We start from the raw sequence: 72,089 nt of genomic DNA, 5'->3' as shown, positions 1-72,089 counted from the left end.
CCACACCTGAGATGGCAGCGCTGGACAAGACATTTTCAAGATAAGTATTTCTTCTAAAAGGTAAGTGAAACCTGGGACAGTTCAGAGGCTATCATTGCTTAAATGCACTAGCCCTGACTGTCCCGAGGGGTATTTTTATCTAAAAAACTTTAGAGCTTTAAAGTAACGCAGTGCTGTATAGCAAAAAATGGCCCGGTCATGAAGGGGGGTAAATCTTCCAGAGGTCAAGTGGCTAAAACACTGACGATACCCATGACAAACACTGATTATACCATGACAAGTAATTTGCCTAATATATATTTAAAAAGTCAACACAGCATGACAAATGATCAGCCCCTGAATTTAGAGACAGTTGTAAAAAAAAAATCACTGATTTTTTCAAACTGTCTTTGAATTTACTGATAATGCAAAGGCTCCAGAAAATGACACCCAACCTTTGGACTGCAAGTAGAGGATATTGTAACAGAGGGATGGGTGAGAGAACTATTACTCTATATTAATTAACAGTTAGAAAGCATCAGGCTATATCAACTCACAATTGGCATTCATACTACAGTATCACATCAAATAAAGACTAACGGTAGCAATGAACAGTATCAGAGGATGGTCAGACAATAGCTGAGCAACTGAACTATCTGGCAGCAAACAGTAAATGTTTCAAAGGTACAAAAAAGTTTTGAAGACATGTTCATTTCGTTCTGAACAAATATTCGGACACATTTTTCGTTGTAATAGGGAAAGATGGTTAGAGATTCTACTTTGTCACTAGGAAAAAGTAATTGTATGCCAAGGCACTATCCCTCAGTGTAATAAATTGGAAAAGGGAAACCCACCCTTCTTTCTCCCTCAAGAGAAATAGGGGCAGGAAAAGACGGAATTAAGGGTACCAGGCATAGATTGACAAATAGACAATATTAAAAACAATTCATTTTATTGATATCAAAATATTAAAATAGAATAGCATCTTGAACAGTAATTTTCTCGAAGCTATGTATTTCACTAAGTTCAATCGATTGCAACAGATGTGGGATCTACGCGTTTCGCCCAAACGTGAGGGCTTCTTCAGGATCCGAAACAGATGAATTAACACCAATAAGGACACAAGAGTATCATTAAGAAAAGGTCATATTGATCAACATTTGAATCAAATTTTTAGTTAATCTGAGATTCAGATATATCCAAATCCCCGAATTACAGTACAAACAAATTTTACCAAATTCTCAGAATAATGAAACTAAATTTTTTAGAATTTTCCAAAATTAAAATTAAAATTCAACTTGAATTTCACATCGAGTTCCATTTAAATCTGAACTGTAAACATATTGTTGAAATCAAAGACTTTGAAATCGAAGACTGTGTGTGTTATTAGTGTACCGTTTCGAAACAATGCTGTTTTTGTTAAGCCAAAGATTATATAAAGAGTCATTGTAATCATTTTATTTTTTGGAAAAAAAAAAAAAAGTAATCATTTGATGAAGATTTTTCTTTTGTTCATTCACTTTGCAAGTGTAAAATTGATAAAAAGAAACCCAGTAAAATAGAAATATTTAAAAGCATTAGTACTTGACATTATTATTTTTTCTCAGCTGGCTAAAACATCTGCACAGTATTGTACATAGTAAAATGATGAAAGTATAAAGAATAATAATAAGAATTATAAGAATAAATGCATTATTAATACAAACAAGATCAATGTGCATAAATAACAATCAGATTTGCATAACTAAAGCCAACTGGAGAATTGATGCCCACGTCCCTAAATTGAAACAACAACACACAAGAAATTTCCTCTGACTGGGATATTTAGGGGCAGAAGTAGCTGAAGTATATGTAACAAGAAAATAAGTTACAAAATGAATATCAAAATAATTTCATTAAGACAATAGGTTAAATAGGTCTGAGTAGCCAGCATTCATAAAAGACTGTTGCAGCACCCTGCACCTGTGGAGCTCTGTGCTGTGATGCAAAAGGTTGGCTACTCCTATGGTGGCCCCTGGAGCACATCCTGCCTCGTTGGAGTTGTCCCTCCTCCCCCTCACTTTCCTATTCTATACTCTCAGGCACCCAAGTACAGTCAGTGAGTGACCTCATTGTCACCCCCTCTCTCTAGGCTCACGTTATTCCCTTTATCAACCTGGGAACCAACATCACAGCATTCAAATTGCTGTGCATCCTCCAGCAGCATGTCACTGACACTATGATCGAATAGTTCAGTTGACTCCTCCGTGCATGATGTTGGGGCGACAGAAGGAGTAGCTGTGGAGAAGGAGCCTGTGGAACGGGCCGCTTTGGCAGCTGCGGTGCAAGGCAAACTAGTATGAGCCTGGGTGACAGAGGACAAGGAGGATGAGGGCGGCTTAGTTATCCACTCTTTCAACTCTTCTCCATGTTGTGGCTGAATAACACAGCCATCACTGGAAAAAAGGACAGGCGTGCCCCACCTGCAAAAGATGCACAATGTCTGTGACCACCACTTTTCACTGTGGACACAGAGGCTGCTTACCCTCTTTCCTTGGTCTGTGAGTGTCTTTCTCTCCTTTTCGGCCTTTCGGACATGATGTGGATTTTTACAGTTACATAGTTACATAGTAGGTGAGGTTGAATAAAGACAACAGTCCATCCAGTTCAACCTGTGTAGGTGTGTGTGGCTGCAATGATCTCACATACCCCTGTATGTTCTGATCCTTGAGATGTACGTCTAATAGTCTTTTGAAAGCCACCATACTACCCGCAGAAACCACCTCTTGTGGTAGAAAATTCCACAATCTTGTAGCCCTAACCGTAAAGAACCCCCCATGTTGCCTAAGGTTAAAACGCTTCTCCTCTAATCGCATTGTATGCCCCCGAGTCCTCATGCAATCCCTTCGACTGAACAGCTTTTTTTCTAAGCTGAGATCCCCATTGAGATATTTAAAAATTGATATCATGTCCCCCCTCAGGCGTCTCTTCTCCAGGGAGAATAAATCAAGCGATTGCAGATGCTCTTCATAATTAAGGTCCTCCAATCCCCTAATTAGTTTAGTTGCCCTTCTCTGGACTCTCTCCAGCTCCAACACATCCCTCCTGAGGACTGGCGACCAGAACTGGACAGAATACTCCAGATGCGGTCGGACCAGAGTTTTATAAAGTGGAAGGATTATAGACTTATCTCTGGAATACATCCCTTTCTTTATGCATGCTAATATTCTGCTGGCCTTGGCAGCTGCCGCTTGACATTGCATGCTGTTGCCTAGTCTATCATCAACCAAGACTCCCAGATCTTTCTCCATTTTTGAATCCCCCAAGGGTTCCCCTCCTAATGTGTATTGTGCTTTTATGTTTCTAATCCCCAAGTGCAAAACCTTACACTTCTCCACGTTAAACCTCATTTGCCAAGTCGTTGCCCACTCCGTTATTTTGTCCAGGTCATCCTGTAGGATATCTGCTTCATGCTGTGCAGTTATTGCCCTCCCCAATTTTGTGTCATCTGCAAAAACTGAATAAGTTAAGCGCTTATGGGGAACTGTATCAAACGCCTTAGCGAAATCTAAGTACACCACATCCACTGGTCTGCCCCTATCTAGCTCACAGCTCACCTCCTCGTAGAATGTTAAGAGATTGGTTTGACAAGAATGCCCATTTGTAAACCCATGCTGGTTACTGCTGATGATGCTGTTGTCTTTAGCAAACTCTACGATATAGTCCCTTATCATCCCCTCCAGAAGTTTACATACTACTGATGTCAGACTGACAGGCCTATAATTTCCCGGTATATGCCTCTGACCCTTTTTGAATATCGGAATCACGTTTGCTTTCCTCCACTCCCCTGGTACATCTCCTGTCCTTATACTGTCAGCAAAGATCAGGAACAGTGGTCTAGATATAACCTTACTGAGTTCCTTGAGTACTCTCGGATGTACGCCATCTGGGCCTGGTGATTTGTTTGTGTTAAGTTTATCCAGCCTTTTCCTGATTTCACCCTCTGTTAGCCATAGTGGCAAGTCCTGTGTATTACTACTAACCATACAGTCATGGTCATTGTACCCCTCCGTTTCCTGTGTAAAGACTGACGAGAAAAAAGCATTCAGCACGGTTGCTTTTTCAGTGTCCTCTGTAACCATCCTCCCATCATCGTTAATTATGTGTGCAATATGCTCTGCCCTAGTTTTTTTGCTGTTGATATATTTAAAGAATTTCTTTGGGTTTTTTTTACTATCCTCCGCTATTTGTCTCTCAAAGTTTATTTTAGCCATCTTGATTTCGTGTTTACTCTTCATATTTGCCTCCTTGTATTGGTCGAAAGCCAATACTGTGCCCTCTGATTTATATTTCCTGAAGGCCAATTTTTTACCCCTAATAAGTTTTTTAACGCTACGGTTTAGCCAACCCGGTTTGGCTTTGTCTCTTCTAAATTTATTTCCCATAGGAATGCACTGCAAGATGCATTTGCTTAATATGTTCCTAAAGCATTCCCATTTTTCCTCTGTGGTCAGTGATCCCAAGGTTTGGTCCCAGTTAACCCTTTCCATCAATGAGTACAATTTTGGAAAGTTTGCCCTTCTGAAGTTAAGGGTTCTTATGTTCCCCACTTGCCTTGCTATATTGTTATTTACGCTAAATGTGATCATCCTGTGATCGCTAGAGCCCAGGTAGTCCTGGACTCCTACCTCTGAGATTAGGTCTGGGTCATTAGTAATCAATAGATCCAGGACTGCGTTTTCTCTAGTCGGAGAATCCACCAACTGTGACATGTAATTATCCTGTAAGGTTTCCGTGAATAGACGGGCCTTATGTGAGTGTGTAGTCCCCTCTCCCCAGTCAATGTTGGGATAATTGAAGTCCCCCAATATGATGACTGATCCTAGCTTTGCCACTTTACCCAATAGTGCTAAAAATTCCAGCTCTACCTCCTCCTCCTCTTTGGGGGGGGGGGGGGGGGTTTATTACTGGTTGATAAATATATAATATATATATACTGCACTGCGGATATATACTGCACTGCTGATATGTAATGAACTGACCGATAGATACTGAATGGCCTGATATATACTCAAGTGGCCTATATACAGTATATCTAGATATCAATATATGGTCTATACTGAACTGACCGACAGATACTGAATGGCCTCATATATACTCAAGTAGCCTATATATCTATATAGATATCAATATATGGTCTATACCATGGGTTTCCAACCTTTTGGCTTCTCTGGGCCACATTGAGTGTAGAGAAAATTTTCTTGGGCCACATATAAAATATATACTATAGTTAAGGTATATAAGTAATAAAATGCCGCCGCGCCCTTCCCGCACCACCGCACCCCCGCACTAATTTAACACAACTAGAGGATGATCAAATGAAATGGAATCAGCATACAGAGGTTTACTTCTTCTGAGAGATATTAAAGAAACACTCTAACCACCATGACCACTTCAGTGATTTGAAGTGGTCATGGTGATAGGAGTCAGAAACACTGCACATGCTCGCCCCCCCTCTCCTCTCCCCTCCCCTCCGAGGCAGCCTCTGTCTACCGTTAGTTGGAAGGCGCTGTGGCCATGCCCCCGACTCGACTTCCTTCCTCCCCAGCAAAAAACATTTGTCAGGGGGGCAGTGGGCCGCATTGCCTGGGGTTCCGGGCCGCATGTGGCCCCTGGGCCGCAGGTTGGACATGCCTGGTCTATACTGAAACGACCAATATATACGAAATGGCCTAATATCTACTCAAGTGCCCGATATACCGTATTTTCCGGCGTATAAGACGACTGGGCGTATAAGACGACCCCCCTACTTTTCAAGTTAAAACATAGGTTTTGGGTAATACTCGCTGTGTAAGACTACCCCCCTTCCGAAGCAAGTATAAAAATCCCAAAGGTATCGTAATTAAGTAAGTGTAATCTATGAAAGGGCTGGCTATCTGTGCGCTATTCATCTGCAAGGTACCGTAAGTACCGTAAATGTTTTCTCTTATAAATCTCCAAGGTATTGTAAGTATAAATATTACCGGTAGATGTATAATCTCATAAGGCACTGGCTGTGCGGGAATCCTGTATTGATATACAGTATGTATAGTAGCTTCGGCTACATACAGTATACCGCGCTGAGCCAATTACGGTGAGCGATGTATTCTATTATTGAATGCAAAGCCTGCTCAGATTGGCGGAGTCAGAGAGGGTAACATCATCCCTCCTCTCTGACTCCGCCAATCCGAGCAGGCTTTGCATGTAATAATAGAATACATCACTCACCGTGATTGGCTCAGCGCGGTGGACTATGTAGCCGAAGCTACGGTACATACAGTATACTAGTACAGGATTCCCGCACAGCCAGCGCCTTGAAAGATTATACATCTACTGGTAATACTTATACTTACAGTACCTTGGAGATTTATAAGAGAATACATTTACGGTACTTACAGTACCTTGCAGATGAATAGGGCACAGACAGCCAGCGCTTTCATAGATTACACTTACTTAATTACCTTTGAGATTTTTTCCACTTGGCGTATAAGATGACCACCCCCCCCCCCATTTTTGGGGGATTTTTTTGAGGTTAAAAACTCGTCTTATATGCCAGAAAATACGGTATATATATATATATATATACATATATGTAGATATCAATGTATGGTCTATACTGAACTGACCGAAAGATACTGAATGGCCTAATATCTATGCAAGTGCCCGATATATATATATATATATATATATATATATATATATATATATATATATATATATATAAAATATATATATATATATATATATAGAGATCAATGTATGGTCTATACTGAACTGACAGATAGATACTGAATGGCCTAATATCTATGCAATTGCCCTATTTATATATCTATATATACTGTATCAATGTATGGTCTATACTGAACTGACTGATAGTTACTGAATGGTCTAATATCTACGCAAGTGCCCGATATATATATAGAGAGATCAATGTATGGTCTATACTGAACTGACCGATAGATACTGAATTGCCTGATATAAACAAACTGGAGTGCCTATATATATATATATATATATATATATATATATATATATATAAAAGTGAAAATATATCAGCGCATACACCTCCACTAAAGACAAAAGCAGCTGACACTCAAAGTTAATCTAAATAACCACAAAAAAACAATGATAGGAAATTAGTGCAGCGCTAAAACTAAAATGAATCAATTGAATAGGAAATATAGTCCATGCAAAGGAGGAAGGGCCCCGTGTGGATAAAGATGCACTCAGAGCCAATGCTGTGGTCTTGAAACTACAAATCCACGACCAGATAAAATGGCCTCTCACCTCAAAGCACTGACCACAAAGGGTCAAAACACCAGGACATATTCCACTTGCAACTGAACACTGACGATAACACCTTTGGCAGAATGGATGGATGGGATGATCCCAGTTGCTCCAAATACCTCCAGGGGATACCGATTAGACAATCCAAAAGCTTGCTCTCTTAGTGGTGTGACTCAAAGAAAGGCAAGGGATCGCACATAGTGAAGTATGTCTAACACATTTATTAATTAAAACATAAGAAAGCCTCTTACTTAATAACAGCATACAGCAGGCACATCACATCCTCTCTTGCTGAACAGTCATACACTTCCTCGAGCGGCTCTGTGAGACAGCGGGTGATTTCACGGCTCCTCCCTTCCGCACGTGTGACGTCCCATAAGGGAAGGGACTTCCTCAGCGGCTTGTCAAGGAAGGAGGAAGTGTATGACTGTTCAGCAAGAGAGGATGTGATGTGCCTGCTGTATGCTGTTATTAAGTAAGAGGCTTTCTTATGTTTTTAATTAATAAATGTGTTAGACATACTTCACTATGTGCGATCCCTTGCCTTTCTTTGAGTCACACCACTAAGAGAGCAAGCTTTTGGATTGTCTAATCGGTATCCCCTGGAGGTATTTGGAGCAACTGGGATCATCCCATCCATACATTCTGCCAAAGGTGTTATCGTCAGTGTTTAGTTGCAAGTGTAATCTGTCCTGGTGTTTTGACCCTTTGTGGTCAGTGCTTTGAGGTGAGAGGCCATTCTATCTGGTGGTGGATTTGTAGTTTCAAGACCATAGCATTGGTTCTGAGTGCATCTTTATCCACTCGGGGCCCTTCCTCCTTTGCATGGACTATATTTCCTATTCAACTGATTCATTTTAGTTTTAGCGCTGCACTAATTTCCTATCAATATATATATATATATATATATATGTGTATATATATATATATATATATATATATATATATATATATATTACTTAGTGGTATATACTGCACTGCTGAATACACTTCACTATCTGATCTCTTAAATTGTAAAAAGCACAAATCTCTCTCCCTGCCTAACTAACTGCTAGCAATGTCTTAACTAGACTACTCTGCTGACTACACTGCACTGTCTGATATACCAAATGTCTGATAAACTGCAAATCATATTCCTCTCCCTGCCTCAATCACGTTCCTCTCCCTGCCTCAACCACTTCCTATCTCGCCTGCACAGTCACACACTACACACTATAGTGTAGGGCATGTACTTTGCCCCTGAGCCATGATTGGCTAAAGGCAGCCTGCCTTTGTCCAATCCTGGCAGGGATGATTTGATTGGCCAAAGCATGGAGGTCAGGTACATGCTTTGACCAATCACATAATGTACTGCAAGCGCGCAGTGCATTATGGATGCAGCTGCTCGAATTTCTCGCAAAGAAGCACATTTGTTTGTCATTCGACGAATGGGCGAACAACCAATGTTCGAGTCGAACTGGAAGCTCATCCCTACTGAACAGCAGTATTCTCAAAAGCAGAAGGACTCCAGGGACACTGTGATTACCTCTACACCCCCAGGGACTAAAAGGGAGAAAGCTGCCAGATGTAAAATCCAGCTAGCTTTTCTGGGACAGTGCCAACAAGCTAAATCCAATCCCCTGTTCTTGGACACTTTACCAAGCAGCCAGGTGGGCTGGTACTTTCAAAGAAAGGGGACATAATGCTCTTACATACAGTTTGGAACTTTATGCTATTCCTCCCAAGGGGACACAGTGCTCCTGCATACAGTTGATACTTTGCTGGTCCCACCAACAGGACATAGAGCTCTTGTTAGTGTTGATACTTTCCTAAACTTCCTCTAAGGCAGGGGCGGGGAACCTTTTTTCTGCCAAGGGCCATTTGGGTATTTATAAAATCATTCGGGGGCCGTACAAAATTATCAACTTAAAAATGTGCCTGTTATATTTGGTCAAACATTTAATTAACTCACCCCTAATGTGATGGCTGCAACTGCTTCTCTTTGGTGAGGTGTGTGATGTTAGCTGGTATTGATGATGTTGCTACTCACAACTGGTTTTCCAGGTTTGCGTCGGTCAGTCTGGAGCGCAGTCGACTTTGTGGTGGTAAGTTTTGAAAAGAACTGCTGGCAGGTAATGTTGGTGGGCATAGCTGGCTGTTACTGCTGGTGGGTACAGCTGGCTGGTACTGCTGTGGGTACTGCTGGCTCAGGCTGGTACTGCTGGCTTGTACTGTGCTGTGGGTACTGCTGTGGGTATTGCTGATTCAGGCTGGTACTGTGCTGTAGGTACTGCTGGCTGGTACTGCCTTGGGTACTGCTGGCTCAGGGTGGTACTGCTGGCTGGTACTGTGCTGTGGGCACTGCTGGCTGGTACTGCTGGCTCAGGCTGGTACTACTGGCTGGTACTGCTGTGGGTACTGCTGGCTGGTATTGCTGTGGGTACTACTGGCTGGTACTGTGCTGTAGGTACTGCTGGCTGGTACTGTTGTGGGTACTGCTGGCTCTGGCTGGTACTGCTTTGGGTACTGCTGGTTCTGCTGTGGGTACTGTTGACTCTGGCTGGTACTGCTGTGGGTACTGCTGGTTCTGGCTGGTACTGCTGGCTCTGGCTTATACTGCTGTGAGTACTGCTGGCTCTGGCTGGTACTGCTGGCTCTGGCTGGTACTGCTGTGAGTACTGCTGGCTCTGGCTGGTACTGCTGTGAGTGCTGCTGGCTCTGGCTGGTACTGCTGGCTCTGGCTGGTACTGCTGGCTCTGGCTGGTTCTGCTGTGTGTGCTGTTGGCGGGAAATGCTGGCTAGCAGCGGTGCCGCGCTGGAGGAAGAGGCGATGTTTCCTGTATTGGTCACAGGCGGAGTGCATATGATATCACTCCGCCTGTGACTCACACAGACTCAGCTGCACGGGGGGCCGGACCAAATTACTTTGAGGGCCGCATACGGCCCCCGGGACATAGGTTCCCCACCCCTGCTCTAAGGGGACACAGAGCTCCTATAAGAAGAATGTAAAACCAGGAAGATTAACCTAATGGGTGTAGTAATTGTTACATATTGTTTAAACTGTTTTAACATTGATTGAAATAGGATTGCACACAGGAAGGGGAAAGAAGCCTAACTTATAACCTTGCACAAAGGTCCACTAAGATAATGCCCCTGCCTGATGGCACTAGATGAAAGAACACCACTGTCAGGCAGAGTGATCTTGGTCTGACCGGTGAAGAGTAGTCCAGGCCTGCTACTCTGATATGACGTTATTCTGAGCCTGGGAGAGAAAGTGGTGCCACGTGGTGTCACTGGCACCAATGCTGGGGGTTATCATTGCAGTAACTGAGACCAATGGTGGGGGCTATTTATTGTGGTCAGTGACATCATTGCTGGCTCGTGGGGTGCTTGGCAGGGGCGCAGTTTTGTATGTTCGCCCCAGGCATTGGATGATCTGTCCCAGCACTGGTTAGGATATAAAATAATACATACCTTTAGAGTTACTAGTAAGAAATTCTCTACCCTCATTATCCAGTCTGTAACTGAGATATTTTTATCTTCCCGTCACCAAGGAGCCACTGTTTATAAGTGCTTATTTTGTTAACCATAAAGTTAATTTTATAGCACTGTTAATGTTTCAGTTTATTACTATTATTATCATCATTTCCCAAAATAGTAGGAACACATGTACAATGTCAACATTTCTAAAAACCTAGAAACATGCCAAAGAATCTTTATTGCTGAGGGCCTCTAATGCCCCCATCCCACACATCAAATGTTTTGCAACTGAATTGAAGAACACTTATTGTTACAGATGTAAATAACCTATCATTGGTAAATGAGATAGTAATGGTGCAGACATGCTTTGCAATGTATGATGCCAATGGTCACATGGGATCCCCTAGGGTCACAGTGGGGTAAATTGCTTGCAGTATTCCAATTTTAATATTTCACTGGTTCTTTTTACCTTCATTTTTGTAAAGCCTTCACAGGACAGGGCAGGAACTTTTCCCCTTGTATGTTCAACTTTTTTTTACAGATCAAACAGAAGAAAGAAAACTCCTAAGAAATTAACACTTACCCACTTATTGAATGCTTTTTACTTTACGATGTACAAAATGGTGTAGCCATAAAGATTTGTGTCGTTACAACAAAAGTCACAACAAAGTGTTTTGTGTTGCATTTGTTATCCCTTGCAGACTAGTTTTACTTTGTTACTAGGGGCCTAGCTTAAAAGGTTAGTTCATCTTTACAGAAAAACTCTCCACCCCTTCAGTCTCCTCTGTACTTACTGCTGGCGATTCTCAGCTGTCAGGGCTGTTAGGGCTCCACCAGGTGGATCCGCTGCGGTTGCCCTGACAGATGAAGATCGACGGCAGTAAGTACAGTGGAGCAGTGTTAATTTTGGCAGCAAATTTCAATTTAGTTTTAGTCTTAGTCTTAGGACTAAAATGGCATTTTAGTTTTAGTCCCATTTTAGTCTTCTGCAAGTGTTTTAGTTTTAGTCGTATTTAGTCGACTAAAACTCCCGTACATTTTAGTCGACTAAAACTCATTTTAGTCATTTATAATCGAATGGGTGTAGTTCAACTGTAATTTGTAATGCATTATTTAAGTATTTCTCTACAATTTCCAAACTCATTATATACTACTGCTGATCCTGGAGTGAAAAATCTAATATGTTATAGTGTTAATATTGGCAGCAAATTTCGATTTAGTTTTAGTTATAGTCTTTTGACTAAAATGCCATTTTAGTTTGTCGTATTTTAGTCATCTGAATTGTTTTAGTTTTAGTCGTATTTTAGTCGACTAAAATTGTGTTAATTTAGTTGACGAAAACGTTTTAGTCGGTTTTAGTCGACGAAATTAACACTGCAGTGGAGACTGAAAGAGTAGGAGGGGGTCCGGTGTTAGACCTAGCAGCTTAACAGCCGGTTCACTTTGAAAATGGCCTGGTGGCGGGGAAAGTGTGGGGGAGGCAAACCAGGTACCTGCTCCCCCCGAATGGTGCCAAATGTGGCACTGGAAGGGAGGAGGAGGCAGATAACCGGAGCTTCTCCTTTTTTGATGGAGCTCCGCTATAAGAAAAGAAAGCATTAACACCCCCTCCTTAACCATTTGAGTCTCTTCCAAACATGAAGATAGGTGATCTAGTGTTGCAGTCTTTGCCTTCGCCGACCAGTCACATCTTGGTGAACTCACCAGTTTACTGCAGCTTCTGAAGTAGTTGAGGGGGTTGAGGGATAAATGATGGCTGTGATGAGGTTTAGTTTAGCCTGGAGAAGAGCTTTAAGGATCAGTGTTGGGGTAGTTACTCAAAAAATGTAACTAGTTACTAGTTACTTCTGTAAATTGTAATGAGATTACTTTACTAGTTACTGCATTTAAAAAGTAACTTCACTATTTATTACTTTACTTCCCTCTTTCTTATTTGACCGTGTAGAAGAAGATACATGACACTCTTTCTGCATAGAGTTTATTGTATAAACACAGGCTTTGGGAAACATGAGAACAAAACCTGAAAAAAACAGAATAAAACATAAAGTGCAACAAAAAGTCATAAACTTCATCCCTCTCTATTCTTCTAAATAACGATTGTATCGCACGGCCTCGGTTAACTCAAGAAAGCGCGTTCCTATAGCCTAGTAAAGTAGTGTAGTTACCTCCTATAGCCTAGTAAAGTAGTGTAGTTACCTCCTATAGCCTAGTAAAGTAGTGTAGTTACCTCCTATAGCCTAGTAAAGTAGTGTAGTTACCAATATTAGTATTGTAACTAGTTACTTTACTTAGTTACCAAAAAAAGTAATGTAGTTACTGTAATCAGTTACTTTGTAACTAGTTACCCCCAACACTGTTAAGGATTAGGCACCACCACTGACTGTGTTAAATGGAAGACCAGTATTTTAGAATTACAAATCTTCCGGCAAGTAAAACAGTTCACAAAAATCTGTTTTAACTCTGTTTAGCTACTGTGCTGGCAGTAAATGTACACACATTTGGAGAACATGAGATATTGCCCAAACCAGAGAGGATTGGAAAAGGTGAATATTTTGAAGTGTACCTCCAGTCAGATGTTTCTTCTTGTAGTTTTGGGCATTGTGGTTGCATTTATGAGCTAATCTCTCAAGAGCCTTTTTATTGATATCTTCAGGAAGGAAAATTTCCCCACATAAAGTAATACAAAAATGATGTTCCATTCCTTTCACACGATTCAAAACTTTAAAAAAAATTGGCATAAATTACACCGAAAGCTGACAAAACCTTTCCGATCCATATCTTTTATTAGCATGTTAAATAGTACACTGTAAAGTGTTTTTTTTTTGTTTTTTTTTGGGTCAGCAATACTACAATAAAGTGGCTCTAAAGGCTTAAGGTATTTTACCCTAATACATTCTCTGTATTAAGGTAAAAAAAACCTTCTCTGATCTGGATATCCCCCAGCCCCTCCTAAATAGTTACCTGAGCCAAATCTCAATCCAATGCTGTGCCTGACAGCAGTGGCTCTCCTCTTTCTCCTCACAGGACAGAGAGGCAGCAGCCGGAGCCATTGGCTCCTTCTGCTGTCATTCAAATATTGTGATGAGGGATTGGGGGAGGGGCCAGAGCTGCGCCGTTTGTGTCATTAGGCACAGGCAGCGCCACTCAGGATGGGGGCACTCGCCGAAGAGGAAGAGCCAGGAGTTCTGGTGGGGGGATCTAGAAGGGGGGGGGGGGGTTCGGGGCTGCTCTATGCAAAACCATTGCAAAGAACAGGTAAGGAGGACATGGATGATCCATCCTTGGTGGACAGTCGGGGATGATCAGTGCAGTGGTGGGGGCACGATCTCCCTGTATAGCTTTCATTGAAGCAGTTGACAACCACAGGAAGGAGAAGAGAACGAGCGAAGAGGGAGGAGCTTCTCCTCCTCTCCCTTCTGCGGCTGTCAGATGCTCCATTGAAAGCTATACGGGGAGATTGGTGTCTGTGACTGCCCCCACCACCGCACCAATCGCCCCCAACTGTCTTTCTGAGTCCTCCTCTGGACCCCCTGTGTCCTCCTCTGGCCCCCCTGTGTCCTCTGTGGGCTCCGCTGTGTCCTCCTTCGGCCCCCCTGTGTCTCCCCCCAGTCCCCCAGGGTCCTCCTGCAGCCCCCCATCCCCTCGCAGTGCTGCTGGCTTCCCTCCTCTCCTCTTCCGCTGGCTGCTGTGGGAACTAAAAGTGATAACTGACTCTGTCCATTCATTCATCGTAAACTGTCTTTGCAATGCTTCAGTTTATGAATGAACAGAAGCCTCTGTCTCTGTTCATCCATCTTCATTGCAGCTGAGGCTGCAGAGAAAGGGACTGGGGAATCTGTGTCCTCAGTCCCTTTCTCTGTCTCAAAGGGTAGATGTATTTAACAACAATACATTCTGCACTATGTAAGTTATCTCAGACTCTATTGAACCACACACCTTTTAAGCCACGCCCAATAGTTAGCACAATTGAGACCAATTGGGACCACCTTTTTTCGTGGCTATGCGCATCACATTTCTTTCTTTTCTAATGCCTAGGGCACACTTTTGATTTTGCACAGTGGCCCACTGATTTCAGGACACACCCCTGAATGAATGACAGGCTGGCAGCTGCAGAACTGTACCTGCATTCCACAGCTGAGGATTTGCACATTCATCTTAAAGCAAAGACTATAACAATGATAAAATATATTTTTTAGGATTAATATAAAATTGTTGGTTTGTAGAGAAGTCTCTTTAATAACATAACAAGTGTTCATTGCAGAGGAACTGCTGTTCTCTCCATTAAGTGCATTGTCACCTTACCAAAACGGTTACCTATAATTTTCCGTGGTTTTACAGTATGATGACTTTTTATTGCTTTAAGGTTATTCTAAGTTGAGAACCATGCACTACTCGAGAAAGAATGTTGTTTGCTCCAATGCCAACAGGTTTAATTTCTCTTTTGTCAGACGACAGATATTTTAATACTGTGTTCCTCCTGTACAATAAAAAAAATATATAGTAAAAACATTAAATAAACTTCTAAATTATAGCAATAAATCTCACATATAACTCCACCCGTCTCTGCTTTAAAATATGATCCATCCTCAAACTACTACCCAATTTTAAAGAAATAGTCTTGAAGTCAGTTATTAAAAATTATAAATAAGTACATAGAGATTCTAGGTTGGTAACATTATAATATTCAAACTTTTATGGAATTTTGCCACGCAACACCCACTTGGGTATAAAACGTAGCAAAGTCACTGCAGTGCTACTGTGTGCTTTGGCAATCATCTCTTCTCTCTTAATCGACACTTCTCTCTTGAAGAAAATGTCTTACAGAAGTTCAACCCACCAGGAATCCCATGGGAGTTCATCATCAAGCAGGTCTTTCAGACATAGTGAAGGCTGTGAAGATACAGGTGATCAGCATACATCTTCTGGTGTCCACAATGAGGAGCACATTACTGGTCCTAGAGGTAGCACTCAAAGGCAACCAAGTACTAGAAACATTGCTGGAGGACAGTATGGTGAGGAACATGCTTATGGTGATTCAGGTCAGCACCATAATGAAACATCTAATTACAGAAGTGACCACAGAAGAAGCGTAGTCACTGGGTCTGATCATGGTTCAGGAAATGACCTATTTGATAATCAGAGAGGTGGTTCTAGTGGTGTCTCTGGTGGTGTCTCTGGTGGTGGTTATTCTGGTATTCAGTCGAGAGGTGGTTCTAGTGTTTCTAGGATAGGGCAAAGTGCAGGTCAAGGTGGTAGCTCTGGTGGATATACAAGTGCCTCCAGTGGAAGGCATAGTGGAGACTATGACAGTGGTTCTAGGAGACATGATGCAGTGTCCAGGGGTGGACAAAGTGGAAGCAAGGGTGGCAGCACTGATGGATATGCAGGTGTCTCTAGTGGAGGTCATAGTGAAGAATATGATAGTGGTTCTAGGAGACACGATGCTGTGTCCAGGGGTGGACAAAGTGGAAGCCGTAGTGGAAGCTCTGATGGATATACAGGTGTCTCAAGTGGAGATCATAATGGAGGCCATGACAGTGGTTCCAGGGGATATGCTGGTGCTTCTAGAGGTGTGCAAGGCGGAAGCCATGGTGGCAGCTCTGGTGGAAATACAAGTGGTTCTTCCAGTGGAGGGAAAAGTGGAAGCTATGGAGACAGCTCCAGAGGACATAATGGCAGCTCTAGGGGATCTACTGGTGTAGGGGGTAGTCATTCTGGTGGACAGAATGGAGGCCATAATGGTGGTTTTAGCAGTAGGTCAACAGGTGGCTTTTCTAGCAGAAGTTCAGCTAACCATCAAGGCTTTGGTGGAGTATGCGGAGGAAATTCTGGGCAAAGAGTAAGCTTTAGCAATTGTTCCCTTGGAGAAGTTAGTCTTCATCAAGCAGGAGGAAAGGAAACCATGCAGAATCTTAACTCTCGCTTGGCTACCTATATGGACAGAGTGCGTGCTCTAGAAGACTCTAATGCGGAACTTGAGATTAAGATAAGAAACTGGTATGACACCCATAAACTTCAAAAAGTCGATTACACCAAATATTACAAGACCATTGAAGAACTTAAAAATAAGGTAAGCCTTTCAGCATATCCTATAAGTTTATACAGTACTTAACAAATTTGCATAGAAGAAACCCTTTAATCATCAAACAGGAATACAACTCTTTAGAGCTCCAAAATGTGTAATGCCAAAGAAAGCAGTATACTAGTGGTGGAGATATGAATCACAATGAAAAAAGCGTGGGACCTAAATATACATTGTGAAATTTCAAATATATAGTTATAAATATATACTTATGCAGATCCACAATTACTTTGCAGGACAGTTATGGGCACATCCTAGACCTAAAAACACAATAATGTTGTAAGAGTAATGATATACCAACAGCCAATACGCTATAATGCTAAGGCATACCCTTGATAAAGGAGTGTGTACTTGCAGCATTTGATGTCTGCTGGGGTGCCAGTACAGATAATGAAAACTAGACAACTTCTCCATACCTATTGCAGTGGGTATCAATGGGAAACAAAGGGATGAGTCAGTGGGCACAGCTGCAATCTTGGCTAGGACCCTGATCTGCCTTTATCCATATTTGTTCTCAGTGTCAAAGTCCTTATAAAGGCTGGGCCCCAAGATCACTGTGTCTGCCCCCCTTTGTCAGATCAGCATATGTTAGATATGAATAAATTACATTTTTTTATTTAATCGTATTTAGTTAAAATGCAATGTAGCACCCTCCTAGATAGGGGCTTTTATAGCTGTATATAATTTAAAATTTTTTGCTTAACAGGGAGACAGCCAGGTAAATCTAGGAGCTGTCTGCTTAAAAGAGAGCTGTGATTGTTGGATAGAACATGCCCAGTGTGCTCTGATGCTGCTCATCCTGGCTTGATGTTTCACAATGATCCAATAGTGACACAGTGTATTGGACAGTAGAAGGAACCTATTCAAATGAGAGCAGGGGATTCGTGTACAGCCCTGGCCAATAGGCATGGGAGGTACCCCGGTGCAGATTGGGTGACTGTACTTATAACTGGGGGCATAGGGGGCTCCTGGTCTTCAGCTGGAGAGCGGGGTCCAGGTGGGGAGGGGGCTGCTGCCTCTCCCCAGCAAAGGCTGCCATGAGGCCTCAGGTGGTTGACCTGAGGGCCAGAAACAGAGATGCTGAAACCCAGGGATTCTTTTGAGATCTGACCAAGGATGTGTATGGATCTCATCTGGTATCACAGAGGAAGGTGACCTGCAACTAGGGCCTTGTGAGTACAGACCACCCTCAAGGGATCCTAGCGACTGTTGCTGCTAAAATCCCCCTCTTGGTGATATACAGTCAATGTGCTGGGTGTAAGCTAAAGGAGATACTTGATAGTGCCCTGAAGTTAAAGAGTTCACTGGGTCTGCTGCTAACACAAGCAAAGGACTTATTCTGCCCATGCAAGTGCTGTATGGTTCAGCAGAAGATCTGCTATTCAGTTTCACTAAGTGAGGTCAAGTGAGCGTTGTCCTCACCTGTACAAAGTTGAATTTGCAATATCCCCCTAATCCATTCTCCTGTCCAAGTTCTCCAAATAAACTACCAAAAACAAATCCCCTAGACTGGTCATTGGAGACAACGAGCGAAAGAGTGTGTGTGCACATGGCAGTGTGTGAAAATGGCCGGTATCTGGCAACAGGATAATCAGAAGGAGACCCAAGATAGATCTATACTGACCCCTATGGGGGAAGCACTACAACAACAAAGTACCAGTAATCATAAAATCATGTGAGATCCTTTTGAGTTTCTGCAATGTCCAAAGTACAGTACTATTCAGCCAAATCTTTTTTTTTGGTTAGAAGTTTAGCCAGGTTTTTGTTTTGTTTGTTTTTTTTACTGTTTGTCATGTTTTTCTAGTCCCAGTGACAGTGTCGTAGTCCCCAAGTTAGAATGTGAGGGAATGCCTCTCAATTCTTGTTCTCTCTGGAACAGGAAGTGTGGCAAGAGGCAAGATCTCCCCAGGGGGACACAGACAGCAATAAAAAGTTAGCAAAAGTCCTAACAATTTCCTATGTTTTTTAAAAGTGAAGAGTGGAAGGTAAATAATATTGCATACAGCCAGTTACAGGTCTGATTGAGCATTTAAAATCCAGATGCCTAGATATGTCAACCTCATTTTATTTTGTTTCCCCCTTTTTTTTTACAGATGTTTTCTTCTACTTTGGATAATAATCATCTCACTGTGCAAAATGACAATGCTCGACTGGCTGCGGATGATTTCAAAGTGAAGTAAGTCAAAAAAGTTCTTAAATTCCTGTGAAAGTGAATATGATGTAAAACAAATCTCTGAGTTTGCTCTCAGTTTATAAATAAAAATGTTGTTTCAGTGTATGTAAACCCTAAATCTAACAAAAAACGATTTGTCTAACAAAATGGTATACAATGAGGCATAATGGCAATGGACTGAAAAATGACTCCCACAATTAACCCCTTCAGAAAAATCTTCAAGGTGCATCATTTGTCATGAAAACGTTAATAAAACAAACAAATAAGGTAAAGCTAGCTAAAACTCATTTTTGAGGTACACAGAGGCACCTGCTGGACACAAATGGCAACTGCATCTTTCAGAATATGGTAAATTTGTAAAGATTTGGAAATTTAAAAAATATTAACAAAACTGGTCTCTGCATCAAAGTGGATATAGCTGAATACTTTATAATTTTAAGTGAAAGTACGTTTTGACCCATCACTTTGGTTCATTCACTATATATTATTAAGGAGAATCACTTGGAGGCTAGTTAAGAGGTTTGAGGGAGAACACCCCACAAGGATCGCAAACAGCACAAAAAGTTTTGTGGGGATCAAACCTTGCCACACTCTACTAAGAAGAGAAACTGATTGTGTATTTTCTTGAATGTTTTGTTGGGTAATAAGTTTTAGCCAAGGATAATAATGAGAGAAGTTATACTTATATACTATACTATTACAAGTGATTGCATATTTTAAGGCAGGGCTAATTTAGCATTAGAGATTGTTGTCATGGTCAGCAGTCCCAGCTACTAAGGGAATATTGCAGGCAAAATATTTTCTCATCAGCCATAAGAATGATGGTTTGTGTTTCTAGGTACGAAACTGAACGCTGCCTGTTTCAAAATGTGGATGCCGATGCTGCCGGTTTACGTAAAGCCCTGGATGACTTGACCTTGGATAAGTCCAGTCTTGAATCCCAGTTTGAGAGCCTAACAGAAGAACTTTCATACCGCAAGAAAACCCATGAAGAGGTAAGAAATGCAATAGTCGTATACATATATATATATATATATATATATATGATAAGCAGTTTTTGGTACTATATGCGAACCCTGTAGCACAATCAGACATTACACTGCCATAGGTACATGAACTCAAGGCCGGGACAAGGGGTGGGAGGGACGGTTGCCCTGGGCGCAATGGTTTACTGGGTGTAGGATCCTCTAAACTTGCACATCATAAACAGGGGAGGGGTGTGCAGTTTGTATCTTTGCCCTGGGCACTAGATGACCTTGCCCCGGCACTGCATGAACTACTTTTGTTTTTTCTAGTGCTGACCCACCAAAGCTTTATGTTAGGATAGTATAATGTTTTTTATTATTAAAGCTTAGAGAGTACACAATGGAGATAGCAAAAGGCACATTTAAAACCTTGAAAATGTGTTTGTTGCTGACATTGGTTATTAATCGCCTAACTTTTCATTGATTTCTAGGAGATGAAATCCATGCAAGGTGTCTCTAGTGACGTGACAGTCCAGATGGACGCTGCTCCAGGTGTCAACATGCTTAAAATCTTGAATGATACCAGGTCTCAATATGAAGAGTTGGCAGAAGCAAATCGCAAAAAGGCAGAGGAAGAATACCAGCAAAAGGTGACTTGACTGATATTATGTTTTCCTTAAAGACTGACAGGAAGGAGCAAATTTTCTTTGTAAAAAAAAAAAATATCATATTGAGGTAATTGTCTTCCTATTTGTTTCACATAAGAAATTTTCCATTCCTGGTGAAATGCTTGTGCATCCCCCATTTTCCCGATGTGTATTTTAACTGCAAACTTCTGTACATTTTGTTTTAGATCAACGAGCTGAAAAGCGAGATATCTGATAGCAATGAACAGATTGAATCATACAAGAATCAAGTTATGGATTTGAGACGCACTATGCAGAATTTGGAGATAGAACTGCAAACACAGTGTGCCACGGTACAGTATTAGCCTCTATGATGTATACAATTAGCACTGCCTGACAGATTTTGATACTTCTAATATAAACGAAACAGTCTATTTGGATTTGGGATTATGTCCTGGGTCAGAGGCGTAAATAGAACCTTCAGGGCCCCGGTGCAAGAAACCACGAAGGGCCCCCTGGACTCCCGGCCCGGGGCCCTTCCCTTCAAGCCTGGGGCTCTTCCCACTGATCCTGGGGCCCTTTACTCTCGTTGCGGGACCCTTTCACAAGTTCTGCAGTGGGCTCCCTTCCTGCCATCTTGGGGCCCTCCCCACGGTGGTGCAGCTACAGGAGGAAAAAGGAGGACAGTGATTTCTCTACATGCTGCCCCTGCCCCCCTCCTATACAGGTGTACAGGGGAGCCGCACAGGCCCCCTGGAGCATGGGGCCCGGTTGCAGTTGCAATCCCTGCAACCCCTGTAGTTACGCCCCTGTCCTGGGTGTATTGGTGATGGGCTTGAGATGTTACTTGTGTGAAATGAAAAGTCATAAATGTTTCCTAAAATAGAAAACCTCTTTGGAGAATGCACTGGAAGAGACTGAGGGTCGATATTATGATGAGCTGACCGAAATTCAACACAAGGTGATGGTCTTGGAAGATGAGCTGTGTGAGCTTCGACATGAACTGGAAACCCAGTCACAAGAGTACAAGATTCTGCTGGACATCAGAAGCAAGCTAGAGAATGAGATAGACATGTACCGCAAGCTTCTAGAAGAAGAAGGGTAGGTCTATTAGAAGATTTTTTTCTTTTTATTAGCAAAGAAACATACTATTTACTTTTTAGGATTGTCTGGACTCCCAAATTGCCATTCAGAAAGATGTACAAGCAAATATTTCGGGGAATAAAGAAGTGATGATTGGTGTTTCCACCATCCCTACTTAGCAGTAGCAACTTTTCTTATAGTGCAGGATTGGCTAAAGACAATTACACCAATAACTTGAGATTACTTTATTTATGCTATATAGTATTTTATTGTTAAATATATAAATTGGTTTTAAACAATGTGTACATCCCCATTTCAGCTATGTCAATTTATTATATTTTTGTGCAGAGGCTCAGAGCACGGCAATAGTTATGGTAATGGAAATACTAGTGGAAACGGATATGATAAGGGTAATTATTCATCAAGACGGGGAACTTCATCTTCAGTCTCAGGTAACTATAGAACAAATGTAGCATAATAATTTATTTCGTTTTTTTTTAACTACACTAATGTATGGATGGAAATCATATCAAAAGCCTTACACATCCATTGCATCCATATTGTATTTATATTCATATCAGCTGCTCTACTGGCTGCCATTTCCAGAATGAACCACCATTAATCCATTCAGCATGAGCCAAGGCAGCTAGTCATATTCATTTCAGAGACATAAAGCAATGTGTTTTGTTGGCTAATATAACAGACCCTCTGGGTTCCAGCACTGAGAAGTACTTGTCACACTGCAGCAACATTTACTAAGCTCCATCTTTTACAACTTTATGTGTATAAGCAGGTAAAAGGTCAGTCCAACCAAATTCCACTTTTGGATGGTTGCTGACAGGTTGGGTTACTCTGTTTTAATATATTTACTGAGGACTCTGATGGATATAGTTCCCCCATGATCCCACTTCAGCCAACACACTGTGGCCTTGTGATCCTAACAGGGTTGTATAGAGGTGCAATTTTAAAAAGACTATTAACAATAATTGACCTCTATTCTGCTGCATACTCGTCCTGCACTGATAGCATGCAGTCCTGTACCAAAGTCTTGTGTGTGGCAATCCTGGCACTAGAATAATCCAGTTTGAAGAATTAGTATTGGATGTACTGACCTTTATCTGATTGGATCAGCACTTTAAAATATTCAGGCCATGAATGTTAGCCTTTGATTGGTTTCCCTTTTTTTTTTTTTTTTTGTATGCCACGACTCCTTGTACTTCAGATCAAACATGAAAAAGTAGTTAAGCTTTACCATCTTCTCTTTCCTATTCTCAGATCACAGAAGAAGCCGGGTAGTGACCGCAATTACTGAAGAGAGAATGGATGGCAGAATTGTCTCAACCAAAGTGAGCGAGATCCATCAGCAGAAATAAATCCAAAGCTCCAGTTGCTATCTTACTTTTTCAACAAAACGGCTTAAAATATCAACCTGTTAGCAATTAGAAAACTTTAAAGAGGTCACAGTATGCCACACACTGGTGGGAATATTCTGTTCTCCATAGAGATAGCTTTCTAATGGGATGTTAGGGATGTTAGGGATGGCATAGGAGGAATGGTCTACCAATACTTGGCAGTAAAAGAAGCCCAACAAACAAAATAGCTCCATTTGCTTGCCTTTCCAACCAATAAGATCTGTCTTTTAATTAAAATGAAAGGATTAGTCTGATTGGTCAACAAAAAATTAAATTTGTCAAAATGTGAACAGCTGCTTAATTCCGCTATCCAATATCCCTAACACTAATTAGTTATATGTGTACTCTCAAAATTCTAATTTTCACCCCATCACATTTTTGAAGGGGCGCTTGTCTATCTGTCACCAATGTTTCAGCAAAAGATGTAGATGTCCAGTGAAATGCTGTATTTTCTTCTTCTCATTTAATAAATTCTGCTATGTGCAATGACATAAATCTGACTTTTATGTGTATGTTTTTGTTTATGTATATAGAAGGGGTACATGTGTGTGTATATATATATATATATATATATATATATATATATATATATATATATATATATACACACACACACACACACTGTACCAATGTGTGTGTATAGATGAAATACCTATGTTTGAAGTACCTATGTGTAATTGTGTAAATTACATAGCATCTGTGGAGGAGGAATAGTGCCTCATCATTGGTATTAGTGAGTGAAAAGTGCCCATTGTGGGTGTCAATGGTAGGAATAGTGTTCAATAGTTATATCCGGAGGAACAGTGCCCCAGTCTTGGCGTCAGTGGGAAGAATAGTGCCCTATTGTTGGTGTCAATAAGAGAGATAGTGCTCCATCATTGGTGTCAGTGAAAGGAGTGGTTTACCAAGGGCTGGATAAAGTCAGGCAAAGAACCACATCCTGCCTGCAGGCCATAGTTTGGGGACCGCTTGTAGACAGATGCCTAATTAAGAATTACACACTACTTAATGTTAGTGTTTGCACTGTGGTTAACATAAAGTATGTGCTAGTGTGTTCTTGCATAGCAGGCTGTCCAGGGAGTTTGGAAGAGATTAAGACTGCTAATGCTAACTCCCAGGTTTTCATAGGTCTGCCCCCTTGTGGTGGGCTATATATACAAAGGGAGGCAGCCTATCAGGGCCCTCTCTTGGTCTTCCACATGGAAATAGACAGGACAAAATGCTGCAGAATGTAGTTCTACTTTGAGCATGTGGCCTCCCTTTCTGGTGTACCCAGTCAGGGTAGTGGAAGTCGGTTATGGACTTTGCTGAAGGGACTTTTCATATCTAAGAAGTATGAACTCAGCAGCCTAAATTAGGATGAGCTAGGAGCTGTATACGGAGAATTCTATGAGAGACTGTGTTACATTAATTCTGTGTCTGCAAAAAGTTCAAGTAACTATTTTAAAAAGTTCCAAATTGCTTAGTCTGAAGTTCTTTAAGTAAAGTTGTGTGTGAAAGGCATATAGAAGAAGAGGGCTTATAACAGGGGATAAAGAGAAATTTGGGAGAGAATGCCACTGTGACGAACCGCCTGGCACCAAGCCTGGGTGCCTCCACCAAGATACAGCTCTGGAACCAGGAATCAGGTTTTATCACTAAGAATTGCATCCAAGAACTAGACAACACTAGCTTAGGTGCAAACTGGATCTCTTTATTGAAAACCCACACAGAATTTATACCAAAAAAAATCGGATAAGAGCTTGACTACATTATCCTACAAAATATACACCTTTCCATCCACTCCAGAAGGGAGGCTTTATTGTCTTTATTTAGAGAGTTAATCCAAGCCTCGCTTTCACCGTTCCTCACATTGTTGTCCATCATTAGAGAATGATTTGCTCTCGCCATAGGATCAGGGGCTGAAGTGAGCTCTTTTCCATGCTCTGACTGGGAGAAGCAGACAAGATCCCAGGTCTCCTCCATGAACCAAAATCAGTGGGTAGAAGACTAGCCCATAGTCCCCTCCAAAAGCCCCTGTTCCGGTTAGGTCTGTCACAGCCACCAAGGGTTAACAAGTGGTGAAGCTGAGAAGTGAATGGCCATATTGCCTTTGCCATGAGTAACCACAGGATTGTTGGGTGCTATAGCTGGCAGGCAGCATAAGAACAATAGGGTTGATTTATTAAAGAGAGAGTGCAAAATCCGGTGCAGCTGTACATGGTAGCCTATCAGCTTCTAACATCAGCTTGTTAAATTTAGCTTTGACCAAAAAAAAAAAATCTGGAAGCTGATTGGTTTCTATGCAGAGCTGCACCAGATTTTGCACTCTCCGGTTTGCGTAAATCTACCACTGTGTGAATTAGCAGGTATGACGGAGTGCTCTGGTAGTGAGGAAATTTCTGAGATTAACCCTCTCCCTACTGGTCCGTGCCCCATAAATGAGACCAATATCATGGCATTGAGCTAGCGTGTATGTCACAGTGAAGAGAAAGAGTGACGATCCTCATAAATACAGAAGCTTAGAGATGTGTAGAGAGTTTGTGATCAGTCTTTAGTATGTCGCTGGCAGTGAGATGACATGAAAGCTAGGCGGGAGGAGCCAGATAAAGGCTCTATGATATCCCCTCAGAAGTGCTGCACCGTGTGGAAGGAGTCTAAGTACATTTACGCAAGTATGAAGTCGCTGTGAAAGTGCACAAAGAGTTAACTGATCCGAGAGTTGTGCTCGCTTCTAAGTCTGAAGTACCACCTTAAAGAGGTTGTAAACCCTGTAAGACAAAAAAAACTCTGTAAGACAAAGGTATAATGAGCTAGTATGCATCGCATACTAGCTCATTATGAAATACTTACCCTAGAACGAAGCTGTCTCAGTGGTGCCCACACACCACTGAGATGACTGACATTTTCCTCTGTGTTTCTTCCGGGTTCGCCGGCTCCAGGGCTGTGGGTGGCCGGAGCTGTGATGACGTCACTCCTGCGCATGCATGCGGGGGCCGCGGTTTACGGCACGGGCTCTAAAAGTCTGGTACGGTAAGCCGAACCTTCAGAGTACATGCACCAATGATGTCATCGGCTGCATGCACTCTGAATATCTCCTAAACTGTGCAAGTGTAGGAGATATTCACAGTACCTATAGGTAAGCACTGTATAGGCTTACCTGTAGGTACTATACAAGTAAAAAAAAGATAGTTTACTTCCTCTTTAATGCAGATTTCCTATGACTGCAGTCTCCGCCTGCTCATACAGGCATTAGCAAGTGAGGATTCCAGTGTCCTTAATCGGGTGTGTTAAGCTCTGCCCACACTTTCCTCTAGAAGGTGTACCTCTCTTCCATACGAGCAAAAGTGAGGGTAGATTACCTAGACAACACTCTTGAAGACATGGTCATTACAATGTGATTTAAAATTCTAACATGCATTTCTATCCTATCTTGTTACTTCCATCAGTGTCTGTAATAAAACTTGTAGGAGGAATTTTCATTCTACTCTGACCTATGAGGCTGCAGGACCCCTGACCCTCTGTCTGGACAGTGCTGATTGGCCCTGTGCTGATCACATGCACCCTCCTAAGCAAAAAAAAAAAAAAAAACTATTTTGCAATACACACCAAATTGAGCATGTGCAGAGTGACTCCAAAGGCTCTGTCTTATCAGTAAGGTTAATTGGGGACAGTGGAAGAAGGGGATGATCGGAGAAGACTGGATTACACTTAGGTTCCACAGTCAGTATAACATGCATGTTTTACTGCATATACAGACTGATTTTACTGTTGTTAGTTTAAGGCCGGCCATACACGGAGCAAATTTATTTCCTGCAACCATGGACTGTTTGCACTAGTTTTGCAATTTACTCAGAGCAAGCCTTGCAATGGAGGAACAAAAAAGTTGAGTGCATGTGCTCAGCATCATATCCAGAGGTTGTTTTTTGGAAATAGATGTATGAGTGCTGCCAGCATTGCTGCAGAGGTTGAAGGGGTGGGGGGGTGGGGTCAGCCTGTCAGTGTTCAGACCATACGTCGTCATCCCAGAAGGAAGCCTCTTCTAAAGATGATGCACAAGAAAGCCCACAAACAGTTTGCTGAAGGCAAGCTGACTAAGGACATGGATTACTGGAACCATGTCTTGTGGTCTGATGAGGCCAAGATAAACCTATTTGCTTCAGATGGCGTCAAACGTGTGTGGCAGCAACCAGATGAGGAGTACAAAGACAAGTGTGTCTTGCCTACAGTCAAGCATGGTGGTGGGAGTGTCATGGTCTGGGGCTGCATTAGTGCTGCCAGTACTGGGGAGCTACAGTTCATTGAGGGAACCATGAATGCCAACATGTACTGTGACATACTGAAGCAGAGCATGATCCCCTCCCTTTGGAGACTGGGCTGCAGGGCAGTACTCCAACATGATAACGACCCCAAACACACCTCCAAGATGACCACTGCCTTGCTAAAGAAGCTGAGGGTAAAGGTGATGGACTGGCCAAGCATGTCTCCAGACCTAAACACTATTGAGCATCTGTGGGGCATCCTCAAATGAAAGGTGGAGGAGCGCAAGGTCTCTAACATCCACCAGCTCCGTGATGTCGTCATGGAGGAGTGGAAGAGGACTCCAGTGGCAACCTGTGAAGCTCTGGTGAACTCCATGCTCAAGAGGATTAAGGCAGTGCTGGAAAATAATGGTGGCCACACAAAATATTGACACTTTGGGCTCAATTTGGACGTTTTGATTTAGGGGTGTACTCACTTTGTTGCCAGCGGTTTAGACATTAATGGCTGTGTGTTGAGTTATTTTGGGGGGACAGCAAATTTACACTGTTATACAAGCTGTACACTCACTACTTTACATTGTAGCAAAGTGTCATTTCTTCAGTGTTGTCACATGAAAAGATATAATAAAATATTTACAAAAACGTGAGGAGTGTACTCAGGAACTGTCAGGGCAGGCTGAGACAACTGGCTCCATATATATATATATATATACAGTATATACACACTATATTGTCAGAAGTATTGGGACACCTGCCTTTACACGCAAATTAACTTTATTGGCATCCCAGTACTAGTCAATTGGGTTCAATATTGAGTTGGTCCACCTTTTGCAGTTGTTGGCTGTCCACGAGGTTTAGGAGTATGTCTATGGGAATGTTTGACCATTCTTCCAGAAGCGCATTTGTGTCTGAACCTACATTCTGTGTGTTAATTTATGAAACCACCATTTATTCTAACCCGTGCCAAAACAATGAGTTAGTTTACCACTAAACGGTCTTGTGTCTATTTTCTGGTACTAACTAAGTTAAAGGTATCTATACTCATGTTCTTATAAGTGCTTGCAGTCAACCAGGTGAGTCAGAGCAAACGGTTCCTGCAGGGGTAGCGATATATATATATATATATTGTGAGGTTGATTAGCTCGGTGGCGGGTGTGGATGACCCCTTGGGGGTTCGTTACACAGGGAGATAGCCGAGAAGTGGTTGCAAACAACAGTGTAAGGTTTTATTCTTGCAATTTTCTTCACACAAGTGCAAGCCTCAAAAACATCAAAATAAAATAAAACACAAAATAAATCCTTGCCACTGTGGACGGCTACCTTCTCCTTCTCACACACAGGAACCTACCTAAGGAAGTCTGTCCCCAACCTACTGTTTTTCGCAGACTTTGCTGATCCTACAGCAGACTATCAATAGTCCATTTATTATCTCTTCACATAGAGAATGTCCCTTTTCTCTTCACACAGCACATGTTCATTGGACTTTCCTTTCACATAGAAAACATCCATTGGTTTTTCTCTTCACACTCTTCACGTAGAAATAGTTCATTTTCTCACCTTGAGAAGTCTTCACACTTTTTACCCTCCTCATCGCACATCGCTTCAGGACTCAGGTATTCCTCTCCCATGCTCACACAGCGTCGGGAGGCACCCATCTGACTGTCCTCCTCTACGCACACAGCGTCAGGAGGCAGCAATCCTTCTCCCATGCTCACACAGCTTCGGGAGGCACACATCTGACTGTCCTCCTCTCCCCAGCTCACACAGCATCAGGAGGCAGCAATCAATAGGACTTCCTCTGGACAAATTATAGAGGCCTTAATTTCCTCATTCTGAATAGCTGAATGGTTTTCAACTTCTTTACACCTTCCTGCTGCCTTTGCAGCTGACACCCTATAGTAATTGGTGAATTGTCTAAACCAAGCAGAAGTGTATCTCCCATCTGTGACACCACTCACAGATTTACCTGACTTCCTGTCACAATATATATATATATATATATATATATATATATATATATATATATATATATATATTACACATATTCTTTTTTTTTTTGTTGTGCTAGGCCCTGCCACTGTGTGTGTATAGGCAGAAGACACACGGGGCAGGGCCATCTTCCATCTTACCGAATGGGCACAGTGGCCAGTTGCCTGGGGGCCCCACTTGCCTGGGGGGCCCCACCTGCCCAGTGGCCCAGCCCCAGCCAAGCATTAGTCCTTATTCCCGTGTGCATCCCTCCGCTGAACTTAGCAGGTGGCAAGCGCCTGTTGGCCCTGCACTGCTGTCAGGCCCTGCGCTTTTGTCAGGCACACACAGGACAGTCGAGTCTGACTCCCATCTGTGTGTGTGTTCACCGGACCCAGCTGCCGAACTTGGAAGCTATTTTTAATCTGGCACTGCTGTACCAATAAATATAGCCTTATTGATAATGTGCATTTTAATTCTCGTGGGTGATTGTGTAAGCAGGGCCCCAATGCACTGCATTGCCCAGGGTCCTTTAATGCTCTTAAGATGGCACTGACACAGGGTTCTCAAGGATACACTTAAGAGGCTTTGGAGTGTTGTGTCTGAGTGGAGAAGAATGTTTTTTCAGTTTTTTTCCAGGTTTTGTAATCATGGATCAGGGCCTGGAGTGCATCGGTTTGAGAAAGCAAGTCTGGGAGACTGAGGAAATCTGGAGGTCTTGGAGGAGTGAAAGAAACCTGGGTGCCAGGTGATCCCCTACTTAGAGGCCAGGGAGTGGGCCCATGTAGCAGGATGCTGTAACTACAGGCTGAGTGAGCCAGCATAACCCAGAGAGCCAGGAGAGCTGGGTAAGATGGTCTGATGGACCAGAGAAAAGAGAAGCGGTGCAGATGAAGATGGAACCAGGTGGCTTATCATTTTTTGTTATCTGATTTGCTGGCAAAGATTCCCTGTGGGCAACTGTGTAACGCTCCTGCGTTTTTATTGTAAGCTGGATTTGCAGCTGCAGAATCTCCACTCAGTAGTCATGTAGAGATGTGTTGGAATACCAGATCCAACTCTCCAGACTCATCACTGTGGGCCTGTCTGCTTCAGCATACAGATATACACACACTCAATAAGATGTTCCTGGAGTGATAGGATGTATATGATAGTATGAAGGTGATGTGCTGAAGGGACAGGTGTGAGCAGTGACAGTAATGGTAAGCACTTGATAGTAATGTTCAGGAGTGTAGTAGATGGTAATAGGTAGAATGCAGATAGGTTAGTAATCATGTATGGTAACAGGTGGTAAGGACAGCAGATGACATATACAGGATAGACTAACCCAGTGCAAGGATAGATGGTAGTAGACTCAAGAGCTAGCAATCTATGTAACAGTGCAGATGGTAGAATTAGTATGCATAGATAGTAACAGTCCTTAATGTGCAGAAGATGATAATGTAAGTTAGTTATGGAGGATATCCCCTGTGGGGTACTTATCACTAGTAAGGTTTAGTAAGTAGAGGGATCCAGTAGTGAAGGAGTGATCCGGTAGCGAGATACGGGATCAGTAGCGAGGTTCCGGTCTGTTCCAGGTAAAGGCAAATAGCTGGAGGTTCCAACAGCAAGACAAGGCTTGTGAGCATGTAGGCACACATTGAACGAACAACGTGAGAGAGAACACCGGCGATTGAAATAGCCGCTCAGCGGCGCTCAGCGATGACGTCATCCGTCTTAAAGGTGTATGCGTTCCACCTAACTAGAAAGGGTACCAAAGGTACCAGAATCTTACAAACTGTTTCATACCTTTCTTTAAGTTTGTTTAATAAAAGTGGACAGGCAAGCCCTAAAACTGCAGTTCTGACTGGTGTGGACTTACTACAAATGCTTCTTCAACTGAGCCACTACATATACACATTGAGGACACATGTGCTCCTGGCTTTTATACAGTACCCCAACATGCTGTGAGGCAACTTTCCCTCTGCCAATCATCAGGACTGTATCAAAAGCCCATGCGCCCATTTGTCAGGTTTCCTCCCACTGTCCAACATGCCTCCCTATTGGACCAGTGTGAAACACTCTCTAGACATAATGAGTTGCACTCTGAGCGCAATGAGCAGACCTCACTAACCAATCCTGCTCTCTGGTAGACAGAGAACAATATAGATTTACCCGCAGCTCCTCTCTCTGGTAAGCAGACAGAGCACAAACTATACTTTGTCACTAGCACCTACATAGGAGGGTGCTACACTACCCTAGCCTGTCTATTTACTACCCTAGCCTGTCCATATACTACCTTAGCCTGCCCATATACTACCCTAGCCTGTCTATTTACTACCCTAGCCTGTCCATATACTACTACCATATACTGCTACCATACTAATGTATATACAGGCTATGGTAGTAAATAGACCGGCTATGGTAGCAAACAGACAGGCTAGGGTAGTAAATGGACAGGCTAGGGTGGTATATGGACAGGATAGGGTAGTATATAAAAAGGCTAGGGTAGTATATGGACAGGCTAGGGTAGTATATAAACAGGCTAGGGTAGTATATGGACAGGCTAGGGTAGTATATGGACAGGCTAGGGGAGTATATAGACAGGCTTGGGTAGTATATAGACAGGCTAGGGTAGTATATGGACAGGCTAGGGTAGTATATAGACAGGCTAGGGTAGTATATGGACAGGCTAGGGTAGTATATGGACAGGCTAGGGTAGTATATAGACAGGCTAGGGTAATAAATAGACAGGCTAGGGTAGTATATAGATAGTATGTGTGGGGGGAGGGGAGGGAACACGCGTCACTGAGGATTCTCTGCGGAAAATCATCAGCTGTCACCGACACCTCACACTCAGCTGCCATAACCTGGGATCCACCATCTGCCTGCCTGGACGGGGGAGAAACAGAGCTTCTTGCGGCTGCAAGTCCCCTTTCCTTCTCAGGCTGTCCCTACCCCACACAGCCAGCCAATGAGGAGGAGGCACCCCCAACTGATATGCGCTCTAGACCAGCACCTACCTTGCCTATAGGTAGTGCCTGAGCTGGGTCCAAGCCAGTATTTTATGCCTTAAACAAGAGTTTGCTTGTGAGTACTTAAGCTGTATTTTAAGGAATTTTTTAAATAAAACAGATTTACGCAATAGAAATCTCTTGATTTTTATTACATGCCATAACAATTGAGAGATTACCTTTGCTGGAAGCACAAAGAACTGCTGCAGATCCATCACATGATTCTGAGGATTCTATGGATCATTTTTAGATTGACAGGCACAATACATATTGAGAGTCGGTGCCCTTATCTGAACTTTATGTGGAGCACGGATTGCACTTTAGAACAGTGGTCCCCAACCCTGGTCCTCAGGGCCCACTAACAGGCCAGGTTTGCAAGATAACTGAAATACATCCCAGGTGATATAATTTGCTGCTCTGTGATTGCAGTACTCTAGTCTGCATCTCCCCAAGGTAATACTTAAAATCTGGCCTGTTAGTGGGCCCTGAGGACCGGAGTTGAGGACCACTGCTTTAGAAGATTAATTTGGAATTTGCATTGTGAAGATTTCATAAAGTTGTACTTTATGGACTTTATTTATAAATATATTATTTTCATTTTTGAATGTTTTAGTTTAATTATGAAAGAAGAAGGTTTCAATTAGAGTTTATTATAACCCTTGTTGAGGGAATTATTTTGTTTAGACAGCTCTGGGTTCTGATTAATCAAACTTCAAAGGTGCTGCGCCAGAAACATATATTGAGTAACATATATTTGAAATCAGTCTGTGTATAAAATAAAAAGTGCAGTTTTAGTGTCCATAAATCATAAGTGCATGCCAGTATCCAGAGCTTGTAGTCACCCAATAATCGTGATTAGTACAAAAATAATGTGCTCCACTCCGCCACCACCAGAAATCTAAGCCTCTCACCTTACACTTTGACCCAGAGACCTGAGCCAAACCAAGCTTTACCCCTCAGGGGTCACAGGAAGGTGTCACAGGATAGTGTGGAGGATTCTCTAACGGACACACAGGGACAAGGTAACCGCGATGGTGCCGCTCTCACACAGGGCACATAGAAATCACAGCATATGAAGAAAAGCAGAAAAAGATCTAATTCTCTCCGTGCGGGTAAATCAAATACAGCCGTTTATTAAATCAAGGTACTTACAAACAGCTTCTTGGAGTAATGCTCCTAACACAAAAAGACTGCACAGCTGAGAGGATGCAGGGAGCAGCAGGAAAGGCTCTGCCCCCTATACGCGTTACGTCTTTGCCGATAGGGCGCTGACTTCAACAGTAGAGCTCTGGGTTCTGACACAGATTTATTGATATCAATTATTCATTTTTACTCTGTATTCCAAAGGCTGTTTTTTATTTTGAACATGTGACCAGCAGCAGAGGACTAGAAGGTCCTCCTGCTTATGTTTCCCTGCAGACAGGCTGGGAAAGATCTGGGTCAAGTGACAGCTGCATATCGATACGAAAAAAAGGTACTTGGATGTTTTTTTTTTATTAAAATAATTACAGTGTCATCATCCACATACAGAAATAGAAGAGATTATGTAAATTAAAGTGTGTGTTTAGTATCCCTTTAAAGCATGCCAAAAATTTGAGTCATACAGCAGGTCCACTGTTAAAAATTAAAAAAAAAAAAAATTTGTAATAAAGAGTTAATTTGTATATAGTCATATATATGGAATGAGCAGCTTTTTGGGGACCTTATCCCAACCCTCCTAATGTAGGGTCTCATTTCTGAGTTTGCTTTTGATTGGTAAGTAAAAATGTTTCAGTACTACAAACTACAACACACAAGTAAAGGGTATGTCTCCTAAGTCATGTGTCAAAGAGCATTGCAGTACTTGCATGTTGGTGTGCAACCATCAATTTCATATAATTCTTCAACGTGCTTCTACCCACTAAAAACCATATACAACCCTTTTTCTTGATTATAATAAGCCCATGTGTCTACTCTTGTTTGCATGCCAGTGTGTTAAAGAGGAAATAAAATATGCTATTTTTTTTCTTTTTCTTTACCTGCAAAGTAAAGGCATAATGTGAGACTTACCTACAAACTATGCTATCGTCGTCCCCACTGGAGGCCGCATCCATCTTTGCTCGTCCTTCTTCCGGGTACGCAGACTTCGGCTGTGCTACTGGCCAGAGCCACGTGACGTCACTCCTGGGCATGCACACGGGAGCCCCCGGTCATGGCACAGGGCTCTAAAGAAACAGCACAGGCAGCCATTCTTTCAGAGTGCATGACCTGATGACATCATCCACGCAGTATACAGTAAATATCTCCTAAACGGTGCAAGTTTAGGAGATACTTAAAGTACCTAGAGGTAAGCCTTATTATAGGCTTACCTAAAGGCACAATCAGTAGAGGTAGGTATACAACCACTTTAAGGGTTGTGTGCATTTTATGGCGTGGCTGTGCATTGAGAGTCTATTAGAAATACAGTATGTAGGTGCTCCGGAGCTGCCTCCCGGTCACCGGCGTCGCCGCTGTGGTTTAACCCCCGCCTCCAGTTTTTATCCATACCGGACGGGTTAAGGTCTTCCTGATCTCTCGTCATCTTCCAGTGATGTTCTTCTGCTCTTGAAGTGTGTGTGCCACTCGAAACAGCTCGAACGGCTCATTGCAGCATCGCTGAAAACTTGCAGAATCATTTTAAACGTTTTGCCCAGTTTTTCCCAGTTTTCTTAGTTTTACGGAGAATTTCACGTTTGATCTTTGTTCTAGCTTGCTGTCTATGATGAAATAGCAGACGTGGTAACACGCCTGGTCAGAACAGCACTAGTTGCACAGCTCCCGATGTACACAGGGTGATGTCTTTTGGCACACTGACTTATGAAGGTCGGTGCTCCCTGTGACTGTGCATGCGGCCTTGTGCTACCATCTGTTGGCGTGTTACAAAACTAGTCTCAAAACTTTTTGAACCACCATGTATATTTAAAACAAACCTATTTTTTTTGTGGCATGTAGAATAAAAAAAAAAAACTTTGAGTATTTTTTCACACGAACAGGTGCCCCATTCGAAGATTTATTTTTTATTCCTGTTCTGATAACAGCTGTTAAATTTAGATTCTCTCTAACTCGATCACTTTGACAAATAGAGTAGGTGAATCTCACCAGTCAGGATACAAACAATAATAAAACCTGACTGGGGCAACACTCTCACAGACTTTCCAAGGCAAATATATATATATATATATATATATATATATATATATATATATATATATATATATATATATATATATATGCTTTCAAGCCCTAATTTCAAGTAGCTATCCAGTCAAAACTTTTTTTTTTAATTTTGGAAAAATGGTTAGAATATCTGTCCAGTTTTTATTGCTATCAGTGACCTCACTGGGGTGAGGTCCCATCACTTACTCTCTTAACGATAGATACAACATGGAAAACATAACTCCTAACAGGGTCAGGAGGTGTGATGTTCTAAGTCTTCCCCAGTCTATTAATAAAAGGGAGCTCCTGAGATGTTGAGCCCTTCTTACATCCCCAGTGATGACCCGTCCTTGAACTGAACCTGACACTATTCAAGACACCAATAAAATTGCAAAGGGAATAATTAAGGACAGGACAAACCCTACAAAGGAATCAACCTAAACTGAATGGTGAGATAAATGGGAGAGGGCCACATGCTTTGCCATATTAAGAAGAACTAGATATTTCATAAGGCTCCAGTTGACAACCAGCTCAACAGGTTGTCAAGTGAACCTGATAATTTGCCCTGAATAGACAAAGTAACAAATTTCCAGGAATACATATAAATTAATTATTTGATAAAGTCTGCAATGCTCCAGTTGACAACCAGCTCAACAGGTTGTCAAGTGAACCTGATTGTAACATAAATATAGGATATGGAATAGCTTTGCATTAGCGAAATATGAAATATGTAGTGGATTGTAGATGTAGTGTCATTTTGGGTAAATTAATGTATTATCACACACATGTCCTGATAGTAGCATTTGAAAGGACACAGCTGGTCTCTCTGGGATAGAGTTGACACCTGGTTGCCAATTAAGGTCCCCCATGCAATTGAACAAAAATTGTCACCTTCCAAGAAGCCTCAAAAGAGACTGCTAGTCATTTTGGCTGCGGAAAGCAGCAGGAGGCGGCCATAGGCTCCAAACAGTCTACAAGCATGGAGTGATACCATCAGATCAAAGGAATGTATGTTATCTCTCATAAAAGTTAAAATATTAGTGGCAGAGAGATGAAAATAATTCCTTCTTGTGGCTCACATATGGGACTTCGAATACATATAAATTTGTGTCTGTGGCATGGGTTTGGTCCTGGAGAATTGCACAAAACCGTTGTATGGCGCCTGATTGCGATAGGCAAGCAGTGTTTGATACTGTCGCGATCAGACCGATGCGCTGGTGTCAGAACTCCTATCCCTGGCCCAGTGGTCAGTGCCATTCTGGGCCAATTCGGCTCTGGTCAGTTCAGAACACAGGACTTTGGGTGGGCTGACCTGGGGGCAACCCCTTGTGGTTGATTGGGTAAGGGCTAAAGTCCAGCCCACATCAATATTCCAATAAATTGGGAAAGCTGAGATTTGCACATGGTTCTTCCTTGAAGCCAGTTCTGAACTGAGGAGTTCCTGCACAATTTCCGGTATGCTTCTGCCAATGAGATAACCTTAGGTAAAGTTTATTTCTGTGTTATTCCCTTTTATTTTCATAGCAAATTGCCAGTTGTGTGTCTTCTTATCTTTTTGTGTATTTTTTGTAACTGCTTTTTTTTTGTATATATTTTTTATGCACTGCCCACTTTTTGGGATATTAAAATATAAAATTAATAAGTGACTTCTGTGTACTAAGCTAGGACTCATACCTCTAGAGAGATTTTTGTTTGCATTTTAGTGCCTAAATCGCTTGAAATACGCTACATGCCAATCTGTATGCAATTGCTCTGTGTGTTGGCAGCTTGCATGCAGATTGTACACCAGACGGAGATCTGCGTGTGTGTGGTGTCCCAGCAGACCAGTTTGCGGACAAACTGTTGGGTGGTGGCAGGCTATCGTTTGTGGTGTGTGGGTGTGGGGACAGTGGGAAGAGTGATTAGCACAGGGGTTCTGGCTTACAGGATAGCTGGAGGAATCCTAATAGTGTGTGGTAATTGCTAGACTGCTCCCCCACCATAAGAGTGCACCAGATTGTATGTAAGATTTGTATCTGCCTGTGTGTGGTCAGCCAGCTGGATTGGAGTGGAGTCTCCCTCTAGTGGTGACCGAAGGCAGTGCAGGCTGTGAAAGTATTGCAGCCAATCTAATTACTTAGTAGGAATTTTCATTAATCTGTTATCCCCTTATACTTCCCCAAGTCACGATTCACCGCGTCTCGGTTAGCTAGTCGCCGTGGGCGTGGTCGAATCGTGACAAAGTAGCGGCAGCTGGCGGGATCTGCTTAGTACATTAGTGCATGGTTTATTTGTTTAACCCATGTTCTAAAGGTTGGAAGCTTGTTAGAAGCAACTGACCTACAGAAGTTCACTCAGTGCATAATTTTTGTTTTGTGGAAGACACACTTGGCTATTTGCTCCCCACCCCCTCTTGTTTTTCTTTTCTATCTTTTATTTTGGCAAAATGGCTGAGACGGTGATCAGCTACCTCAAGCAAAGCTGAGATGACCTGCTGAATCTGTGTGAGACCAGAGGCATCCCGACCGCACGGGGCCAGATGAAGGATCAGATGATATGCGCCCTGGCCGAGAAAGACAAGGAGGAGCGAGCCTCTGCTATGGGGTCATCGGATGGGACTCATGACGCCCCAGAGGAGCAGCAGTCCTCCCCACCAGCTGATGTTGACGACGATGATGTCCAGGAGGACCAACGAGAGGTCCAGTCATCATCCTTAGAGGCTGAGCTACAACTGCTAGGCCCAGTCAGTGACTCATTACGTGATGAGTTCATTCTGCGGCGCATGGAAGTAGCAAATAAGCGAGCAGAGCAGGAAGCAGCAAATAAGCGAGCAGAGCAGGAGGCAGCAAATAAGCATCAGCTGGAGCTAGCAAAACTTCAGCTGCAGCAGAACAGGCCTGCTGGCAATGCTGAGTCCAGGGAAGAACGAATACATAAAATTCCCCTGGACAAATTCCCAACCATGGACAAAGATGGCGATATGGACACTTTCTTACAGGGATTTGAAAGGACTTGTCGTCAGTACTGCCTGCCCAAGGAGCAATGGGCCCAGTACCTCACCCCAGGGCTGAGAGGCAAGGCCCTGGATGTTCTTGTGAGTCTTCCAGAGAGTCAAGGAAGGGACTATGAGGCCATTAAGCAAGCCATTGTTAAACGGTACCAACTCACGCCAGAGATGTACCGCAAGCGTTTCAGGACATTGCATCGAGGTCCTAATGACAGCTATGGGGATCTTGTTTGCAGTCTGCGCACTGCTTTCCAGCAGTGGCTAAAGGGACTGTCTGTAAGCACCTTTGATGTCTTGCAGGAGCTAATGATTAAGGACCAGTTCCTACATACATGTCCTTTTGAGGTCCGGCAGTTTGTGCTGGACCGAGATCCCAAGACGGCGGATCAAGCAGCGGAAATAGCCGATACCTATGCGGCTAACAGAATGGCAGACATCAGGAGGACCACTGCATCCAGCGGGAAAGGAGTGAAAGCAGATGTACCCTCTTCTCGGGACAGCCAGAGGACCAAGCAACTCGGACCTCCAGGGGCCAAGCCAACAGGTGTGAATACCCGAAAATGTTTTGTCTGCAACCAGATTGGTCACCTCAGCATGTCCTGTCCTGAGAGAAAGAAGGCTGCTCCCTCTACCAAGCCAACCAGCACAGAGCCTGCTGTCTTGTGTGCTTCCAGGAATGCAGGGGGGCTCTCTGATAATCTACAGCCTGTCACTGTGGGTGACAAAGTTACCACTGGCCTAAGGGACAGTGGAGCGGAAGTGACATTAGTACGCCCTGAAATGCTGAAACCTGAGGACCTCATCCCTGGTAAGACTATAACTGTAAAGGGTGTTGGGGGTGTCAACCCAGCCATAGCCACAGCATGGGTTTATCTAGACTGGGGAGCAGGAAGAGGAATGAGAGAAGTGGGGGTAACAGATGCTATTCCCTCAAATGTGTTATTGGGCACTGACCTGGGACGGTTGGTAGCCCGTTATGAGCCAAGTTCAGCCCCCCTGGAACCCGAATCTTCACCAGAAGCCCTGGATTCATGTAAAGTACCGTTGGGTGACTAAGTGCACATTGGGAACTCTGGGGAGGGTCAAGGGGCTAATGACTGTACGCAGGGCCCTAGCCCTAGTGGGTCTCCAGAGCCTAGGCCTGGAATAGAACTTAAAGACTTGGTGGACTCTAAGAGTGATGGTGTAATGTATAATGTACAATGTCATGATCTGTGCAATGCAGACTTTCCCTCTGCTGCAGTGGTGACCCGCAGTGCTCACCGGTCTTCCACAGACAGGCCACTGCCCACTGCTACAGAGGAACTGTCTGCGGAAGGGGCTGATCCAGCTGGGCCGGGCCCTTGTGACACTGGCCCGGAAGGCCTGAGGCCTCCTCAGACTGTCATCCCTCTGGCACCTGTGGTCGATAGCTCTGAGTTCCTTGAGGCTGTCAAAACTGACAGCAGCCTGGAGGAACTCAGAGGTCTGGCTGACAGACCGCTGGCTGGGGATGACAGGGCACGAGTATACTGGGAACAGGGCAGACTGTACAGAGAGGCCGTTCCCTGTGAGCCATCTGAAGACAGAGTGACAGAGCGGCAGTTGATTGTACCCCACAAGTACTCGGAGCAACTGTTGCGAATTGCTCATGAGATTCCTCTCGCTGGGCACTTGGGGATACAAAAAACTAAGGCCCGTCTTGCTCACAGATTCTACTGGCCACATATGGGTACCGATGTTGCTAATTATTGCCGGTCCTGTGTCGCGTGTCAGCGTGTTGGCAAGACAGGAGACACAAGCAAGGTGCCTCTGAAGCCCTTACCCATTATTGAGGAGCCCTTCCAGAGGGTGGCAGTAGACCTTATAGGGCCCTTAGCTATACCCAGTGGTTCAGGGAAACGTTACATACTTACCGTAGTAGATTACGCCACCAGGTACCCAGAGGCGGTGGCCCTGAGCTCTACTCGGGCAGACAAAGTTGCAGACGCACTGTTGAGCATCTTTTCCCGAGTCGGTTTTCCCCAGGAAATGCTCACAGATCACGGCACGCAGTTTATGTCTCACCTGATGGAATCTCTGTGTCAGAAGATGCAGGTGGAGCATATCATGGCCAGTCCTTACCACCCACAGACAAATGGGCTGTGCGAGAGATTCAACGGCACTTTAAAGCAGATGCTTAAAGTGTTTGTGGAATCTCAGGGGAAGGACTGGGAACGGTATCTGCCCCACCTGCTCTTTGCCTATCGAGAAGTACCCCAAGCATCGACCGGATTCTCCCCCTTTGAGCTTCTGTATGGGAGAAGGGTCTGCGGACCCCTGGATCTGATCCGAGAGGCCTGGGAGGGGCAGAATGTGGGTCCCGAAGTCTCAGTAGTGGACTACGTACTAAAACTACGGGAGAAAATGGACACTTTGGTGGGCTTGGTGCGGGAAAATCTTACGCAGGCCCAAACCACCCAGAAACAATGGTATGACCAGACTGCCCGGGAGAGGGTGTATGAGGTAGGCCAAAAGGTTTGGGTATTGGTTCCCTTGCGGCAGAACAAGCTGCAAGCTGCCTGGGAGGGACCATACAATGTACATGGGAAAAAGAGTGATGTAACCTACGTCGTATCGCTTGATGATCATGGTAAGCGTCTCAAAGTGTACCACGTGAACATGATGAAGGCGCACCATGACAGATCAGCCTGGGCTCTCCCAGTCTGTAGTCTGTTAGCGGAGGGTGAGGCCGAGTCACTGGTGGATCTCCTGGCTGCTACCAAGGAGGCGGACAACCTTGGGGGGTTGCAAGTCAACCCCCAACTGACTGCAGGGCAACAAACTGGACTGTCTAGAGTGCTGGAGCCCCATCAGGATACCTTCACCTCCCGGCCTGGCCTGACCAGCCTAGCCGTCCACCATGTGGACACAGGGAGCCATAAGCCTGTTAGGCAGGCAGCGTATAGGGTCTCCCTTGAGGTTCAGGTAGACATTAGGAGGGAGATTGATGAAATGCTATCGCTAGGGGTGATACGGAAGTCTCAGAGTGCCTGGGCCTCCCCTGTAGTGCTAGTGCCTGTCACGGAACCATGAACCAGACGTACAACAACAGATAAGTGAACATAAGAAAGCTTTATTGAAAAACAAGCTATAAAGCAAAAGTCCAAACGGATGGCGAAACCGATGCAGAGTCTTTGCGAAGCCAGGGGTCAGGAGCCAGCAGGGTAGTCAGACGAAGCCAGGATCAGGAACCAGCAGGGTAGTCAGACGAAGCCAGGATCAGGAACCAACAGGGTAGTCAGACGAAGCCAGGAACAGGAACCAGAAGTAGCAGCAGTCTTAGTAGCATGTGAACACAGGAGGACCAAGCAGGGAACTGAAGCCACAGACCTCCTATATATATGAGCTAGGTATCCAGCTCCTCCCAGTGGGAAGGAGGAGCCGCAGGGTGGGAGGCTACAAGAAACCCAGAAACCAAGATGGCCGCCAGCACATGTCAAACGAAGGAGAACAGCAAGAAGGTAAGACCATGACAGTACCTCCCCCTCAAGGGCCCCTCCTCCGCGGAGTAAAGAACGGTTTCTGAGGGAAGCGTGCGTGGAAGGCTCGGAGCAAGGCAGGAGCATGGACATCTGCGGAGGGAACCCAGGAACGCTCCTCTGGACCATAACCACGCCAATGAACCAAAAACTGCACCCGACCGCGGACCAGGCGTGAGTCCAGGATATTGCTCACCTCATACTCCTCACGATTGCCCACTCGGACCGGACGAGGCCGAGGAACCGAGGAAGTGAAACGATTACACACCAGAGGCTTCAACAGGGAGACATGAAACACGTTGGAGATCCGCATGCCAGGAGGAAGCGCAAGGGCATAGGCTACCGGGTTTACCCTGCGAAGCACTCGGAAGGGACCAACAAAGCGAGGCGCCAGCTTGGGAGTGGGCACTCGAAGGTTGAGGTTGCGGGTGGACAACCATACACGGTCACCGGCCTGGTAGGAAGGAGCAGGCGCTCGTCTGCGATCAGCCTGGAGTCTCTGGCGCTGCGCAGAGACCTCAAGGGACTTCTGGATCTGTACCCAAGAAGCACGTAGGACGGAAAGGTGATCCTCCACAGCCGGAATATCCTGGGGAGAGAATACCTCCGGTAACACGGCAGGTTGGAACCCATAGTTGGCCATGAAGGGAGACATCCCAGAGGAAGTCCCAGAGGAGTTCACCGCCGTGTTCCTGGCAAACTCAGCCCAAGGCAGGAGATCAACCCAATTGTCTTGGTGATCGGAGACATAGCAACGAAGGAATTGCTCCAAGGCCTGATTGGAACGTTCTGCGGCCCCATTGGACTGAGGGTGGTAGGCCGAGGAGAAGGAGAGATGAATCCCCAACTGGGAGCAAAAGGCGCGCCAGAACCTGGACACAAACTGACTCCCCCGATCCGACACAATCTCCTTGGGCAAACCGTGCAACCGGAAGACCTCCCTGGCAAAAATCGTGGCCAACTCCTGTGCAGAGGGTAACTTCTTGAGAGGAACACAGTGACACATTTTGGAAAACCGATCCACAATCATGAGAATGACCGTATGGCCTCGGGATGCAGGGAGGTCCACAATGAAATCCATCCCCAGGTGTGACCATGGGCGCTCCCCGGTGGCTAAGGGTTGCAGAAGGCCCAACGGAAGGTGCCGAGGGGACTTACTCTGGGCACAAACGGAGCATGCCGCTACATATGCGGCGATGTCGGAACGTAGGGAAGGCCACCAGAACAGACGTGAAACAGCCCAGGACAGCTGATTCTTTCCAGGATGCCCCGCGGTCTTGGAGTTATGGTAGGTTCGCAACAACCGAGTGCGCAACTCCTCAGGCACAAAACATCTGCCGTTGGGTCTCCCAGAGGGAGCACCAGATTGAGCCACCAAAATCTGCTCACCCAGGGGAGAGGTCAGGCTGGTGCGAATGGCAGCCAGGATCTGATTCGGAGGTATGACCGAAGTCGGAATCGACTCCTCCCTGGACAGGTCGGAGTACTGCCGTGATAAGGCATCAGCCCTGATGTTCTTGGAACCGGGTAGGTAGGAGACCACGTAATTAAAACGTGACAAGAACAGAGCCCATCTGGCCTGACATGGTGTCAATCTCTTGGCCTCAGAGAGATAGGTCAGATTCTTGTGGTCCGTCAGGATGAGGACCGGAACCACCGAACCCTCGAGCAAGTGCCTCCATTCTTTAAGAGCCTGCACGATGGCCAATAACTCCCTGTCACCAATCTGGTAGTTGCACTCCGCGGAAGACAGTTTCCGGGAGTAAAACCCACAAGGAAGCAGAGGACCCTCTGGTGTTCTACGCTGAGACAGAAGGGCGCCTACTCCCGTCTCAGACGCGTCCACCTCGAGGACAAAGGGCAACCCAGGGTTGGGATGCGACAGAATCGGAGCCGACACAAAGGCGGACTTTAGAGCCTCAAAAGCTCGGATGGCCTCGGGCGGCCAGACCTGGGAATTACTGCCCTTCCTGGTCAGATCCGTGAGAGGCTTGGCTAGCATGGAAAAGTCCCTGATGAACTTCCGATAATAATTGGCGAAGCCCAAAAAGCGCTGCAGGGAGCGAAGACCACTGGGCTGGGGCCACTGTAAGACAGCCGAAACCTTCTCAGGATCCATGGAGAACCCCTCAGCGGAAATGATGTAACCTAAGAAGGTTACCTGGGATCGGTGAAATTCGCATTTCTCAAGCTTACCGAACAGCTTGTTCTCTCGTAACCGTTGCAACACTCGTTTGACATCCAGAATGTGGGTCTCCATGGACTCAGAATATACCAAGATGTCATCCAGGTAGACCACCACACACTGCTGCAACAGGTCACGGAAAACATCGTTGATGAATTCCTGAAAGACTGCGGGCGCATTGCACAGCCCAAAGGGCATAACCAAGGATTCATAATGACCGGTCCTGGTGTTAAACGCGGTCTTCCACTCATCGCCCGCCTTGATCCTTACGAGGTTATATGCCGCCCTCAGGTCGAGTTTGGTAAAGACCGTGGCCCCTTTAAGGCGATCGAACAGCTCGGAAATCAAGGGTATCGGGTAAGCGTTCTTGATCGTGATGCGATTGAGACCCCTGTAATCGATGCAAGGCCTCAACTCACCGCCCTTCTTTTTCACAAAGAAAAATCCAGCCCCTGCCGGGGACGAGGATTTGCGAATGTGTCCACGTGAAAGCGCCTCCCTCACGTACTCCTCCATGGCCTCATTCTCCGCTACCGACAGTGGATAGACTTTGCCACGAGGAGGAACGGCACCAGATTGTAACTCGATGGCACAATCGTATGGGCGGTGCGGAGGTAGGGCAACCGCGCGCACCTTATCGAATACATCCCGGTACTCCTCGTATTCAGGGGGCAACAGAGAGTCCGTGGAAGTACACAGCAACTTGACAGGCCCATGGATGCAACTAGCCCCACACTGCGGTGACCACGAGAGGATCTCGGCCGATCTCCAATCGAAAATCGGATTATGCTTCTGGAGCCAGGGGTACCCCAAGACCACCGAGTAGTGTGGAGACGAAATAACCTGGAAGCAGACCGACTCTCTGTGGACGGCACCAATGGCTAACCCCACTGGAAGGGTCTCATGAGTCACGTGTGGCGGCAGAAGGGGTCTGCCGTCTATCGCCTCAAGAGCCAGAGGAGAACCTCGAGCCTGCAGAGGAATGGAATTGGCGGCAGCGAACACACTATCAATGAACAAACCACCAGCACCAGAGTCCACCAACGCCTGGGTCGTCACCGAGCCCCCGACCCAGGAAAGGACAACAGTGATCAGTGGTTTGTCAACACGGGAAACCGGGGACGAGGAGACTCCACCCAAGATCTGCCCCCGACAGGATCTCAGGTGCGAGCGTTTCCCTGGACGGTTCGGACATGCCAACCGAAAATGCCCACCGAGACCACAGTACATGCATCGGCCCTCGCGTCTCCGGAGTACCCTCTCCCCCTCGGACAGGCGAGCAAACCCCAGCTGCATGGGTTCACCCCCAGACAAGTCATCCCCAGGAGGCGTGGGAGGAGAGGGAGGCACGGGTGGGACAACAAAGGTAGGCGCCAATCTGTTAGGAGGCCTCCGCAGACTCTCCTTAAAGGAAGGTCTCTCCCTGAGTCTGGTGTCAATCAAAATCAAGAAAGAAATAAGAGACTCGAGCTCCACTGGTAGGTCCTTAGCTGCAACCTCATCCTTCAAGGCATCCGAGAGACCATGAGAGAAAGCAGCGACCAGAGCCTCATTATTCCAGCCCACCTCTGCTGCCAGGGTACGAAACTCAATGGCGTATTCAGCTACGGATCGTGAACCCTGTCTGATGGACATAAGGAGCTTCGCAGCAGAGGCAGCACGAGCCGGCACATCGAATACCTTCCGAAGAGAAGCAACAAAACCGGAAAACTCGGCAACCACCGGATTGTTGTTCTCCCATAAAGGGCTGGCCCAGGCCAAGGCCTTGTCCGAGAGCAGCGAGATTAAGAAGCCCACCTTTGATCTCTCAGTAGGAAAGGCATGTGGCAGCAACTCGAAATAAATGCCCACCTGGTTAAGGAAACCTCGGCACTGAGTTGGCTCTCCCCCAAAGCGCTGTGGAAGGGGGGCAGAACCGGACATACCCCGAAACACCGCAGGCGCAACAACAGGTGTCGGGGTAGACTCTGGCGCAACAACCGGAGCGGCAGTAGGAGCGGACCCAGGAGCGACAACCGACCCATCGGCAACGGGAGCGAAATGAACCGTGCGTTCAAGCAGGGTTTGCAACGCCACGGCGAACTGACCCAACAGGTGATCCTGCTGATCAAGTCTGGCAACCAGCGTGGGTAGTGAGGATGGCCCTGCACCGTCAGAATTCGTGGCCTGTGGTACCGTGCGTTCAAGCAGGGTTTGCAACGCCACGGCGAACCGACCCAACAGGTGATCCTGCTGATCAAGTCTGGCAACCAGCGTGGGTAGCGAGGATGGCCCTGTACCGTCAGAATTCATGGCTTGGTCCTAATGTCACGGAACCATGAACCAGACATACAACAACAGATAAGTGAACATAAGAAAGCTTTATTGAAAAACAAGCTATAAAGCAAAAGTCCAAATGGATGGCGAAACCGATGCAGAGTCTTTGCGAAGCCAGGGGTCAGGAGCCAGCAGGGTAGTCAGACGAAGCCAGGATCAGGAACCAGCAGGGTAGTCAGACGAAGCCAGGATCAGGAACCAACAGGGTAGTCAGACGAAGCCAGGAACAGGAACCAGAAGTAGCAGCAGTCTTAGTAGCATGTGAACACAGGAGGACCAAGCAGGGAACTGAAGCCACAGACCTCCTATATATATGAGCTAGGTATCCAGCTCCTCCCAGTGGGAAGGAGGAGCCGCAGGGTGGGAGGCTACAAGAAACCCAGAAACCAAGATGGCCGCCAGCACATGTCAAACGAAGGAGAACAGCAAGAAGGTAAGACCATGACAGTGCCCAAACGAGACCAGACCACCAGGTTTTGCGTAGACTATCAGAAACTGAATGCGATCACAGTTTTTGATGCCTACCCAATGCCCAGGGTCGATGAATTGTTGGACAAGCTGGCTGGTGCCCACTATCTAACAATCATGGACCTAAGCCGAGGATACTGGCAGATCCCTCTTACCGCTGAGGCTCGAGAGAGGTCTGCCTTCATCACCCCCTTTGGTCTCTTTGAATTCAATGTGATGCCATTCGGTATGAAAAATGCTCCAGCCACATTCCAAAGGGTCGTGAACGGTCTGCTGGAAGGGATGGAACACTGTGCGGTGGCCTATCTAGACGATATTGCTGTATTCAGTGCAACTTGGGAGGAACACTTAGAACATCTCACAAAAGTCTTGGATAAGATCACCGCAGCCGGGCCTGACGATTAAGCCCAACAAATGTCAGGTCGGCATGACAAAGGTACATTATCTGGGACATGTAGTGGGGGGAGGCATGGTCCAGCCTGAAACCGGGAAGGTAGATGCCATCATCTCCTGGCCCATTCCCCAAACAAAGAAGCAGGTCATGTCCTTCCTGGGGACTGCGGGGTACTATCGGAAGTTTGTTCCTAACTACAGTGCCCTGGCCAAACCCTTGACGGACTTGACCAAGAAAAAGCTGCCAAAGCAAGTTTGCTGGACAGCAGACTGTGAACAGGCGTTTGCAGGTCTTAAACAGGCTCTGGCCAATGCTCCCGTACTGCAGGCCCCAGACTTCCGCCGCAGGTTTGTGGTTCAGACAGACGCCTCGGCCTATGGCCTAGGGGCTGTGCTGAGCCAGGTGAACCTGGCTGGGGAGGAGCACCCTGTTCTGTATCTCAGCCGAAAGCTGCTGCCCAGGGAGGTGGCCTATGCCACCATAGAGAAGGAGTGTTTGGCAATTGTTTGGGCTTTACAAAAGTTGCAGCACTATCTCTATGGCCGTGAATTCACGGTGATCACGGACCACAACCCCCTTAGCTGGTTGCACAGAGCTGCTGGGGACAATGGGAAACTGTTGCGCTGGAGCCTAGTTCTGCAACAGTACAATTTCACCATTCAGCACAGGAAAGGAAGCAATCATGGGAATGCCGATGGTCTGTCCCGCCAGGCGGAACCTTCCATGTAGACGCGTTAGCTGACCCGTTTAGGCTCAGCTGTGCGTCATCTAGAAGAGGGGAGATGTAACATAAATATCAGATATGGAATAGCTTTGCATTAGCGAAATATGAAATATGTAGTGGATTGTAGATGTAGTGTCATTTTGGGTTAATTAATGTATTATCACACACATGTCCTGATAGTAGCATTTGAAAGAACACAGCTGGTCTCTCTGGGATAGAGTTGACACCTGGTTGCCAATTAAGGTCCCCCATGCAATTGAACAAAAATTGTCACCTTCCAAGAAGCCTCAAAAGAGACTGCTAGTCATTTTGGCTGCGGAAAGCATCAGGAGGCGGCCATAGGCTCCAAACAGTCTACAAGCATGGAGTGATACCATCAGATCAAAGGAATGTATGTTATCTCTCATAAAAGTTAAAATATTAGTGGCAGAGAGATGAAAATAATTCCTTCTTGTGGCTCACATATGGGACTTCGAATACATATAAATTTGTGTCTGTGGCATGGGTGGAGTCCTGGAGAATTGCACAAAACCGTTGTATGGAGCCTGATTGCGATAGGCAAGCAGTGTTTGATACTGTCGCGATCAGACCGATGCGCTGGTGTCAGAACTCCTATCCCTGGTCCAGTGGTCAGCGCCATTCTGGGCCAATTCGGCTCTGGTCAGTTCAGAACACAGGACTTTGGGTGGGCTGACCTGGGGGCAACCCCTTGTGGTTGACTGGGTAAGGGCTAAAGTCCAGCCCACATCAATATTCCAATAAATTGGGAAAGCTGAGATTTGCACATGGTTCTTCCTTGAAGCCAGTTCTGAACTGAGGAGTTCCTGCACAATTTCCGGTATGCTTCTGCCAACGAGATAACCTTAGGTAAAGTTTATTTCTGTGTTATTCCCTTTTATTTTCATAGCAAATTGCCAATTGTGTGTCTTCTTATCTTTTTGTGTATTTTTTGTAACTGCTTTTGTTTTGTATATATTTTTTATGCACTGCCCACTTTTCAGGATATTAAATTATAAAATTAATAAGTGACTTCTGTGTACTAAGCTAGGACTCATACCTCTAGAGAGATTTTTGTTTGAATTTTAGTGCCTAAATCGCTTGAAATACGCTAAATGCCAATCTGTATGCAATTGCACTGTGTGTTGGCAGCTTGCATGCAGATTGTACACCAGACGGAGATCTGCGTGTGTGTGGTGTCCCAGCAGACCAGTTTGCGGACAAACTGTTGGGTGGTGGCAGGCTATCGTTTGTGGTGTGCGGGTGTGGGGACAGTGGGAAGAGTGATTAGCACAGGGGTTCTGGCTTGCAGGATAGCTGGAGGAATCCTAGTAGTGTGTGGTAATTGCTAGACTGCTCCCCCACCATAAGAGTGCACCAGATTGTATGTAAGATTTGTATCTGCCTGTGTGTGGTCAGCCAGCTGGATTGGAGTGGAGTCTCCCTCTAGTGGTGACCGAAGGCAGTACAGGCTGTGAAAGTATTGCAGCCAATCTAATTACTTAGTAGGAATTTTCATTAATCTGTTATCCCCTTATACTCCCCAAGTCACGATTCACCGCGTCCCGGTTAGCTAGTCGCCGTGGGCGTGGTCAAATCGTGACACTGATAATTTGCCCTGAATAGACAAAGTAACATATTTCCAGGAATACATATAAATTAATTATTTGATAAAGTCTGCAATGCTCAATAGTTTAGAGTAATCCAGCATATTTCTGACTAAAAATGAACCCTTTATTAGAGTGTAACGCAAACCTTTAAAAACCGTACAATGATTACTAATATAGAAAACAACATTTTATATACACCATTTTTTTTTATTATTACCACCAATTGGCTGCTGGTAATTTGATTTGGATTATTAAACACCAGTGCACTTGTGTGTATACTGAAAATCAGGGTGTGGAGGGATGGAGTGTGGAGGGTTGGCCCTCTCACCACCCATCCACACAAAACACCCCCCACGGGGGAAATCAACATTGTAAATGGAGGGTGTTTTCCAAATTTATCAAATATTACCACAGCGCATACAGTGTATCCCACATCATATGAGAAAGACAAAAAAAAGTGTTGAATAACAAGTGTATACAATAAAACTACTAATTAGTCAAAAATATTCCAAAAATATTCCAAATTGAAATATTTTACAAGCTCAAAAATGATTAATTCCATAATCACCCATCTTCCAATAAAGTGCTTAGTGCTCAATAGTTCATAAACAAAGTGCTGAAGTGCTCCAGATGAACATGCCATGAAGTGTGACACATGGCATGTGACACACACCTCTCTTGTGCCTCTCTTGTGCCCCTACTCACCAGAGAAAATGGACCCTCAGCTTTTCAGTCTGGGGGTCAAGCTCGCTTGTATCTGGTGAGCGGATACCACAGATCTTCTCTCTCTTTATGTGCCTCCAACAGGCTGGTTCTATATGTAGCTAGCGCTATACTTGTTGCTCGTTTTCCACCAGGCTCAATAGAAGGAGAGAACTCTCATAGTGTAGTATTTCCAATTTATTAACATGCAAAGTTAAAATTGCACAGTATCCGTCAGAATATTGCTTTTCAAAGAACAGGGCTCATCCGGGTTCACCACGGCTCGGCATGTGTTCCACGGGTGGCGGAGTTGATGTAGTTCCTTAGCGAACCGAAAATTGCTAATTCACCTTATACACACAGGGAAGAGTATTAGAGTAATAAAAAGAAAAAACTTCACTTCCGCCAACCATGCCGCGGCGAACCTGGATGAGCTATGTATTTTGCAAAGCGATACTCTGTTGGATACTCTGTAAGTGTAATTTTAATTTTTGCGTATTAATAAGTTGGAAATACAGCACTATGAGAGTTCTCTCCTTCTATTGAGCAGTGCAAAATGAGCAACAATTATAGCGATAGCTACATAAAGATCCAGCATGTTGGAGGCATATAAATAGAGAGAACCGCCTCACCAAATAAAAGCGAGCTTGACCCCCAGACTGAAAAGCTGAGGGTCCATTTTCTCTGATGAGTAGGGGCACAAGAGAGGTGTGTGCCACATTTCATGGCATGTTTATCTGGAGCACTTCAGCACTTTGTTTATGAACTTTTGAGTTCCGAGCACTTTATTGGAAGATAGACGATTATGGAATGAATCACTTTTGAGTTTGGAACATATTTAAATTTTGATTTTTTTGGACTAATTCGTCGTTTTACTGTATACACTTATTCAACACTTTATTTGATGTTGTCTTTTGTCATATGATGTAGGATACACTGTCTGCGCTGAGGTAATATTTGATATTTTTGCATAAGTGGCATAGCACTTGTTAAGCAGCAGCTACAGGAGATTGGATGTACCAAGTTTAACACATAGCGTGAGTTTTTGAATTTTGGTTTTGTTTTCCAAATTGAACTAACAGTAAGGAGGTCTTAAAACGGCATTGGTATATACCAGGAGTGCATTATGTACAGAGTGCAGGGTACATTAGTGTGCTACATACAGAGTGCATAGTTCGGGAGTGAGCTGCGTACAGACTGCAGAACTTAGGAACTTGCTGTGTACAGAGTGCAGTGTTCAGAAGTGTGCTACATACACAGTGCAGGATTCCGGAATGAGCTTCATACCGAGTGCAGAGTTCAGGAGTAAGCTATGTACAGAGTACAGGGTTCATAAGTGTGCTACACGCAGAGTTCTGGGTTCAGGAATGTACTGTGTACAGAGTGCAGCGTTCAGTAGTGCACTATGTACAGAATGAAGGGTTCAGGAATATTGTACATACAGAGTGCAGGGTTAAAAAGTGCACTCTGTACAGAGTGCGGGGGTTCAGATGTGTGCTCCATACAGAGGGCAGGGTTCAGGAGTTCACTACGTACACAGTGCATAGGTCAGGAATGCACTACATACAGACTACAAGTAAGAATGTTGTTTGCTCCAATTCCAACAGGTTAATTTTCCCTTTTGTCAGAAGACAGATATTTTAATATTGTGTTCCTCTGGTATGATAATAAAAAAATATAGTAAAAACATTAAACAAACTCTTAAATTATAGCTATAAATCTCAGACTTAACTCCACCTGTCTCTGCTTTTAAATGCGATCCAGTATCAAACTACTACCCAATTTTAAAGAAATATTCTTGAAGTTAGTTATTAAACATTATAAATAAGTACACAGAGATTTTAGGTTGGTAATATTGTAACATTCAATATTTTATTGAATTTTGCCACGTACAGTAACACCCACTTGGGTATAAAATGCTGGAAAGTCACTTGGGTGTTACTGTATGTTTTGACAATCATCTCTTCTCTAAGAAGTCTACATTTCTCCATTGAAGAAAATGTCAACCCACCAGGAATCCCATGGGACTTCAACATCAAGCAGACAAAGTGAAGGCTGTGAAGATAGAGGTGATCAGCATACATCATCTGGTGTCCACAATGATGAGCACATTACTGGTCCTAGAAGTGATATCCAAAAGCAACCAAGTGCTATAGAAACTTCTGCTGGAAACTGTGGTGAGGAACACATTCATGGTGGCTCAGATCAAGAAAATAGGGAAACATCTAATAACATGAACAGAAGTGACCACAGAAGAAACGTAGTCTCTGGATCTGATCATGGTTCAGGAAATGACTCATTTGGAAATGAAAAAGGTAGTTCTAGTAGTGTCTCTGGTGGTGGTTATTCTGGTGTTCACTCAAGCAGTGAATCTAATGTAGGCTATGATAGCAGTTCCAGTGGACATGGTGGCATTTCCAATGCAGTGCAAAGTGGAGGTCAGGGTAGTAGCTCTGGGAGATATAAAGGTGACTCTAGTGGAGGTCATAGTGGAGAAAATGACAGTGGTTCTAGGAAACATGATGCTGTGCCCATGGGCGGACAAAGTGGAAGCAAGGGTGGCAGCTCTGATGGATATACAGGTGGCTCTAATGGAGGTCATAGTGGAGAAAATGATAGTGGTTCTAGAAGACATGATGATGTGTCCGTGGGTGGACAAAATGGAAGCAAGGGTAGCGGCTCTGGTGGTAAAACAGGTGTCTCTAGTGGAGGTCATAGTGGAGAATATGACCGTGGTTCTAGGAGACATGATGATGTGTCTATAGGTGAACAAAGTGGAAGCAAGTGTGGCATCTCTGGTGGATTTACAGGTGGCTCCAGTGGAGGTCATAGTGGAGAATATGACAGTGGCTCTAGGAGACATGATGCTGTGTCCATGGGTGGACAAAATGGAATCAATGGTGGCAGCTCTGGGGGATTTACAGATGTCTCTAGTGGAGGCCATAGTGCAGAATATGACAGTGGTTCTGGGAGACATGATGCTGTGTCTGTGGGCGGACAAAATGGAAGCAAGGGTGGCAGCTCTGGTGGATATGCAGGTGTCTCTAGTGGAGGTCATAGTGGAGAATATGACAGTGGTTCTAGGAGACATGATGCTGTGTCTATGGGTGAACAAAGTGGAAGCAAGGGGGGCATCTCTGGTAGAAATACAGGTGTCTCTAGTGGAGGTCATAGTGGAGAATATGACAGTGGTTCTAGGAGACATGATGCTGTGTCTATTGGCAAACAAAGCGGAAGCAAGGGTGGCAGCTCTGGTGGATATACAGGTGGCTCTAGTGGAGGCCATAGTGGAGAATATGACAGTGGTTCTAGGAGACATGATGATGTGTCTATAGGTGAACAAAGCGGAAGTAAGGGTGGCATCTCTGGTGGATTTACAGGTGGCTCCAGTGGAGGTCATAGTGGAGAATATGACAGTGGCTCTAGGAGACATGATGATGTGTCTATAGGTGAACAAAGCAGAAGTAAGGGTGGCCTCTCTGGTGGATTTACAGGTGGCTCCAGTGGAGGTCATAGTGGAGAATATGACAGTGGCTCTAGGAGACATGATGCTGTGTCCATGGACGGACAAAATGGAATCAAGGGTGGCAGCTCTGGGGGATTTACAGATGTTTCTAGTGAAGGCCATAGTGCAGAATATGACAGTGGTTCTGGGAGACATGATGCTGTGTCTGTGGGCGGACAAAATGGAAGCAAGGGTGGCAGCTCTGGTAGAAATACAGGTGTCTCTAGTGGAGGTCATAGTGGAGAATATGACAGTGGTTCTAGGAGACATGATGCTGTGTCTATTGGCAAACAAAGCGGAAGCAAGGGTGGCAGCCCTGGTGGATATACAGGTGGCTCTAGTGGAGGCCATAGTGGAGAATATGACAGTGGTTCTAGAAGACATGATGCTGTGTCCATGGGTGGACAAAGTGGAAGCAAGGGTGGCATCTCTAGTAGATATACAGGTGTCTCTAGTGGAGGTCATAGTGAAGAATATGACAGTGGTTCTAGGAGACATGATGCTGTGTCCATGGGCAGACAAAGTGGAAGCAAGGGTGGCAGCTCTGGTGGATATACAGAAGGCTCTAGTGGAGTTCAAAGTGGAGAATATGACAGTTGTTCTAAGAGTCATGATGCTGTGTCTATGGGCAGACAAAGTAGAAGCAAGGGTGGCAGCTCTGGTGGATATACAGGTGGTTCTAGTGAAAGTCATAGTGAAGGCCATGGTGGAGACAATGGCTCCAGGGAATATGCTGGTGCTTCTAGGGGTGTGCAAGGCGGAAGCCATGGCGGCAGCTCAGGTGGATATACAAGTGGTTCTTCCACTGGAGTTCAAAGTGGAGACTATGACAGTGGTTCTAGAAGACATGATGCTGTGTCCAAGGGTGGACAAAGTGGAAGCAAAAGTGGACATACAGATGGCTCTGGTGGAGGTCATAGTGGAGACTATGACAGTAGTTCTAGGAGACATGTTGCTGTGTCAAGTGGAGGCCAAATTGGGAGCCGGGGTGGCAGCTATGATGGAAATAGAGATGGCTCTAATGGATGGCAACATGGAGGCCATGACAATGGTTCTGGGGGATATGCTGGCGCTTCTAGGGATATGCAGGGTGGAAGTCATGGTGGCAGCTCTGGTGGATATACAAGTGGTTCTTCCAGCAGAGTGCAAAGTGGAAGCTATGGAGATAGCTCCAGAGGACATAAAGGCAGTTCTAGAAATGTTCAAAGTGGAGGCCATGTTGGTAGCTCTAGAGGATCTACTGGTTTAGGGGGTGGTCATTCTGGTGGACAGAACGGAGGCCATAGTGGTAGTTTTAGCAGCAGGTCAACAGGAGGATATTCTAGCAGAGGTTCAGCTAACCATCAAGGCTCTGGTGGAGTCTGTGGAGGAAATTCAGGGCAAAGAGGAGGCTTTAGCAATTGTTCCCTTGGAGAAGTTAGTCTTTATCAAGCTGGAGGAAAGGAAACCATGCAGAATCTTAACTCTCGCTTGGCTACCTATATGGACAGAGTGCATGCTCTAGAAGACTCTAATGCAGATCTTGAAGTTAAGATAAGAAACTGGTATGACACCCATAAACTTCAAAAAGTTGATTACACCAAATATTACAAGACCATTGAAGAACTAAAAAATAAGGTAAGCCTGTAAACTTATACCTATTGAATTTGTATAGAAGAAACATATTTCTATTGGTCAAATCCTATTATCATAAAAGAGGAAGACAACTGTTCAGGGCTGCTAGATGTGTGTTGCTAAAGACAGCTGTACGTTAGTGGTGGAGATATGAATTATAATGAAAAAAACATGAGACTTAAATACACATTGTGAAATTTTAAATATATAGTTACAAATATATACTTATGCAGATCCACAATTGCTCTGCAGGACAGTTGCAGGCACCTCCTAGGCCTAAAAAAACACAATAATGTAGTAAGAGTAATGATATACTAACAGCCAATACGCTATAATGCTAAGGTGATGTAAGGCGTATTTCCTGTGATTATCAAATCAGCTTTCTTGCATTACAAACTAAAGGTGAGACTGATAGTATGTTAACTTTCCACACATTTGCCACAGTATTCACCTGCATTATTTTGCATACAGTTTTTTATTTTCTAAATGTATAATTTGAAATCCAGGTCTATTTTGTTTTCCCCTATATTCTTACAGATATTATCTTCTATTTTGGATAATAATAATCTAACTGTGGAAAATGACAATTCTCGACTGGCTGTGGATAATTTTAAAGCGAAGTAAGTAAAAAAAAAGTGTACACGGTTATAAAATTCCTGTGAAAGTGAATGTGATCTCATTCAATAACTAAATGCTGTTCCAATTTATGTAAACCCTAAATCTAACAAAAAAATTCTGTTGAATATGTCTAACAAAACTGTGTACAAGGCATAATGTCAAATGAGCTAAAAAATACATTTCCAACTCCTAACTAGTGTTGAGCGAACACGGACTGTATTATTCGTGTTCGTACCGAATAATTGGATTTTTTGTACCCGAACACGGACACGGACACTTTACTGTATGTTCGGGTAAAAATCCGTGTTCGGTCGTTTTATTTCCGGGTTTTGCATGCTTTGGCGCTCTTTTCATGGCGGGCTTTCAACAGCCAATCAACAATCGTTTAACTGGTGTGCCTTAAGCCATCCCAGCCATGCCTGCAAATGTCTCAGTAGCTGTGATTGGCCGTCTGAAGCATGTGACCAAGTCTTTATAAGTTCGAGGCAGCCGCAGCGGCGTCATTATGCTGCTTAGATTCAGGGACAGAGCACACATCAACGTGCTGGCTGCTGATTAGGGAAAGATAGGCAGGAAAAAACCATTTGTGTCCGGATAGAATTGAGGGACAGGTCGGAGTGTTTAGGCAGGGCGAGTTGTAGGCATTTTAGGGATAGAGTCTGCTGAATTATAGGGTCAGTGTCTTCTACAAACTACAATCGATATTGCTGTGTGGGGGGTGGGGTCTGCACTCAATCCTGATCTACGATCTCTTCTCAATCCTGTTAGGGACAGAGTCTGCTGAATTTTAGGGAAACTGTGTTCTACAAACTACAATCGATATTGCTGTGTGGTGTGGGATTGGAGATAGGCAGGTGTCAGTGATCCACATCCATTTTTCTGTGTGTGAGCTGCAGTGAACACAATCTTTTTGGGCTGCAGTGAACACAATCTTTTTGGGCTGCAGTGAACACAATCTTTTTGGGCTGCAGTGAACACAATCTTTTTGGGGTGCAGTGAACAAAATCTTTTTGGGGTGCAGTGAACACAATCCTTTTTGGTGTGCAGTGAACACAATCTTTGTGGGGTGCAGTAAACAAAATCCTTTGTGGGGTGCAGTGAACACAATCTTTTTGGGGTGCAGTGAACAAAATCCTTTTTGGGGTGCAGTGAACAACATCCTTTTTGGGGTGCAGTGAACACAATCTTTTTGGGGTGCAGTGAACAAAATCCTTTGTGGGGTGCAGTGAACACAATCTTTTTGGGGTGCAGTGAACACAATCTTTTTGGGGTGGAGTGAACAACATCCTTTTTGGGGTGCAGTGAACAAAATCCTTTTTGGGGTGCAGTGAACAAAATCATTTTTGGGGTGCAGTGAACACAATCTTTTTGGGGTGCAGTGAACACAATCTTTGTGGGGTGCAGTGAACACAATCTTTTTGGGGTGGAGTGAACAACATCCTTTTTGGGGTGCAGTGAACAACATCCTTTTTGGGGTGCAGTGAACACAATCTTTTTGGGGTGCAGTGAACACAATCTTTGTGGGGTACAGTGAACAGAATCTTTGTGGGGTGCAGTGAACACAATCTTTGGGGGGTACAGTGAACACAATCTTTGTGAGGTGCAGTGAACACAATCTTTGTGGGGTGCAGTGAACACAATCATTGTGGGGTGCAGTGAACTCAATCTTTGTGGGGTACAGTGAACACAATCTCATACTTCTGAAGGTTTGAGGGTGCTGCCTGTTCCATACTCCCCCTACTCCTCATCTAGCCTTTTAGGGGTACAAACAATAGTAATTGGGGCCTAGTGTGATTGTGTACGTGTGATATACATACACTTTTTTGGGATCATATTTTCTATTCCGCTATTTAATCAAAAACCTTTGGGGATCAGTTAAATTGGGGGATAGTCTGTGTTGGTACGTGTGAGAGAGATCCACCTTTCCAAGTTGTTGGGGTTCATCTCATACTTCTGAAGGTTTGAGGGTGCTGCCTGTTCCATACTCCCCCTACTCCTAGCCTTTTAGGGGTACAAACAATAGTAATTGGGGCCTAGTGTGGTTGTGTACGTGTGATATACATACACTTTTTTGGGATCATATTTTCTATTCCGCTATTTAATCAAAAACCTTTGGGGATCAGTTAAATTGGGGGATAGTCTGTGTTGGTACGTGTGAGAGAGATCCACCTTTCCAAGTTGTTGGGGTTCATCTCTTACTTCTGAAGGTTTGAGGGTGCTGCCTGTTCCATACTCCCCCTACTCCTAGCCTTTTAGGGGTACAAACAATAGTAATTGGGGCCTAGTGTGGTTGTGTACGTGTGATATACATACACTTTTTTGGGATCATATTTTCTATTCCGCTATTTAATCAAAAACCTTTGGGGATCAGTTAAATTGGGGGATAGTCTGTGTTGGTACGTGTGAGAGAGATCCACCTTTCCAAGTTATTGGGGTTCATCTCATACTTCTGAAGGTTTGAGGGTGCTGCCTGTTCCATACTCCCCCTACTCCTAGCCTTTTAGGGGTACAAACAATAGTAATTGGGGCCTAGTGTGGTTGTGTACGTGTGATATACATACACTTTTTTGGGATCATATTTTCTATTCCGCTATTTAATCAAAAACCTTTGGGGATCAGTTAAATTGGGGGATAGTCTGTGTTGGTAGGTGTGAGAGAGATCCACCTTTCCAAGTTGTTGGGGTTCATCTCATACTTCTGAAGGTTTGAGGGTGCTGCCTGTTCCATACTCCCCCTACTCCTCATCTAGCCTTTTAGGGGTACAAACAATAGTAATTGGGGCCTAGTGTGGTTGTGTACGTGTGATATACATACACTTTTTTGGGATCATATTTTCTATTCCGCTATTTAATCAAAAACCTTTGGGGATCAGTTAAATTGGGGGATAGTCTGTGTTGGTACGTGTGAGAGAGATCCACCTTTCCAAGTTGTTGGGGTTCATCTCATACTTCTGAAGGTTTGAGGGTGCTGCCTGTTCCATACTCCCCCTACTCCTAGCCTTTTAGGGGTACAAACAATAGTAATTGGGGCCTAGTGTGGTTGTGTACGTGTGATATACATACACTTTTTTGGGATCATATTTTCTATTCCGCTATTTAATCAAAAACCTTTGGGGATCAGTTAAATTGGGGGATAGTCTGTGTTGGTACGTGTGAGAGAGATCCACCTTTCCAAGTTGTTGGGGTTCATCTCATACTTCTGAAGGTTTGAGGGTGCTGCCTGTTCCATACTCCCCCTACTCCTAGCCTTTTAGGGGTACAAACAATAGTAATTGGGGCCTAGTGTGGTTGTGTACGTGTGATATACATACACTTTTTTGGGATCATATTTTCTATTCCGCTATTTAATCAAAAACCTTTGGGGATCAGTTAAATTGGGGGATAGTCTGTGTTGGTACGTGTGAGAGAGATCCACCTTTCCAAGTTGTTGGGGTTCATCTCATACTTCTGAAGGTTTGAGGGTGCTGCCTGTTCCATACTCCCCCTACTCCTAGCCTTTTAGGGGTACAAACAATAGTAATTGGGGCCTAGTGTGGTTGTGTACGTGTGATATACATACACTTTTTTGGGATCATATTTTCTATTCCGCTATTTAATCAAAAACCTTTGGGGATCAGTTAAATTGGGGGATAGTCTGTGTTGGTACGTGTGAGAGAGATCCACCTTTCCAAGTTGTTGGGGTTCATCTCATACTTCTGAAGGTTTGAGGGTGCTGCCTGTTCCATACTCCCCCTACTCCTAGCCTTTTAGGGGTACAAACAATAGTAATTGGGGCCTAGTGTGGTTGTGTACGTGTGATATACATACACTTTTTTGGGATCATATTTTCTATTCCGCTATTTAATCAAAAACCTTTGGGGATCAGTTAAATTGGGGGATAGTCTGTGTTGGTACGTGTGAGAGAGATCCACCTTTCCAAGTTGTTGGGGTTCATCTCATACTTCTGAAGGTTTGAGGGTGCTGCCTGTTCCATACTCCCCCTACTCCTAGCCTTTTAGGGGTACAAACAATAGTAATTGGGGCCTAGTGTGGTTGTGTACGTGTGATATACATACACTTTTTTGGGATCATATTTTCTATTCCGCTATTTAATCAAAAACCTTTGGGGATCAGTTAAATTGGGGGATAGTCTGTGTTGGTACGTGTGAGAGAGATCCACCTTTCCAAGTTGTTGGGGTTCATCTCATACTTCTGAAGGTTTGAGGGTGCTGCCTGTTCCATACTCCCCCTACTCCTAGCCTTTTAGGGGTACAAACAATAGTAATTGGGGCCTAGTGTGGTTGTGTAGGTGTGATATACATACACTTTTTTGGGATCATATTTTCTATTCCGCTATTTAATCAAAAACCTTTGGGGATCAGTTAAATTGGGGGATAGTCTGTGTTGGTACGTGTGAGAGAGATCCACCTTTCCAAGTTGTTGGGGTTCATCTCATACTTCTGAAGGTTTGAGGGTGCTGCCTGTTCCATACTCCCCCTACTCCTCATCTAGCCTTTTAGGGGTACAAACAATAGTAATTGGGGCCTAGTGTGGTTGTGTACGTGTGATATACATACACTTTTTTTGGATCATATTTTCTATTCCGCTATTCAATAAAAACCTTTGAGGATCAATTGAATTGCGGGATAGTCTGTGTCGGTACGTGTGAGAGAGATCCACCTTTCCAAGTTGTTGGGGTTCATCTCATACTTCTGAAGGTTTGAGGGTGCTGCCTGTTCCATACTCCCCCTACTCCTCATCTAGCCTTTTAGGGGTACAAACAATAGTAATTGGGGCCTAGTGTGGTTGTGTACGTGTGATATACATACACTTTTTTTGGATCATATTTTCTATTCCGCTATTCAATAAAAACCTTTCTAGGGCAAGATCTTAAATTACAGAAATATGAGGAGACCGTCAAATAAGGGCCGTGGCCTGGGTCGTGGTGCTGCTGGTAGAGCTCCTGTTGCAAGGAGAGGACATGGTCGATCTGTGCCAGCTACACGCACAAGTGAAACACCTTCCTCAAGTGTGAGTAGGCGACAGAACCTGCATCAGTATTTGGTAGGGCATCAAACGCCCCTAGAAGTGATGAGGCCAGAACAAGTTGAGGCGATAGTAGATTGGTTTGCTGCTGACAGTGCCTCCAGTTCCTTCACATTGTCTCCCACCCAGTCTACTGCAGAAAGGTCAGAGTTGGCACCTGCAGCCAATGTCCAACCGTCTTTCACCTCACCCCCTTGCAAATCAGGCCAGCAGTCTGAGCCCCAAGCCATACAGCAGTCTCTTATTCTTTTTGAGGACTCTGTCAGCAGGGTTTCCCAGGGCCATCCACCTAGCCCTGCCCCAGAAGTGGAAGAGATTGAGTGCAGCGATGCCCAACCACTTATTTCTCAAGATGAGTACATGCAAGGATCATCGCAGCACGTCTCCGATGATGACGAAACGCAGGTGCCAACTGCTGCGGCGTTCAGCATTGTGGAGACCGACAAGGAGGGCAGGGGTGAAGACTGGGTGGAAGATGATGTGGAGGACGATGAGGTCCTCGACCCCACATGGAATGAACGTCATGCAGGTGACCTGAGTAGTTTGGAGGAAGAGGCGGTGGTCGCACAGAGCCACCAGCACAGCAGAAGAGGGAGCAGGGTGCAGAAGCGGAGCGGCCGTGCCCTAGACACTACGCCCGCTACTGCCCAACACAGCAAGGGAACGAGCGCACCAAAGTCAGCTCAAAGGAGTTCTCTAGCGTGGAAGTTCTTTAGAAAATGTGCTGATGACAGGACACGAGTGGTTTGCACCCTGTGCAATCAGAGCTTGGAGCGAGGCATGAACCTTCTCAACCTGAGCACAACCTGCATGATCAGGCATCTAAGTGCAAAGCACGAGCTGCAGTGGAGTACACACCTTCAAAACCAAGAAACGTCTCTGGCTCATCCTGCTTCCTCTTCTGCTGCAGTCTCGGCCGCTCCAGCCACATCTGTAGTGATACCGGCACCTGCCACCCCGCAAACAGACGATCTGTCAGCAACACCACCACTTGGGTCACCAACAACCATCTCCACAATGTCCCGTGGAAGCGTTCAGCTTTCCATCTCCCAAACACTTGAGAGGAAGAGGAAGTACCCCCCTACCCACCCGCGATCCCTGGCCCTGAATGCCAGCATTTCAAAATTATTGGCCTTTGAAATGCTGTCATTCCGTCTGGTGGAGACGCACAGTTTTAAAAACCTTATGTCGGTGGCTGTCCCACAGTACGTCGTGCCCAGCCGCCACTACTTTTCCAGGCAAGCCATCCCTTCCCTGCACAACCAAGTGGGGGAAAATATCAGGTGTGCACTGCGCAACGCCATCTGTGCCAAGGTCCACCTAACTACGGATACGTGGACCAGTAAGCACGGTCAGGGGCGTTATATCTCCCTAACGGCACACTGGGTAAATGCAGTGGCGGATGGGCCTGAGGCGGATAGCAATTTGGCGCATGTCCTTCCACCACCGAGGATTGCAGGGCGCTTCAGTTTGCCTCCTGTTCGTAACTCCTCCTACTCCGCTTCCTCATCCTCTACCGCCTCCTCATCCGGACAGCGTAACACCTTCACCACCAACTTCAGCACGGCCAGGGGTAAACGACAGCAGGCAGTTTTACAACTTGCCTGTTTGGGGGACAAACCACACACCGCGCAGGAGTTGTGGAGGAGCATGGAACAGCAGACAAATGAGTGGTTGCTGCCAGCGAGCCTCAAGCCCGGCCTGGTGGTGTGTGATAACGGGCGAAATCTCATAGCAGCTCTGGGCCTAGCCGGTTTGACGCACATCCCTTGCCTGGCGCATGTGCTGAATTTGGTGGTGCAGAGGTTCCTTAAAAACTACCCCGATATGTCAGAGCTGCTGCAGAAAGTGCGGGCCGTTTGTGCGCACTTTCGGCGTTCTCACCCTGCTGCTGCTCGCCTGGCAGCGCTGCAGCGTAACTTCGGCCTTCCCGCTCACCGCCTCATATGTGACGTGCCCACAAGGTGGAACTCCACCTTGCACATGCTGGAAAGACTGTGCGAGCAGCAGCAGGCCATAGTGGAGTTTCAGCTGCAGCACGCACGCGTGAGTCGCTCTGCGGAACAGCACCACTTCACCACCAATAACTGGGCCTCCATGCGAGACCTGTGTGCCTTGTTGCGCTGTTTTGAGTACTCCACCAACATGGCCAGTGGCAATGACGCCGTTCTCAGCTTAACTATCCCACTTCTATGCCTCCTTGAAAAAACAATTCGGGCGATGATGGAAGAGGATGTGGCACAGGATGAGGAGGAGGAGGAGGATGAAGAGGTAACATTTCCAAGGCTTTCAGGGCAGTCATTCGCAAGGGGCTCCGAGGGTGGGTTCCTGCACACGCAAACGCCAGGGACGCAATTGTCCAGCAGGGGCACAGTTCTGGAGGATGAGGAGGATGAGGAGGAGGAGGAGCTGGAGGAGGAGATGGAACCATGTTCACAGCAGGGTGGCACCCAGGCCAGCTCATGGCCATCACTGGTGCGTGGCTGGGGGGATACAGAGGACACGGACGATACACCTCCCACAGAGGACAGCCTTTCGTCGCCTCTGGGCAGCCTGGCACACATGAGCGATTACATGCTGCAGTGTCTCCACAACGACCGCCGAGTTGCCCACATTCTAACTTGTGCTGATTACTGGGTGGCCACGCTGCTGGATCCCCGTTACAAGGACAACGTACCGTCCTTAATTCACTCACTGGAGCGCGATCGCAAGATGCGCGAGTACAAGCGCACGCTGGTAGACGCCATGCTGCTGGCATTCCCATCTGACAGCGGGGCCACAGTGGAAGCACAAGGCAGAGGAGGAGGAGGAGGAGGTCGCCAACGCAACCAGGGCACCGCCAGCACCTCAGAAGGCAGGGTTAGCATGGCCGAAATGTGGAAAAGCTTTGTCAGCACGCCACAACAAACAGCAGCACCAGCAGCTCAGATGGAACGTCTTAGCAGGAGGCAGCATTTTACCAACATGGTGGAGCAGTATGTGTGCACACGCCTACATGTAGTGAATGACGGGTCTGCCCCCTTCAACTTCTGGGTCTCCAAATTGGGCACATGGCCTGAGCTTGCCCTTTACGCCTTGGAGGTGCTGGCGTGCCCTGCAGCCAGTGTATTATCTGAACGGGTATTTAGCACGGCTGGGGGCGTTATAACAGACAAGCGCAGCCGCCTGTCCAGAGACAATGTGGACAAGCTCACGTTCATTAAAATGAACCAGGCATGGATCCCACGGGACTTTTCCGTACCTTATGCAGAATAGCAATGGATACCGACCTTACCCACCCATTGTTCCATTTTTGCTCTTTCTCACTCTTTTGGGGTGTACCCTCATTTAAAATTTTTGAAAAGAAGCAGTGTTGGCTACCTCGTCCTCCTCCTCAGGGCCAGATTAATGTAGGGGCTATTGGAGCTGCAGCTCCAGGCCCCTACCTTTTATATAGGCCCCGGGTTGGCCATATTCACTGTTACCGCTCTTCTGTCACTTGTAAACACAGAAGTCTGGCTTCTATGCTCGCTTCCCCAGGCAGCACCCTCAGAACCTCCCCACACAGCGTGAAGGCCGGACAAGGAGGGACAGTTGGCGATGCATGGATGTGTTTATGGGCTTCAGAGACAGCATCCCATGTTGAATTAGGCATGCATGGCTGCACCCTTCCTCCTCTGGGTGCATGGCAAGGCACGGCCCTTAAGGCCCTTCAAAATCCTCAGCACCAAGCCCATGATGCTGTTAATCCGGCCCTGGTCCTCCTCCACCGCCGCTTCCACCTACACCGCCCATAGGTGTGCGCAGCCTATTGCATTAAGGTGTGCACCCCAAAGTTGAAATACACATGCATGTGTTTGCCAGCAGGGAGAGTAATGTATCGGGGCCATGTACCTGTAGGCAAGGAGAAATAGAGCAGAGCAGGTCCCAGGGAGATCTTTCCCATCTCCTCACTGGCAATGCTATGTGCCCTAGGTGATTAGGGTGTGCCCAGGCACACCCAGCACACCCTGTGCGCACGCCTATGTCACCGCCACATCCACCACCACCTCAACCTCCCTCCTACTCCATATGGGCCTCGTCCTTCAGAGATGAAGAAGAACATTGTTTTATTTTTCTGTTTTTTTTTTGTTGTTTTAAGTTATTTCCCTATCCACATTTGTTTGCAGAGCACTTGCCATGCTCTTAATTACGTTTTGCTGCCATTTGCAGCACTCTAGCCCTTTCCTTTGGTGTTTTAGAGCCATTTTAGTGCCTTAAAGTTCGGGTCCCCATTGACTTCAATGGGGTTCGGTGTCCGGGAAAAGTTCGGTAAAAGTCCGGGACACGGACCCGGACTTTTTTTTAAAGTTCGGCCGAACCCGTCGAACACGGACATCTAGGTGTTCGCTCAACCCTACTCCTAACCACTTCACAAAATGTTCACAGTGCATAGTTCCTCCTTTTAATGCAATCAAAACAGTAATAAAACAAAATGAATAAATAATGCAAAGCTGGTTAAAACCCATTTTCTAAGTACACAGCACCACCTGCTGGCAACTAATGGGAACTGCAGCTCCCAGAGTACAGTAAATGTGGAAATATTTGGAAAAGATTTACAAAATTTAATTCTGCACCAAATTGGGTGTAAGCCGAATACTTTTAGGGTGAAATAGAGTAGGTTTTGACCCCTTTCTGCTTCCTCTCTAGTTAATACTTTATATTGTCTTATGGAGAATCACTTGAAGGCCCATGACGAGGTTTGCGGAAAACTTCTAGCAAAGAATGCAAACTGCACAAAAAATGTGGTGGGGCTCAAAACCCTGCCCTACTCTACCCCCAAAAAATGATTAAGAATTGTATTCACTGCAAATGTTTGTGTGTTTAGTTTGGTAATACATTTTAGCCAAGGACATTAATGAGAGAAGTTTTACTTTTGTTCTATACTAGTATTGTATATTTCATAGTAGGGCTAATATTGCTTTGGAAATTGTTGTCATGGTCAGCAGTCCTGGCTACTAAAAGAATATTGCAGATAGAAAATGATCTCATCATCCATAAGAATGATGGTTTTTTCTTTCAGGTATGAAAGTGAACGCTGCCTGTTTCAAAATGTGGATGCCGAGATCTCTGGTTTACATAACGATTTGGATGACTTGACCTTTGATAAGTCCAATCTTGAAGCTCAGTTTAAGAGCCTAACTGAAGAACTTGCATACCGTAAGAAAACCCACGAAGAGGTAAGAAATGCATTAGCCACATCCATAGGCGTGTGCACAGGGTGTGCCAGGTGTGCCTAGGCACACCCTAATCCCCCATAGTTACCAACTGTCTTGAATGAAATGCACATTATCGGAACAAATCTCCTCCCCCTACCTCCTCCCCTAGCAGTTTCAGGCGCTCCTGGCTCTCAGGGGGACTGCAGGAACACCCCCAAGATGGATCCTGCCTCCTCCTTGCTTTCTTCTAGTACTGCAATTAAGTTTGAGTGAGCGGGATGGGGATGTGCCTGGCCTTGGAGATTGCGCCTGGCCTGGTGGTGTGCCACATCTATACTGAGCAGAAGAAGTCAGAGGGATTGTGTGCTAAAATGATTTACAGTATACATATATATATATATATATATATACACAAACACAAATGTTCGTTTGAGCTTTGGAGCGCACACCCTAATGCAATAGGCTGTGCACACCTATGGCCACATCAGATTTGGGTAGTATAGGCCAAACCAGTGGCATAATTAGAATTTATACTGCCATAGACATTTTAATTACATATCCTTCTTCTAGTGCTAACCCACCAAAGCTTTATAATAATATAGATCTGTGCATAAATGTAATAGTTGTTATTATTGCTGCTTTTAGAGAACACATGGAAGATAACACAAGTCATGTATTTATCATTGACATTAGTTATCCGTTGACTAACTTATGATTTCTAGGAGATGAAGGCCATGCAAGGTGTCTCTAGTGATGTGACAGTTGAGATGGACGCTGCTCCAGGATTCAACATTCTTAAAATCTTGAATGACACCAGGTCTCAGTATGAAGAGTTGGCAGAAGCAAATCGCAAAAAAGCTGAGGAAGAATACCAGCAACAGGTGACTTAACTCATAATATGTTTTCCTTAGACTAGAGAATGAAATGAAGACACATACTTTCTTTGGGGGAAAAAAAGTCATATTGTTGCGGTAATGGTCTTCCCATTTGTTTCACAGAAGAGAGTCTCCATTCAGCCCAGATGAAATGCTTATATGTCCTAAATTTCCCAATTTGTATTTAAACTGCCAAATTTTGCACCTTCTGTTTTAGATCAACGAGCTGAAAAGCGAGATATCTGATAGCAATGAACAAATTGAATCATTCAAGAATCAAGTTATGGAACTGAGACGCACTATGCAGAATTTGTCGATGGAACTGGAGACACAATATGCCATGGTACAGTATTAATCCCCGTGTTATATACATTTAGCACCCCCAACAGATTTTATACTTCTAATTAACCACTTACCGCAAACTGACGTATATATACGTCGGCAGACTTTGCGGGGGTATACCAGGATGGATGGTTAACAGCCGACGGTCGGCTTTCCGAGCTGCTCGATCGTTACCCGGGTGAGCGGGAGGGGACGTCCCCCCCTTCCCGCCGTCTTCCGAGAATTTGCTTGGGGCTCCCGTCCCACCGGGAGCCCCGAGCACTTAGCCAGCACGTCCGCCGGCTGGATGGAGTCCCGATCAAAGCCAGAAATGGCTTTGATCGGGTCTCCGATGACGTAACCTGGAGGCGGCGTCCATGACATCACTTCCGGGTTACTCTGCTGCAAAAGGCAGCAGATTTAAAAAACGGCTGTATGCAAAAATGCAGTTTTCAGCGTTTTGCATACATGAAAGTGTAGTGGAGGGGTCTAGGGTCTTTTAGACCCTCGATCCCTCCATAAAGAGTACCTGTTACTGCATATTGGTGTCACAAGGGATGTTTACATTGCTTGTGACAGCAAAAAATTGACGAGATTTTTTATTTTTTTTAAAAAACCTGTAATAAAGTTAAAAAAAATAAAATAAATAGGAAAAAAAAAAATTTAAGCCGCCCCTGTCACTGTTAGCTCGCGCACGAAAAAAAAGCGTATACAGAAGTCGAGCCGCGAATTAAATCACTATTCAAACCACACATGTGAGGTATCGCCGTGATCGCCAGAGCGTGAGCAATAATTTAAAGGAAAGAGCTGCACTCTAACTCTAAACTGGTAACCGTTAAAAAAATTTAAAGCGTCGCCTATTGAGATCTCTATTGACCGTAGTTTGTTGCCATCCCACAGGTGTGCGCAATTTTAAACCGTAACATGTTGGGTATCTATTTACTCAGCGTGACATCATCTTTCACAATATACAAAAAAAATGGGCTAACTTTACTGTTTAGTATCTTTTAAATGCAGTGAAATGTGATTTTTTTCAAAATTTTTCCAAAAAATTGGCGTTTTAAAGACTGCTGCGCAAATACCGCGTGACAAACAATATTGCAATGACTGACATTTTATTCTTCAGAGTCTTTGCTAAAAAATATATATATAATGTTTGGGGGTTCTAAGTAGTTTTCTAGGAAAAAATGCTGATTTTAACTATTAAACAAAAAGTGTCCGAAATAGGGCTGTGGCTTAAAGCGGAGTTCCACCCAAAAGTGGAACTTCCGCTTTAGGTATTCTAACCCCCTGACATGCCACATTTGGCATGCCATTTTTTTTTGGGGGGGGAGCGGGTACCTAGTTTTGACAGGTACCCGCTCCCACTTCCGCACGGAGCGTCGCGGCGCCCTGAACGGAAGTTCTCCTCTCCCCCTCCATCCCTGCAATCTTCTGGGACATGTCAGAGGTCCCAGAAGATTGCCGGCCAATCAAGACGCGCAGCGCAACTCGCGCATGCGCAGTGGGTACCCGGCTGTGAAGCCGCAAACTGTCACAGCCGGGTGCCCACAGCAGTGTTGCCGGCGACGAGGGAGAGGATCGAGGCTTCGGGCGGCCGCATCGCTGGACCGTTGGACAGGTGAGTGAAATGGCTGGAACTCCGCTTTAAGTGGTTAATACTGAAAACTCTATTTGGTTTTGGGATTATACCCTGGGTGTATTGGTAGTGGGCTGAGATGTTATTTCTCTGCAACAAAAAGTCATAAATGTTCCCTCAAATAAATAGAAAACCTCCTTGGAGAAGGCACTGGCAGAGACAGAAGGTCGATACTATGATGAGCTGAGTGAAATTCAAGACAAGGTTATGGTCTTGGAGGATCAGCTGTGTGAGCTCCGTTATGAACTGGAAACCCAGTCACGAGAGTACAAGCTTCTGCTGGACATCAGAAACAAGCTGGAGAATGAGATAGACATTTACCACAAGCTTCTAGAAGAAGAAGAAGAACGGTAGGTGTATTACAAGGATTTCTATTTTAATTTTTGCAAAAAAAACCATCCAATTTACTTGTTGTGATTGCCTGGACACCTAAAATGCCATTCAGAAAGATGTACTTGCAAATATTTAAGGGATGAAGTGATGATTGGTGTTTCCACCATCCCCATTTAGCAGTAGTCACTTTTCTGATGAATATTGGCTAAAGACAATTACACCAATATCTTCAGAGAGCTTTATTTCTGCTATATAGTATTATTGCTAAATATTTGAATTGATTTTAAACAATGTGTACATCTAAATTTCAGCAATGTCAATTTGTTATTTTTTTGTGCAGAGGTTCAAAGCATGGTAATGGTTATGGTAACGGTAATGATAATGGTCATGGCAATGGTAACTATTCATCAAGACAAGGAGGAAGGTCAGATTCATCTTCAGTCTCCGGTAAGTAGAGAAAAATGTAGCATAATCATTTTTTTTTACTACACTAATGTATGGATGGAAATCATATCAAGGACCTGCACCCCTATGTACTTGATGTCACTACACATCCATTGTACCCACAGTGTTGATCTATATATTATCAGCTCTGTTGGCTGGCACCTCCAGCATGAACCACAGCCAATCACTTCAGCATGAGCCAAGGCAGCTAATCATATTCATTTCACAGAGACAGAAATAAATGGGTTTTGCGATCTAATGTAACAGATCATCTGAGTCAGTAAACTCTTCCCATTCAAGCACCAAGAAATACTTAGCACACAGCAGCAACATCTACTAAGCTCCATCTTTGGTGACTTATGCCTATAGGCAGCTAAAGGGTCAGTCCAACCAAATTTCACTTTTGGATGGTTGCTGGCAGGCTGACTCGCTCTGTTGTAATATATCTCTGGAGACTCTGATGGAAAGAGTCCCATGATTCCATTTGGGCCAAAATGCAGTCACCATGACCCGTTCTGGGGTGTATAGAGGTGCTAGTTTTAAAAAGACTGTTAACAATATTTGACCTCTATTCTGCTGCATACTCACCTTGGCCTGAGTGTTGCAAACCCCTGCACTGATAGCATGCAGTCTTGCACCAAAAGCTTGTGTGTGGCAATCTGGGCACCAGAACACTCTAATACTCTAATCTGAAATATTGCTTTTGGATCAGCACTTTAAAATATTCAGGTCATGAATATTGGTCTTTGATTGGTTTCCTTGGGTTTCTGTATGCCACTATTCCTTTTACTTTAGATCAGACACTAATAAGCAATTAAAGTACAACTGTAGGAAAAGCTTTTTTTTTTTTTTTTTTTTAATTTTGGATAGAGTAAGAAAGGGTTACAACCCCTGTTAATTTTTTTTTTTTGCCATCCGATTGGGGACCTTTACTTTTCATCCCATAGCCGAACTAGGAAGTAAGATGAAATGAATGCAAATCAAGATAATCTGTTGAGGTCCACAAGGTCACCCATTGGAAGATTTACCCTCTTCAAATTATTGTTCTGGGGACATCCCAAAATGTGGGATTTTCTTATCCCTTCATTTTGTGATGGTAACAGTAAACAGGACAAATATGGCACTTTTCCACTGCAAGTACCGGCTCGGCTCCACTCGGACCTGCTTGGCCCTGCTTGGCTCTGTTGGTTTTCCACTGCATGGTACCGCATGTTACGGTGTTGGAACGGTTCGGTACGGTTCGGTACCGTTTGCTTTTCCACTAAAGTAAAGTGGGTGGGATAACAATGATTCTCTGACCAATCAGTGGCTAGTATTGACAAGCAGTCAAGGCTGCATGCAAAGGATTGTGGGATATGGTACCGGTACGGCCCTCTTGGAACCACAACTGAGGTGGTACTGTTTAAGCGAGCCGTACAGTGCGGTACCAGCAGTGGAAAAGCACAAAAGCAAGCCGAACCATTTGGTTCCATGGAGTGGAAAAGGGCCTATAGAGAGGGTGAATCTGCCTAACAGGGAAGAGGTAGGGAGGGGGGGGGCAAAAGAAGAACTAGAAAAACAGATGTCCCAATCCACCTCCACTCTGTCCAAAACTTAAAAATATGTTTTGCCTTTAGTTATACTTTTCTCTTTCCTATTCTCAGATCACAGAAGAAGCCGGGCAGGGTCCGCAATTACTGATGACAGAATGGATGGCAGAAATTTCTCAACCAATGTGAATGAGATCCATCAGCAGAAATAAATCAGAAAGATCCAGTTGCTATTTTACTTTTGGTACACAACGGCTTAAAATATCAACCTGTTAGCAATTAGAATTCTTTCAGGTCACAGTAAACCACACACTGGTGGGAATATTCTGTTCTCCAAAGAGACAGCTTTCTAATGGGATGTTAAGGATTACATAGGAGAAATGATCTATCAATACCTGGCAGTAAAAGAGGCCTAACAAAAGAAACAGGTTCACTTTAAAAAAAAATTAGGTTAAAGGAACTATTTGTTTGCCTATCCTAACCGATAAGATCTATCTTTTAATTTTGCTGTTTCAATTGAAATGAAAGGGGGATTCTGATTGGTCAACAAAAAAAATTGAATTTGTCAAAATGTGTAGAGCCGTTTCATTCCTCTATCTAATATCCCAATAAATCTTTAGTTATATGTGCGCTCTCAAAAATTATTTTCCTACCACATTTGTGGAGGG

At 44.7% G+C, this 72,089-nt stretch overlaps 3 protein-coding genes across 3 annotated transcripts; all 3 read left to right on the top strand.

Annotated features, from left to right (window-relative positions):
* Positions 1–15,556: 15,556 nt before the first annotated feature.
* On the top strand, positions 15,557–23,198 carry LOC309566807 (keratin, type I cytoskeletal 12-like; the record flags this gene model as incomplete). Its single annotated transcript, XM_082272122.1, has 8 exons — positions 15,557–16,813; positions 18,919–19,001; positions 19,837–19,993; positions 20,455–20,613; positions 20,817–20,942; positions 21,476–21,690; positions 22,021–22,124; positions 22,948–23,198. 8 exons carry the CDS (start codon positions 15,557–15,559, stop codon positions 23,043–23,045), a joined length of 2,199 nt encoding a protein of 732 aa, XP_082128248.1. The 3' UTR covers positions 23,046–23,198.
* A 15,203-nt stretch (positions 23,199–38,401) lies between these two features.
* LOC309567459 (uncharacterized protein) lies at positions 38,402–39,502 on the top strand (the record flags this gene model as incomplete). Its single annotated transcript, XM_082272848.1, has 1 exon — positions 38,402–39,502. The coding sequence occupies one exon, from the start codon at positions 38,402–38,404 to the stop codon at positions 39,500–39,502; it is 1,101 nt and encodes a 366-aa protein (XP_082128974.1).
* A 12,839-nt stretch (positions 39,503–52,341) lies between these two features.
* Positions 52,342–71,633, top strand: LOC309567458 (uncharacterized protein; the record flags this gene model as incomplete). The annotated part of the gene is made up of 9 exons (XM_082272847.1): positions 52,342–54,415; positions 54,860–55,464; positions 55,999–56,081; positions 66,145–66,301; positions 67,003–67,161; positions 67,373–67,498; positions 69,245–69,465; positions 69,789–69,895; positions 71,536–71,633. The coding sequence occupies 9 exons, from the start codon at positions 52,342–52,344 to the stop codon at positions 71,631–71,633; spliced, it is 3,630 nt and encodes a 1,209-aa protein (XP_082128973.1).
* Positions 71,634–72,089: the final 456 nt, after the last annotated feature.

This window comes from Pelophylax lessonae (genome assembly GCF_965119305.1).
Source record: "Pelophylax lessonae genome assembly, chromosome: 11".
Classification (NCBI taxonomy): Eukaryota; Metazoa; Chordata; class Amphibia; order Anura; family Ranidae; genus Pelophylax; species Pelophylax lessonae.
Note: the sequence above shows the minus strand (reverse complement) of the source record. Positions and strands in the feature narration are given on the sequence as shown.